The sequence below is a fragment of the Lates calcarifer genome, linkage group LG6, assembly GCF_001640805.2.
Source record: "Lates calcarifer isolate ASB-BC8 linkage group LG6, TLL_Latcal_v3, whole genome shotgun sequence".
NCBI classification, from domain to species: Eukaryota; Metazoa; Chordata; class Actinopteri; family Centropomidae; genus Lates; species Lates calcarifer.
Window position 1 is genome coordinate 1,431,431 of NC_066838.1, and position 71,354 is coordinate 1,502,784.

General features: G+C 39.9%; 5 protein-coding genes across 7 annotated transcripts; 1 reads left to right on the forward strand and 4 right to left on the reverse strand.

Annotated features, from left to right (window-relative positions):
• Positions 1-440: 440 nt before the first annotated feature.
• igf3 (insulin-like growth factor 3) lies at positions 441-6,713 on the reverse strand. 2 transcript variants are annotated; one of them, XM_018701580.2, is made up of 4 exons: positions 6,631-6,713; positions 4,588-4,732; positions 1,932-2,119; positions 441-1,706 (listed from the first exon to the last, which is right to left on the reverse strand). In XM_018701580.2, the coding sequence occupies exons 1-4, from the start codon at positions 6,673-6,675 to the stop codon at positions 1,485-1,487; spliced, it is 600 nt and encodes a 199-aa protein (XP_018557096.1). In that variant the 5' UTR covers positions 6,676-6,713; the 3' UTR covers positions 441-1,484. The 2 variants fall into 2 exon arrangements, with proteins under 2 accessions (XP_018557096.1, XP_050926970.1); XM_051071013.1 differs by having other exon boundaries at positions 4,588-4,683; positions 6,631-6,676.
• A 3,429-nt stretch (positions 6,714-10,142) lies between these two features.
• Positions 10,143-22,309, reverse strand: si:dkeyp-110g5.4 (uncharacterized protein LOC561637 homolog). The gene is given in 6 exon segments (XM_051070977.1): positions 10,143-11,493; positions 11,940-12,512; positions 16,924-17,742; positions 19,015-19,839; positions 19,842-20,610; positions 21,929-22,309. Coding segments are annotated over 6 exon segments (3,549 nt in total). The 5' UTR covers positions 21,946-22,309; the 3' UTR covers positions 10,143-10,947.
• Positions 22,310-24,501: 2,192 nt separating this feature from the next.
• Positions 24,502-32,976, reverse strand: renbp (renin binding protein). Its single transcript, XM_018701581.2, has 11 exons — positions 32,811-32,976; positions 31,004-31,109; positions 30,772-30,847; positions 30,607-30,682; positions 29,487-29,665; positions 27,780-28,007; positions 27,033-27,114; positions 26,688-26,863; positions 26,420-26,551; positions 25,734-25,821; positions 24,502-25,414 (listed from the first exon to the last, which is right to left on the reverse strand). Exons 2-11 carry the CDS (start codon positions 31,102-31,104, stop codon positions 25,341-25,343), a joined length of 1,212 nt encoding a protein of 403 aa, XP_018557097.1. The 5' UTR covers positions 31,105-31,109; positions 32,811-32,976; the 3' UTR covers positions 24,502-25,340.
• Positions 32,977-34,254: 1,278 nt separating this feature from the next.
• On the forward strand, positions 34,255-39,163 carry LOC108900500 (uncharacterized). The gene is made up of 5 exons (XM_018701584.2): positions 34,255-34,400; positions 34,558-34,643; positions 34,730-34,780; positions 37,697-37,891; positions 37,971-39,163. Exons 2-5 carry the CDS (start codon positions 34,580-34,582, stop codon positions 38,387-38,389), a joined length of 729 nt encoding a protein of 242 aa, XP_018557100.1. The 5' UTR covers positions 34,255-34,400; positions 34,558-34,579; the 3' UTR covers positions 38,390-39,163.
• Positions 39,164-51,356: 12,193 nt separating this feature from the next.
• pex10 (peroxisomal biogenesis factor 10) lies at positions 51,357-55,928 on the reverse strand. Of its 2 annotated transcripts, XM_018701619.2 has the most exons (7): positions 55,460-55,928; positions 55,028-55,108; positions 54,497-54,909; positions 53,269-53,435; positions 52,736-52,871; positions 52,091-52,155; positions 51,357-51,552 (listed from the first exon to the last, which is right to left on the reverse strand). In XM_018701619.2, the coding sequence occupies exons 1-6, from the start codon at positions 55,569-55,571 to the stop codon at positions 52,099-52,101; spliced, it is 966 nt and encodes a 321-aa protein (XP_018557135.1). In that variant the 5' UTR covers positions 55,572-55,928; the 3' UTR covers positions 51,357-51,552; positions 52,091-52,098. The 2 variants fall into 2 exon arrangements, with proteins under 2 accessions (XP_018557135.1, XP_018557134.1); XM_018701618.2 differs by lacking the exon at positions 52,091-52,155.
• Positions 55,929-71,354: the final 15,426 nt, after the last annotated feature.

Sequence of the window (71,354 nt, forward strand, 5' to 3'; positions counted from 1 at the left end):
TCATATCCATGTTAACATGTTACTAACTCAGTATCTTCTCTTTCCTGTAGTATTGTGCTCTTCCGTCTCTCTCTCCTCTTCTGTCTCTTTCTGCAGGTATTTCTGCCTCTGGAGCTGTAGAGTCTGATCTGTGATGACAAGTCTCCTGCTGCAACAGGTGTGAGTGAAGTTGTAGTTGTGGAGTTGTTTTGTTTAGAAATTATTAGTCTTACTCATAATCTTATTGTTACTACTATTACTGTATAAGTATTACACACACACACACACACACACACACACACACACACACTTATAGGTTTATGCAGTTGAGACTGTACTGAGAGCCCTGAAAGGATGTGATGTCATGGTTCTGATTGATAAAAGTGATCACAAACAGTAAATATTATGTGAAAGTGATGCTGCACTTTGTAGTCTGTTAGTCTTATATTGTATTAAACAGGTTGATGACACACTGAAACATATGTTTTTATTGGCCAGCTGAGCACATCCACATGGTCAAAGATGGACAAAGACAAACTCTGACCTACTGCCAGGAGATTGAAGTACAAAAGAATCCATCAGTTGTTGAGGCATCAGTCACAGTGAATGGGAGACAGCACGATTCACAGGAGTTTAATGTGACTGTACCTGAAATGTTCAATGTGCTTCATTCATACTCTGTGAGCCCTGTGTGGACAGGGAATACTCCTCCAAAATGTGTTGTTGTGTTCTTCTCAGTGAAAACTGAGACTTTGAATTTACTCATTAATTTCACAATAATGCTTACTAAGCATAGATGAGCCATTTGTTTTTATCAGGCTGTAAGACACAGAGGGCTGAGATAACTTTAAGAACTCTCAGAACGGTCTTGGAAAGAGATGATAACTTCAGCCATGTCAAAGTAAAATGAGTCAGCTGTTTATGATAGCATTGGACCTGAACAGCAAAACAAAAGGTCAAGTTGTGTTCAATCTTATACTGTTGTTAAAATGTTTCAAAATTCAAAACAGCTGTGTTTGCCATGTGCCAAGTGAAAAGTGCCAGTGAAAGAATGGCTTTCTCAGTTCAACAAACACCATTTCCCACAAGCCCAAGACTATAAACATTACTGGACTTGACTGCCAGTCAAGTAGTGAGCTATCAAATGGAGTTTCAGCCTTTGAAATCCAGACATGGCTGTTACAGTAGTATACACATAAAGCCAAAACACTGTAAAGATGACATAAGAGAAGGAGGATTTACAGATAAGGGAGAGTTATTTCAGCTGTATTTTTTTCCTGGAGCTCAGGATGTCCAATATGGCTGCCAGTAGGTTTTTCATATCACCTGGCAAGTCTTTGTTTCCCTCCAAATCTATTGATAATCTGGTGCTTTGGAGTCATTTTCAACCACCGTGAAACAGAGAATTTCTTTAAGTTAATGTTACAACAGTCAGCATCAGTGTTTCAAACTTGCTGAGTCCAATCCAGTAACTATAAATATGCAGTTTTTCATGAGTTCAGAGGTCATGATTCGAGTCTCATCATTCTTTGCAGGGGACTCGCAGAGGCTGAAGGAGGCCTGCTCGATGTGGTGGCTGTAGCGGTCTTCCTGTTTGATGATGAATCTTTGCTTTTCCTTTTTACTGAAGGCTGTGTTTTCTTTCTATGAGCTTCCCTCTTTGGACTGTTGGGAGCTCCCCGGTGCTCTAAAAGTCTCTTGTGAAATACTGCCTGGAACTGCTGTGCCTGCAAGACAAAGATAAGGGAAAAATTAGTTGATTGAAGGACACGTAGCTTGGATGCAGCAGGTCGCCTTGGTCCTTATCACTGATATTAACTTTGTTATGGTGTATTTCTGGTTTGGCTTTGGTATTGAAGCCACTATTCTCACCTGGAGTAACTATATTAGTTATTTACTGTGTATTAGTTAAGATTATTTGGTCAAATTACTTTTTACAGAGGAGCTCTTACCATGTCTGGCTGTGTAGTGGTATGTGTTGTACTGGTTGTGGCTGGGAAAGCAGTGGTGTGCTGCTGGTTCTTTGGTTTGGCACAGTACATCTCCAGATGCTGAAGTTCGCAGCCAGCTGGCCTGCAACACTGATCCACTATCCCCTTCCCTCTGGGACGAGCACCATAACCAGACCACGTACCTTTACCTGCAGAGGTAAACAAAAACTCAGTTTAATGTCTTTCTGTTAGCCTGCAGTGCCCTCCTGACTTTCAAAACATACACGGCAGCAACAGATAAATGAAAACTTATTTGGCCTGGATGTAATATACGTCTAGTGATTCATCCTGCCCAGCAATACAAACATATTAGACAAAACAATATATTATGATATTAATGATTAGGCAGAATATATACTGTGAATTGTCTATTTTTCTAAGAGCCTCCCTGCTCTTCCTCTGCTGCGTCTCTGTTTCTGTGCCTTTCTTTGTTAGTATGAAAGCTGAAGTGGTCTCAGATAACAAGTGTTTTAACAATAAAGCTATCACACACTGAGGCACAGTGTCCCAGATAGTACGCTGCCAGATGGAGAAGGTGGCCTTGGTCAGAACAGGGGAAAGGTAATCAGGTGAAAGGGCCTCTGGGTAATTTATTTTTTAAGTATAAGGTCAACTGTGAAATGTGTGAGTGTCCCACTCAACTCATAATGCTGCAGTCAGCTCATTTAGAAGTCTATCCAGTACCTTTTATCAGTCATATTACATAATATCTCTCAGCAGATAGAGGGACCAAGTTTTCATGGAAATGCAAGCATTTTGATTTCTGTTGTTCTGAGCAAGAAATAGAGCTGCATGCACAACCTCCATTCATCGATCTGTTATCTATTATACTATTTTGCATTAGAAGTTGAGTTTAAATACAGAGACCTACAGTACTGTAGACTTGTGTTGTGGCTAGTTTTCATGTAAATAATGAACAGGGCTTGTTTTGTTATTGTGGAGCTGATAACATGACCACGGCCATATCTGTGTTATACACCTCTGCTAGAGAAAGTGTTAACACACAGGGTAGAGTAACCTTGATAACATTTTTTTCCCTTCAGTTTTTTCTTTTTCTTTTCTTTTACTTTTTTTTGATATTTATTAAAATCTACAGTAAAAATGCAACACATCTTTATTTCTCTTGTAGCAAGACAGAAAATAAATAAATGAATAAATGGAGGTTGTGCATGCAACTCTATTTTCTTCGAAATTTCAAAAATGTAATTTATTTATTAATTCTTGTTTGAACTTTTAAAAGTCTATCTGCTGTCTCATATGTACATTGCACTGTTGGAAACACAGGAGCCTACAGAAAGACTGTGTAGTGGGCTACATACCTGGGTTCTGACACTCCTTGACATATCATTAAGTCATTGCTGACTGCAGCTTATTTAAGAATTCTGTGTAATCATGGAGTAAGAATCCTGTATCAACAACCAGTTCACTTATGTTCCATGGAAACATAATGTCCACACTGCCAATAAGACTTGTAACTGGGATACAGATACATGCATAGGTGCGTCATCAACTAACATAGACAGTTAGTCAGTAGATTTAACAGACAGACAGTCTTCATGAAAATGGATTAATTTACACTCTGAAGTTAGATTGGTTGGTTAGATGGCTTTCCTGGGTTAATCCACTGGATCAAGTGGACCAGTACATTCAGGAATTTTGAATAACAAAAATGGCCCTAATGAGCAGCACAGTGGTGCAGTGGTTAGCACTGTTGCCTCACAGCAAGAAGGTTCCAGGTTCTCTATGTGGAGTCTGAATGTTCTCTCTGTGCCTGTGTGGGTTCTCTCTGGGTTCTCCAGCTTCCTCTCACAGTCCAAACACATGCAGGTTAACTGCTGACTCTGAATTGTCCGTAAGTGAGAATGTGAGTGTGAATGGTTGTCTGTCTATATGTGTTGCTCCTGTGATGGACTGGTGATCTGTACAGGGTGTACCCTGCCTCTCGACCCAGTGTCAGCTGGGATAGACTCCAGCCCCCCCACGACGCTTAACGGATAAGTGATATAGATAATGGATGATGAAAAAAATGACCTACTGTGCTCTGTTGACATTAATTGCACAGGTTGTGAGCTGCTGAGCTAAAATGAATAAAATAGTGGTCAGTGGCTTCAGTCAATGATATAACAGTGAACAGCAGTGAACAACACAAGCAGAGTGTTGTTTAATTCAGTGACATTTTTCATGCATCTCTACAGTGCTGCTGTTGGTTCCTTCTAAACCCTGTCCAGACCATTATGCAACAGATCCACACTGACATCCTTTCTATGTATTATTCATATTTTAAAATATTATATGAACACTGCTGTTAAAAAAAATCTAAATTGCTTTGCTGGTATAATGCAGGCTTCAATTGTGCATCATGAGTTATGTAATTCAGGGGGAGAAAAGGTCAAAATTAGAATTAAAATAAATGGACCTGAAACATGGTCAGGGCATTCATAATTGAAAGTCTGACACTGATTATACCTGCAATATAGAAATGACCTCCTGACTTTTCCATTACTGCCACAATAGTGCAACAGTTTCAACTTGTATAGAAGAAAACTCTGACAGCTTCCTAATTGAAAAACATAAAAAAAAAAACACACACAAATGGATAACATGAAGATAGACTCACCTAAATAGATTCCACGATCCCCACACACAAATATGAGGTCACTGAGGAGATCAGAACCACAGCGGAGTCTGGCGGCCTCTGAGGAGAGCGGCCAGCCTGCCAGACACATGGCGCAGTAAAACATACTCATGTGAGCACATAACACCTGAAGACGAAAAGAAAAACTCTGAATACATAACTGCAACATGCAAAAGGGTTGATGGTTTTCTGCCCAATCTGTGATCAAAACACAATTAAATTCATGTACTCAGGGTACATGAAATGTACTCACACTCTCTCTCCTCACTTCCCTGTTGTTGTCTAACAAAATTCCTATACTTATAATGACTTTCCTACAATTTTTACTTCAGCTGCCAGATGAAGGTAGAAAATGTTTCTGAGCTTGTGTTCCACAAGTGACTCCCACAGTCTCTGAAAACTTCACAGTTTTAATTAATGTCAGTATAGTGTATACCAGCCAAAATTTTATTCAGGGACTTTTGTTTAGTGTCAACCTGAGAAGGACAGGTAAGTTACAGTTTTCAGTCATATCAATAATACTAAACTACAAATGACATAAGTCAAACTTTTAAAAATTGAATGAGGGATTTTTTGACCATAAGAATATTCATTATACTTATATATTATATTCCTTGCATTATGGGCTTTGAAACAGCATTTGGACAATGGCAGAGGGAGATCATCTTTGCAGAAAATATATTTAAACAGAATGTGGAAAAAGTGTGTACAGAAACAGTGGCAGAGGTGAGGTTAACTTTCTAACCCTGCTTTTTAGAATTGGATTCATGATCATCAGTAACTTTTTTGCATTTGTTAAAGATTCAGAGCATGCAGTAGTGTTGTGGTAACTGAAGAAATGGGTACACTATGAGCATGTACTCTTTGATTTCTTATTGAATCATATTGTATCAGAGTAGATATACAGTAGTGGCAGTGAGCACAGAAAGTGTTTGAGCTGTTTTTGCTCCTTTTTCCTCATGACCCTGCTTTAAATGCAAAGATTGTCATGATGCCGTTCAGCAATTAGACTGCTGTCAAGTTGTAAATTACAGTTTTTAAGAGTATGGAGCTGTGGGATGAATATAGACATTGAACATGAAATATAATAAATGAGCAAATCATCATAACTCCATCCACTGAGAAGAACAGTCAGATGCAGTTGAAAGCTTTGTGAAAAAAAAGAAAATAAATTCTGATATTCTTTAAATCAGCTGTTTCACTTTCAGTCCTGAAATTATCTGTGAATTATTTGATCTAAATTTGACACAAAAAAAATCTTAAAATAATAATAATTAAGAGTGAAAAAGATTTATTTTCTATTAGAAATATATCAGCTATCAATACAACATGTGAGTCTTATAAATCTCCCACTCTCCCATCAGCATATATGGCCCCAGGGTCAAACCTGGATTATGGTTATAAATTGGTTGTAATTTGGTAAGAAAATAATGAAGTCCATCAGCAGTTCACAAAGCTAGAACTAGTTTGCAAAAAGATGAAGTAATGCTGTAAGTTAGGGCTTAATTTCTGAGGAAGTTGCCTGGAAAGAATTATTATTATAGACAAAATAATGATAAGAAAATAATCTGTGCACAACAGGGAGATAGTCAGCCTCACACTGGAATGCACTGCTTCTTACACATATGACAACATCAATAAACTTGAACTTGAACATTCACTGTTTATTTATTGTGTTGTAACTGATTATCCATGTATGTTGAATTGTATGTTTATCCATCAACAACTTTCACAAATGTACATGTTCAGCTGACATGCTGTGTGGTAGATAATTAATACAACAAAAAAGACCCACATGACAACCAGTGCATCTAAATCTACAACTCAGTTCCTTTCTAGGGATTTAGAGGAAACTATTGGATGCATTAAATAAAGTGTCACCAGTGAGGACACAGAGGAGAGCAGAAGGAAATCTTCTGCTGATTCCAGCTGCTTCAGTTACTATCGAATGATTTCAGCTCTACAGAGAAGATAGTTGTCTGCACTACTACGCTGCATCAAATCAATAAAGTGAAACCGTCCTACCTTGAGTGTCTGTGGTCTGGCAGAGGAGCAGCATGAGGAGAGCATCCTGTCTGTACGGACTGACCTCAGCAGACCTGCAGTCTTATAGTAAAGCAGCAGGAGGGGAGGACTGCAGCACTGAAGTTTCCTCCCCCTGCTCTTCACACTGTTTCACACTTGTATCTAGTGCACTCATATCAGATGATTTAACATACTGTCATTGTGGTTGAACTTGTCCTGCTGTGTTCCTACAATGTTTGTAATTGTATGTTCATATATGATGGTCACAAACATGATATCATATTTCTCTCCAGAATGAAACCAACTAATGGGAACACTGATTTCACACACTACAACAGTCCTGTATTTAATCCTCCCTTCACTGAGGATAACATGTTCAGGTTTTATTGAAACAAATCTGCAGCAGTGTTGATTTAACTGTATGATCATTTCTGAGGATGTCATTTGTGGATGTGTGTTGAATTGCACTGAGTTACTGTGAGGTGTTTCGATTTTTGCTATAATTTTTTATTACTCAAAAAAACAAACAAACAAACAAAAAAACAACTCCACAAATTGCATCCTCTAAAATGATGATACTGTTGAATAACACCTCTAATACAAAGACCAACTGAAGCCCATCCAACACTAACTTTAGTGCTGTTCAGTATCAGACACAAGTGAATTGAATAACGTGGCCCTGAGAGCACAACACACTGCAAGTAGACAAAATAATAGCAAATGAAGGCAAGATTTTCATCAGGTTGACATCATATGTAAAAAAAATCCAAACAGTTTCATTCACACAGAAATTAGCTTCCCCTGGAACACACCCAAATACAGGAAGCACTGCAGGGTTAAAAGCAGATATCTGTAATAATAAAAACATTTCAGCTCATTTCCAACACCAGTGACAGTGTGCCGACTTCAGCAACTGTATGAGTAACCACGGCAACAACGTGGTGTTCCCAAACATTTGCCCCTCTTTAGTGACTCCTGGAAACTACTTTCTGTATTTTGTGTTTTCTCCCCTTGATGCATTTTTTCTCTAAATGCTGCACATTTTCTCAAATTGGTGAAGATGTTTTCTTGGCTTGGCTCTGAGAGAGAATATAGAGAGATCGACAGTTGCACATTTTTGACTTGATGGTAACGTCAAGTCAAAAACAACATTAAGTGCTGAATCAGAAAACTTACAGAAGTTTAGTCTGTGTCAGCTGAATGATGAAGATGAATCACTGTAAAGTGAATTTTAGTGGAAATGTAGTTATATACAGGATACAGTCTCAGATTCCACAGATACCCAAACATATAGTCAGAGTCATAAAGCACTATCTTCAGAGACAAGAACAAGGAAACCTGCAGGAGCTGGTCTGGCCCCTACAGAGCTCTGATCTTAACATCATGGAGTCGATCTGGGATCACATGAAGAGACAGAAGACAGAGACAGCCAAAACCCACAGACAAACTAGCAACTCCTCCAAGATGTTTGGAACAACCTATGTGCCAAGCATCTGAAAAACTTTGAGCATGTTCACTGAGGAGAACTGCTGCTGTTTTAAAGACAAAGAGGGAGTCACAGCAAATACTGAGCTGAGTTAGGTTTTGTTTACCACACTTTGTTTGAAGCTAATTGATAAAGAAAAACCATACATGGCATTATTTTCAAAAGTAGCCACACTTCACTTTCAGTGCCTGAACCTTTTGCACTGTACACCTACATTGTATATAAATGCAAAGAGGTAAGATGATGCATATTGGTCTATATGGTATGCATCTGTGTGGGATAAAAATGTTTCAACTTCAGTGTAAAACAACTGTATTTAAACTGAGGCATTAAGACTGAATAAATGTGCAGAGACAGGAGATAAAAAAAAGATGATGATAGAAGATGGAAAATAACACACACACACACACACACACACACACACACACACACACACAGTGTTGCTAGCTAGTTTCCAGCTGCAGTGTTTGGTGCTCACCAAAAAGAGACCTGGGCTCTCCTGGAAGATTTTCTGATAAATAATGATTAACATTTCTCATGTTAAAATGAATGATATAAGATAGAAATGAAATCAAATTAACATCTAATGTCTTGTCATCAGTGACTGTACATCTACAAGAGGAAGATTGTATAATAATTTGAATAATCAGCGTTTAAGTCAACAGGAAAGGTCATTCAGATACTGGAACATCTGCATTTCCACGAAAGCTGGGAACCTCAGTCTACTGAGAAAGATCACATGATAGTATGATTGCTCCATAACAGTACACTACATGGACCTTGTGGTGAGATTTAATTGCATCCCAAATCAGAAGACAAACCTGGGGCACCACTTTCCTATTTTACAAGCAGAAGAACAGTAGTTACAGGGTGATTATATAAACACTTAAATCAAACTATCAATCTACTTACTCAAGTAGATACTAGAGTCCAGAGAGAACATTAATTGTAAATATGAATACAGATTAATGACAGACATTTTTTTGTTCTGAAAGAGTGGTGGAAGTACTTACAGCCCTAGGTAGTCTCTGTAGGTTGCATATCAACAAGGCAGGGCAGTCTGTATGGAGCTGGACATGAAAGTCTTGTGGCACTAATGCAACAGATGAACAACTGTTCTCAGACTCAAATAAAATAAAATGTCAGTGCCATACTAAACTGGTGTACATAAAAACTAAGTAATGGCAACAAAAGGACTGAGAATAAGAATGAAGCATCCTAGAACAAAAAGAGTGAAGATGACAGAGGAAAAGATACTTAAATCACACTAATGGTCCCAGTATGACCACTGTAACACCTGCATCCTGCACCTGATATAACAAGAATATAACAAAAGAAAGACTAAGACTAATGTTAAAATTTCAGGTGTACAGCTACATACAGTGTTTCACAGTTTTCCTATCCTTATCAATACTCTTCACATGATGTTTTCTTGGCATTTGCAGCCTTTTAAGACCAGCCTCATTTTGAATGTGTGACCATGAGTATGGTTTGGAAAATGTCAACTACAACTCAAAAGTCCCACTACTGACCCCTGGAGGTGGTGGTGACACTATCAAAGAGGAACTTAACTGATTACACTCATTAAAGTGTGCCTCTCACCCGATGGATAGGACCACAGGCCAAGTTTGGCCTGATGGCACCTCTAGAGGACAAATCAGGTTTCAACAAAAATCTAAATCATACACTGGAACAATTTTTAATTATTTTTAAGCTATCTTGTCATCATGCCCACTAGGGTTGGGGTGACTGTGGCTCAGGAGGTAGAGTGGGTTGCCCACTAATTGGAAGGTCAGCTGGTTCAATTCCCAGCTCCTCCAGTCCGTGATGAAGTATCCTTGGCCAAGATACTGAACCCCATGTTTTAACATCAGTGTGTGAATGAGCTAGAGCAACTTTGTAGTAGTGCAAGCACTGTGTGAGTGGGTGAACGTGATGTGTAGTGATGGGGCTGCAGCAGTACACAGCAACAATGAACATGTGGAAAAAAAACATAGAGCATTTAATAAAAGAACACCGTGCAAACTTTAGAGGAGTAGGAAATTTTATTTTGAGAGCAAACATCTGGAAACAATAAAAGTCCACTGCAGATTTCATGGAATTCTAGACAGTACATGTTCAGATATCTTGCTTTTGATTGTATTGGACCAGATGAGGAGTGTACAGACTGACTGACCTGACATATTTTCTATTCTTAGGCTGCATTGTTAAAAACAACAATGTAATAATTTATGTTCATCCATCACCTGTATGATCATGTCTGTCTATTTACTGTGTTTGTGCCACTGACACCTTCAACATACAACTTCTTGCATATTTTCAACTGAAGACTTTTATACCACTTTCATTTTTCATGCAGTCCTGTAACATATCTACTGCTACCTTTGTAACATGTACACAATCAATGACACATTTTAGGTTTAGGGTGGTTAGGTTTATGCACATAAAATTGAAATTGGTTAAATAAGCCTGTCATAATTCCTCCTGTTCATGCTGGAAATTACAAGTTCCCTACTTAATACACCAATGTAAGTGATGAGGGACTAAATCAACAGTTCCCATTCTGAGTCATGTGCAGCAGTCAGCAATTTGAGATAATCAAACCAAGTGGGTATCTTCTAAAGTTAGTCTTTTTTAGCATCAAACTCCTGCTTAGCATTTCCCTGGTGTTTCTTTCTGGGCTGCTGTGGAGGGACAGTGACACAAGAGGGAATTTCATACCAAAAAGAAAATTCACACTGCTGAAACCTGCTTTCTAACAAACTTAATGTGAGTTTCTTTTTTGTGGAACTAAAGAATCATTCCGGTTGTTCAGCCTGACTGAGCTGTCATTATGAGGAATGCAGGTTGTTGAAAGCAGCTTCAGTGTCTCTGAGTTTGGCCTTCATTCGAGCAATCTTCTCCTCTTGTGCCAACTCCTTAAAGTCAAACTCCTTCACCAGTGATTTGGAGGCACAAGCTGCACCTAGAGGCTCTCTCCTGGTGCAGCTTTCGCTGCTACTTTGGTTAAATTCGCCACTTTGGATTTCCATATTACTGTCCATGTCATTGTTTTGACTGGTGCTCTCAGCTTCATCACCATCCAGGCCCTGCATCTCACATTCACCACTGTCCTTGATGGCCACCACCTCCTGCTCCCCCTCAGACTGCAACCAAGCTGGCTCCAGGGCTCCTGCTTCCTCTACCGCCCACTCTCCTCTAGCATCCTTGTGACGGTGGCTGTGGTTGTGCACTTTGTCAGTGGACTGAGGGACAGAATGAGCAGTCCTGGACGAGGACACATCCCTTACCTTGTGTGTAACATCTTTCTTCTTTTCATGGTGTGTTACTTTACAAGTGGTGTGTTTCTTCTTGGGCCTGTTGTTGTTTAGCAGCTCCTGCAGGACATACAAAGTAGTATCATTAGTTGGGATTGATAACAATGATGAGTAATTGATGGACAAAATCCACAGTCTATAGCAGGAACTTACAGCACAAGGTACACAGAAAGAGAACTTCCATTTCAGTTTTTTGTCACATCTGTATTGGTTATTGTGAATGAACACACAAACCTAACCCATACTAACATCTGACTCAATGATCACATAGGTGACAGCAGGTGATACATAGGTGTCTTTAAGTGTAAGCGTACATATAAGCACACTGACAAAGCCCCACTGTGTAAAGGCAGCCCTTAGCCTGGCTGTAGACTCCAGTCTTCTTTCACTTCCATGTTTAAAGCTATGTATGTCAAATCACCTGTCATGTTTTTCTCAGTTTTACTTTTTTAAACTGGTTTGTTGCTATGGATTGACTGTAATCACCAACTGAAATGTCACATTACCTTCCTCTGGCTTTTAGATGACGATGTGGAAGGAATGGAAGACTGGGCAGCTGGCTGTGGGTCACGTGTCTTTAGCTGACTCTGACTTCGACTGGGCTTCCTGATGGATAGGTAAATGCATCCTTGGTAGATGACAACAGCAGTTTGGCAGGTCTGTGGTGCTGAGGCCTGAGAAAACAGGGAGGTGTGAGATCTGTGTGTGGACATCTTTTTCCCCGGAGTGATATCCTTCAGCACCTCATGAGCTGCTTTGTTAGAGGAGACAAAAGACATTCGTAGTGGACCAGGTGCAGCCCGAAACTTTCTGCTCAGCAGTGAGGACATGTTTTCTGCCACACCATTTTCTGTATGGGAGGCTGGTTTCTGCCCTTTCTTCCGTATGACTACTGGACAAATCCATATGCCTTCTGGAGAGCCAGTGAGATTCCTGGAGCCCTCAGAGTCAGACAGAGGGAGGCCCATTCTTCTGAGTACTGAGTTTGGTAAGCTCCACAGAGGAATGTTTTTCACCTCAGCCTCCACTGGGATGTAGATTTCCAGTCTATCAGGAGGATCCATGCTCCGTGTATTTCCCTGTGTACACATAAACAGTTTATCAGTTTGGGTGCAGGCACCACAATCTGTGTTTTAAGCACACAGATTTTTGTTATGGAGCCACCAGTTCCCAATATTAGGACTTATACTTTCATACTATATTAGCTGGCTGAATATAACAATTTTCACAATGGTGTAGATTTGTTCTTTTTCTATTTCACATCAGCATAACTATCTTTACATTTTTCAGACAAAGTGAGAACTTCAGATCCTGCTAGGTTGTGGTAGATATTAGTTAGTATTCAATAATTAAACTGCTGAAGCAGAGTTGCTGTTAGACTTCATCCTTGCTTGACTCAGCGGTCCCTTTTTAACTGAACTACTACACATTATTACCTTTATTACATTCCTTTTACATTGGCAGGAGTTTTTGCTTTTGTAAAGTTTCAATTATTTCTTGAAGTTGTCTTGTGATGTCCTTGGTATTCTGAGGATTGAGGTGGATGAGGATGTTACTTGATGTGACATTCAAATTTGGTGGAAACTGAATGTTTAAATAAACGTTTATTTTGAAATGCAGCCCTCAATTTCCAGTATTTCATATCCTGTGATGTTCTGGAAAAGGAACTCGGTAGCTCTCAAATTATGGCTATGACCATACTTTAGTTTCCACGACTGGAACATCAATCATGCTGTTTAGTGATAATTTGTGAGAGAATAACATACATGTGTCAAGAATTATCCGTGTCAATAAAAAGTATCTTAGTAACAGGCCTAATGTTGGAGCAGACGCTGCATTAACAGTTCAGTGTTGTAAAGTTCAGGCTGCTCACACACCTGATCCGAGGAAACTTGCTAATGAAGCTAATAACAGTAAAGAGAAGATGACTTAGACTAGTAACAATGTCCGCAGTATGAAAGGTCGACATGATGAAACGCGTCCTTGTTAGATTCTTATGGCGGAGGAATATCTCTCCTACGTGAATGAGGCAGTCCTCCCCGCACAGAGTTCGCCTCATTTAAATGGCTTTGGCTTTGATAGAACACTATGATAGTGTGTCTCGTGTCTCGTGCGGATTTAAAACCCAACAAACGTCCCTTATAAAATTGACAAAGACCAGATATTAGAGCTCATACCTTGACCAGGTAATCGTTTCCAGCGTCAAAAGTGCCCGATTTGAGAATTGTTGCAGTTTCACTTCGTCGTAAAACACGCCGACTTCCGGGTCCGGTTCTTCAGAATAAAAGCGACCAAATGGCCTTACACCCTACTATTTAATCAACTCAACACAGTCTGTGATTCAAACTCATTCATTTCTCCGGCAACATTTGAAAACATAAAAGCTCTCACATTACGCGTGTCATTTCCCCACCGTTCGGTGTCTTAACGGCGTTTCTAAATATTTTTGAAACGGCGTGGCAGTTGGCTTCCTGCGCAGTATGACCGACAGAGGGCGATATCGGGTTCTTACGTCACTTTGATTACGGCTATCCAGATTGAACCACGCAGGACTCAATTCTCTAGTCCTTCTCATAGACTGTATCGTATATAAAATGCTCTCTCTCCTCTCCTCTTCTCACTATACAGTCAATGCCCACGACTTGACAAACCAAACAACCATGCACCACACAGAGCTGGCCAGACGCCTAGAGAATGGCTTTCCATACTGTCTCCAGTGTTTTTGATGCATGGATCTGAATAAATGATGGACAGATTTTAATAAGCGGCCCACCACTCAGAAGGTCGGTGGTTCGATTCCCAGTGTAGTGTAAAGCTATTTGAGTGGTCGAAAAGACTAGAAAAGCGCTATATAAGTAGAGTCCATTTACTGAAGAGTTCCATTGACAATTAAACAAATCATCTGAAGATAAACTTTAAAGGTCTGACCATTGTGGACTTTAGAAACAGGAATATTTAGATTATTTTACAACTCCATATAAACAGGGGGGGCTGGGTTACCTCGATGGACAGACTGACTAGCCCAACAGCATCTCCATTCTTAATAATGTTCTACCCATAGGCGTTTCTAGCCCATTTTTGGGGGTGCACCCCTAAATTGAATCCCAGCACCCCTAAAATTTGAGAGATTTGAATTTTTTTTCTTTACTGTATATCCTTTTTTTTTTAAACAAGCTAGAAAAGCGTCGAAACCATACAGTACTTGGTTGAAACGTAATATTTAACAAAAATACACCAACAGCAACCCCTCCGCCTCAAAATGGTTTGATCCACCCCATGCGGGCCACCTTTCCAGGGCTCTGAGCGCTCTATCTGCACAGAGCTAAGTGGTGTAAGTACATGGCTTAAACCAGGATATATGTGGCGCAAAACTTTGATCCGATCACCGATCACAGGAATCATTTATAAATCTGCCGATACCGATCACAGAATGATAAGAGACGGCTCGACTAACGTCGGCTCGGTGGCAACAAAAATATCTTGTTTAGTCGGCTTTAAAAAAATGTGAACGGGTTTTCTGATCGGCACTTTGAGAGCCCACCGATCAACCTGAGAGTCCATATCGGCCGATAAGGAGCATCCCTACTCAATACCAACACATTATTAACATTATAACACACACACACACACACAATCCAGTATCCAAAGATGATCACATACATTGTATCATAGGCAGGGTTGCCTCTCTTTTATTATTTTAGTATTATTATTTATTATTATAATTATTATTTTGTGGATTTCAAGCACTTAACTTTTTTAAGTGTATTTTTATTTATGTATTTGTATTATATAATACAGACAAAAAGGAAAAAGGCAGTCAATTTCTGTTAGTGTTTCACATGTTGTGCATTGCAATTAAAATAACAGTCCAAAAAATGAGTCCATGGTCACTTTTTTGAATGTTTGGTACTCACTATAGGAGGCTGGTTTACTCCAGAAACATACATACTGTTTATGTGTATGTTGAGGAGCTGCTGTATCAAAATGAATTGTCTTCCTTCAGAAATTAGGATTACGATATGTTTCTTTTATGTTTTCATCCATTCTTCTTTTGCTGTGGCTCAGCATTTAAATAACCTTTATCAGATTTGATGGTTTAGTCACAGACTTTCCCAAAAAGTGTTATGCTTTTCTTTCACAAATGTGGGAATGAAATTGTGTTAAAATGTGAAAAACAGTGAAATTTATCTTGCCTGGCCGGCAGCTCTCTGGGTGCTCAGCACCCCTAAACCTCTGATCCTAGAATCGCCCCTGGTTCTACCTAATATAATCTAAATATTCTATCAGTAATTAATGACAGGGTTGGACATGACATTACATTTAATAACTATTTTTTGTTAAGATAAATATCACAAAAATGTCATATTGAAAATAAATTATGGATCTGTGCTTTGTTCAAAACCACCAGTTGAGCACATGAAGCTTCTCAGTCAGAGAGAAATAACTTGTCTTGTGTACCTCTCCAGTGGCTTACTGACAATACAAAGATTATTCATTCTTAATCTCAGGATAATTTTATGTGATATAATAATCTTAACAAAAGGTGATGATGCATAGTCTTTGAAAAAGTTGAAGTTATTTTCATAAAACTAAATACATATTTTGCTGGTAAAAGTCAATCCAGTGAGGTTGGTTTTGCTTTGCTTGTTTCCTTTCAGCACCACAAGGGCCTGAAATGGAGGTAGGAGTTGCTGTAGTTTGGATGGAGAGATGCTTCTGTTGTAGTTTTGTCCCACTGACATGTTCAACATACAACTTGTTAAATATTTTCAATCAATGTAACCTTTAAGGCATAAGACGGAGGCTTCATCATCAGATGTGTTCTGAATCCTTGTAGACAAATTACAGGAATATTTTACAGGGCACTACTGCTTTAATTTTTCAGACAATCCTGTTGAATAACACATTGCCTGCTGCCTTTGTGATATGCATTAGATATAATCAATAATTTTCTGCTTTAGCCTGCTGATCTGTGTGCATTTTGAATGTAAACTTCCAGCCAACTTGAAGGAAACAAATTGCCATTATGCAGAGGCAGACATTTTCCTTATTTTCAGCTCAAAGTGCGAGTGTTTCTCCTCAGCTTTCTGAGGTGACTTGAAAAGTTGTGTTCAATGTGGACTAGATACAGTATGTGACAAAGTTTCATGCTATGATAAACAAAATGGCAGCAATGAAGCACTAACCCTTACTTAGCTCCACTTTTTCATAACTGCTAGCTTTGTGGCTATCAAACTAGAGGCTGCTGCATTCTGACTTATGGTAGTTGTATTAGTCCAACAACAACTAATAGAAGCAATAACAAATCATATACTTAAAATAACTCATTTTAACTTTTTAAGACAACTTATAATATAAACATATTATGTTGAAATATCAGTTAGAACATGAGAGTGTGATTCTCTTAGCTCAGCTCATATTGCTTCTCGTCAGTTCTATAGCTGCCTCTTTCTCTTTCAGAAATTCTCTGAGTCTTTAGATCTGTTTGTGTCTTTTCAGTTCACCAGGATCCATGGATGTTGTGGATAAACTGTCACTGGCTGGAACCTCAGTATTATATTTCTGCTTGTTCTTGGCTGTTCGACAGCTGATCCCAGATGTTTTTCCATCTTCTCTAGGAGCCTTTGTTCGCCCCCCTTTTTTACTCATCTGCTCAGTCATCCATGCCCACCTCTCTGGCTCTTCTAAACTTGTACTGGATTTCACTGCAGGCTTCAGACTACCAGGTATGCAACATGGACACATAGTGCTTTTCCTTTTCCTTCCCATTCTCCTTGTGTTTGTGTTACGATCCAAACAAGTCTGAGGCTTTAGCTGGGCTGCTGTGTCCTGTGGCTCATGGAAGTCATCCGCATCTGTGCTAGAGAAATCCTCATCTATTGGTTCCACATAGCCAATCACTGGTGCATTTTCAACATCACATGATGTTCCCTTGAGTGAACTTTGACTTGAATGGCACTTATCATTCAAAGCAAAGAGAGGTTTTGTCTTCAGTAGGAAAAGAGCACATTTGGGAGGTGAGGTATCTGTGTGAGGAGTTGGAGTGGCTGTAGAGTGGCTGCAGTGGAGACTGCTGCAGGTGTCTGTCTGTTTTTTACAGGGGCTATAAAGATGACCCTCCACTGAGCTTATGGACTCACTCTTTAAAGGCTCTGCAGGGACAGATCCAGCTGAGGCTTCATCAATCCTCTGCAGGCAAATTTTCAAATCAGCTGTAATCCCAAACATCTGCCTCAGCAGATGGTCGGCTATTTGACAGGGTTTTGATTCCAGTGAAGTTGTCCAACATGGTGCACGGTTTGGAGTGCCCTGAAAGTACGGAGACATAAAATACAGAGAATACATAAATATGATCCTGATAGTGTATCTTTATAGCTGAATTAAGATGACTCACTCGTTGTTGGTGTAGCTATCAGTGGCAAATAAAAAAATATTTTCTGACACCACATTTAGGGCTGCAACTAAAGATCAGTGTCACTATCAATTCATCTGCAGATTAATTTACTTTATGAAACATCAAAAACTGTCCATCATAAACCTCACAGAGACTTCTTCAAACGTCTTGTTTTGTTTGTAAGGGATACAGTTTTCTACTGAAGTTTGGTCCTTTATGGGCAAATTCCAGTATTTTGTTGACTTTTGAAAAATCCTTTTTTTCAGGCCACTTTCTTGACTGAAGACATGACAATTACCTGGAATCCATTCTTTTCTATATATAAACTAGATATTTTGATGCATCATAGACAATGGATTTTTTGCTGTTTAGCCAGGTTCAACTTTTTTCCCAGAACATCCTGTGTTGGGACCCCTCCAGTGCCACTGAAATAAATGAGGGGGCTGTGTTTTTCACACAATGCTAATTCCTGAACATGTTGTAACCTACAAATAAAGAGCAAGTGTTGCTCATGTTTCTTGACCCATTGGACCCACAGTATTTTTATTTATGATTTCAGGAATAACTTTGGAGAGAACAAACAAGCAGTGCTATGAAAAAAAAAAAAAACTGTAGTGAACTGTTGCTTTCTTTTAAGACTAAACCCAAAACACAGGTGGTGAAACATTGTTATCTGGTAAGTAACAATGACTTTTTAGCAACTGATGGTGAAGAAACACTGCATGCATGGGCAACACACAGCAACAAGAAGACAGTTAACATTATGGGATACCAGAGTTTTACCTGTTAAGATGATAAAGGTGAGGCTGTAATGATGTAAACATCTGAGGCGATGCATTAGAATATTTTTGGCTAAATGGCTTGTTATATCCCTATACCTGCCCCACAGTGATTGTTCAGTTAAATACATTAATTCTCTGGTTGCAGTTCCTCCAGTGTGAGGATTGGCTTCTATTCTGTTTTATGTCATTGTAAGATGAATCTCTTTGGGTTTTAAACTGTCAGATAAAACAAAACATCTGAAGAGGTCACCATGAAATGTGGGAAACTGGGAGGGAAAGTTTTCACTATTTTACAATGTTTTAGAAATCAAACAACTGAGTTACAACCCTGATTTAAGGACAGTCTTATTGTTGCATAAATCCCTGCCTGAAAACATTTCTACCAAAGACACGTAAGTATTCCACCTCCATTTTGCGGGTGTCCTGCTGTTTCTGAGAGCATGATCCACTGCTGTTGTCAGCTTCTATTTCTTCGTCAGTTTCCATTCTCTCCACCTGCTGAATGGAGGCACTCTGCTGATTCTCCATGCTTGAGTCCCCATTATTATGCATGTTCATCACTGCTGAACCACAAACATGTGTAATATTTTTGACTGTGCTGACTAAAGTGCTGTGGTCAGGTCCTTTTCCGTTAAGAGCAGAGCCGTCATCCCTGCCATCATCACCAGTTCTACCATCTAGGCTCTTTTCCTCTGTTATACTGTTCAAGCTGCTTGTGGCCGTCTGGTCTATCAAATCATGTGGTGACCGAGCCTCAGATTTGGGTGGAATATATGACACAAATATTACATTGTCGTCATCCTGAGCAGAGACTGCTGATGCTGTTTGTTGGGACAAGTCATCCAGAGCATCATCTTCACAAAGATCAATCACTTCATCTGACTCCTCTGGAATGATAAGTCTGAGGCCCTGCTGTGTTTGAGCAACAGCTGAGTTTTGAGATTGTTGGGTTGAAGATACAGTGGTTCTGTTGAATTCATAACTTTTTGTTACTGCTGTAGCTGAGCTACCTGCTCCCTTTGTAAATGGTCGGCTGCATTTTTTGGCCACAAAATAGACCTTCCCGTTGCACACGACCAAGGCATTTTCCTGTCCTTGTCCAATTTTGCCCTGACTTGACTGAGAAACTTGTTTTTTGATGGCATTACAGTGCTGGCTGGTATTTTCTCTCACTGCCACAGCTCGAAGAATCTCTGACGTGACAGAAGGAGAATGAAGATGATTCAGATTTGGAGCCGCTGGCTGTTCTCCTCTTCAATCTCCCACTTTATAGGGCTGTTGGGCCTTTGTGAAACCTTTGGAATCAGTTTTAAAGGTGGTTTCGATCCCTTTGCTGGGGGTCTATATGAAGCCTTATTTGATGTCTTAGAAGGCAGCTTGAGTGAATGAAGTCCAGAATCAACCCCTTGATCCATGGTCATGACGGGTGACACGTAGACCACACTGGGTAAGCCTGAACATGGAGAGGAGTCGGCTGATGAAGTAAAAATCTGTTTCTTGATATCTGGAGGAAGTTCAGATGCCGGGACTGTTCGAACTTGTGCATTAGAGGGAATCTGAAGGTACTGTCCTCTGGGGAGTGCTGGAGATTTCACTGTCACTGGGAGCCGAGCAGGAGGTCTAACTGAATTCCCACAGCTTGTTGCAGGTGTTGCAATTAGAGGTACTTTGGCCATGAAATTTACGGTCTGTTGCTGTGGTGGATGTTTGTTCAGTGAATTACCATGATTCAATTGTACCTGATGAGGCAAGGCACTGACAAAGGAAACCTCCTTCCTGACAAGTTGCTGAGTGGCAGAAGGACTTAAAGCTGTCTTTTTTACCATCTGAACAGGTGCTGAGGAAAAACTGACAGCTTTCTGTGGTGTAGAATCCATTCTGGGTTTGCTTATTTGATTTTGGACATATCGTCCATTGACAATTTCTACAGGAATCAGCTTCATGATGTTCCTCCCATCAGCTCCAACAGCAGGTATTGCTTGGTAGAAGACACCAGTCCCACTGAAAGAAAAAACAACAGAGCATAAAAACATGATAGTCAATTAGATGATAAAGATGATAAAGTTTAAATCTTACATTTACATTTATTTATGTGGCAGACACTTTTGTCTAAAGTAATGAAATTTTGTGTGTTCTGTCAAACAGAAAGATACACAAACATTACAGGTGTATATCTTTACAATGCTGCTGCAGTGCAGTCCTTACAGGAATAGTTCAACATTCTGGGAAACACACTCATTCCCTTTCTGTCTGAAAGTGTGATGTAATTGTTATTATCAACAGGCAGAAGACATTTTGACTTATCACAGTAGGAAAAGAATGTCACACTGCCATGGCTTATTGGGACACAGAAGAACAGAAGAGAGCCATTGTCAATGTTGTCAATAATACTTGTCAGTTCCCTATAACAAGTCAAAACGTCTGCTGTGAAAAAGGTGTAACTCATTACTTTGTGTGTACAGAAGTGCAGAGCTGGAGTCGGAATGTGGCTGGCCTGGCTGGAAGCAGGGGAAAACACCTAGCCTGCTAAACTAGGTTAACAATGTCTTGACTCCGACTAGAATAAGTATATTTCCCAGAACACTAAACTATTCCTTCAAGTTTATCAATTCTACTCATTGGTGATGTCATTCATGATAACACTTGGTATTACATGTACGTGTACATGTATGTTTTTTTTTTTTCCATGTTTACAAATATGCATATATATCTCTTGAAAGTACAATATTGGCTGATAGGCTTTAAGTGAGACCTGCTATATTACTTTATCCTTAGGCACTGTCTTCAGTTTTAAGATATCAATATTTCAATTTATTTCTTACATGTTTTGTTGAGTGTTCCTATATTATTTTACATTATTTAACCTAGATGTAAAACATATCTAAACTACTTTATTAATTTCAATCTGAGCCTTAAGGTCAAAGAAGTAGTTTGCTTCTTTATTTGTTTGTTTTGCTTTTTTGGTTGTTGTTTATTCTGATATTTCCTGTCTGACAGAAGGACCTACCATATTTTTAATCTATGCACCTGTGGCTTCTTGTATACAAGAAGCTCCAGCACAGATGGTGAGAAACTTGGTAATTTCCATATAGGGCTGGCGATTCTTACATGCATTAATAATTATGATTAAAACCAGGTTCCTTACAGGGACTGTTGTAAAAGGAAAAGTAGCTGGTGGCATATATACTCAACTTTAGTTAAGTTGAAATAAGTTAACTTAAAATCAATAAAGACGGCTATATTACAGCGAAAAGAAGGCATCAAAAATAACAAGAAATAGCCGAGCATTTGTCAGCTGTTAAAAACCTCATGACTGTACCTGTGAGCTGCGTCCATTTCTTTACTTGTGGGGCTCTTGGCTCCTGAAAGGACGTGAAACTTGACTTGTGTTGTTGAAACGACCGTCAGACATAACGAATCAGCAGCTTTAATGAAACAGGAGAATAATACGCGCTAACATTAACTGTGTTAACATGAAAGCCATGGACACCAAGAGTTTACACACAGTAACGTCAAATGCGTGCTAGTCATTCCCGTCGTTATTTCCGTCCTCAAAGTGTAAAAAAGATGCTGTCTGTGGATCACCGTGGTTCGACTTCACAAACCTTTGATTTGGTCGCACTAACAGAATGTTTCAGTGTATATTTTGCATCCGCCACTTCACCTCTCGGCTTCCGTTGCTGTATCGCATTTGTTACACCAAACTTCCGGTCTGTTACATGGGTTGTATTCAAGGTAGCAAACCATTTACATTTTTATTTTGATGTTAGGTTCGTCAGTTTTTTAAGGACAGGTTCTTTCTTTTCACTGAATACAGTTCTCTTGTTTATCTGCCATCCTTGTGTATCGGCCAAAGTCCATTTCCATTTATTCACGCCCTACAAAACGCATTTGATAGTGAATGATTTTGAACCCTCCTTTTAGCTCACACATACATGTTCCGGTTCCGCTGTGTGAGATATACAGTCTATGTGTGAAACGTATTCTTGCCTTGGGACTACAGGGACAAACGGCCGTTCTACGCATGTCGTGCGTGGCTGGCTGAAGGTTGAGAGCAGAAACTCAAATACACAGTGGGCTGAAATGAAAAAAATGCTACAAGTCAAGGGCCGGACGGGTTCAACGTTTATTGAAAACTTATTGAAACAACCTTTTTGCGCATATTGAACCTGGAACTAAGAAGGCCTATAGATTATTGCCTATAAAACAACATTAATTATGAAATAAAAACAATACATAATAAATAAATAAAAATAAAAGAAATAAAACCAGTTTCATTAATTCCTTATGGCTCTCTCTGCAGTTTTTCCACAGTAATTTCAAGTGAAAACATTTTCTACAGTGAACATTCATTACAGCTACAATATCAGCTACACAGAAGATACACAGTTTTGCCCTTTACATCCGCGGACATTATACTGTGCCTCCCACCTGTCTTGAAAACCCCTGTTTTCAAAGTCCACTCGTTTAGCCATTTATTGGGGGAGAGGGATAGCTGAGAGTTGACATGAGCGGTGTGTAATACCATAAGACTGCTGATGAACGAGTGGGGCACGCTTTCCCGGCCCGTGATTGACGTGCCGCCGCACGGGCAGTGCATTATGGGACTTGTAGTATTACGGTGGTGCGTGCGATATACCGGTGGGCCAGCTCTAATAGTAAACAGATTTTGTCATGCGGGCCAAAGATAATTCATTCACCGGCCAGATGTGGCCCGCGGGCCTTTAGTTTGACACATGTGCAGTACACCTATATGTTTATTAATAAACCTTTATTTAGTCAGGTTGAGAACGAGATTTTCTTGAGTGACTTGAGTATATTATAATTTTTTAAAATGTGCAACATCTATCGTGATAATTACAGTAATACCATAGTAGTAGCACAATAAGAATAAAAATAGTAGTACTAATATATGAATAATAAGTAATATGATACATTGTTAAATCAGTTTTAAAAATGTAAAACAGTCATGATCAGGACCAGAGTGTCAAGCTTCAATGTAAATTAATTCCAAATGTATGGTCCTAAGATCTAAAAGTAGTCTTTCCCAGATTAGAATTAATGCTAGGGACCTTTTAATTCGATAAAAACAAATGCTGATCTCCTGTAATGGAAGGGGAAGATCAACCCATTTACTGATACAGAATACAGTGATGAGTGCCATAGATGTCTCCAGTTATAAATCTAGGGGCTGAAAGGTAGATAGCATTTAGGGGCGTAAGAGTGGATATTGCCACATGCCAGTAAATCAGTAAACTATATGCTTGTATATGGAAAACTATTGATGTTTATTTGGTGAATGAATGACATCAGGGACACCATGAAGCAGATGGCTCACAGAGTACTGTGTATACTCTCAGCTTACCATTTAAGTGTAGTGCACCTTGTAAAGATTCAGTGCCAGAGATGTTCAAGATCTTTTGAGATGATAGTACAATAAACTTGTGCAGGCCTCCAACTATTGCAGGCCCCAAAGCATCTGCATTACCTGCATATATGGTAGTTATGCTTCTGCAACACCGTAATCTTACTCTGAGAGAAAGACTGCTTCCACAACACCCAAGTCCACAAAACATAGGGAAACAAGCCTTGTTTCTGTATAAAAACCCAAGTACTGTTCTTCATTTTTTAAATCAGTGCATCAATATGTGGTTTAATGCTGTGAGACACCTAAATATTTAGAATGCCAGACTCTTTCAGTGACTGTACCATTTGAAGTGCAAATATGGCATATGCAGTACATATACAGTGTACTCTGCCCAAGTTTTTGGAACTTTAGATCTTAAGATCTCCATCCATGAAGCGCTGGATTCACACAATGTCCTGCAATTACCTGTCATATCTGAAACTTTTGGGTCATTAACTGACTAATTACAAATGAATTCAGTTAAATAATTTGCATACATCAAATTGCACATTTAATCATCAGCATTAATATTTCAATATACAATTCATTTGCTGGCCCTTAAGTCTACAGATGCCGAGCATGTCACTAGCAGTAAGATACTATAGCTTAAATTTTTCTCTGACTGACATTACAGTTCACCAGTATTTTAGGATAGGTATGCCTGAAAACTGTATAAACTGGAATGAAAACGATATAAAGACACATGCTCTTTAAGAGGTCTTTGGAGCTGGCTCAAAGGTTCAGTGTGCATGTTAGAAGGCACAATTTGACATGTTTTGTGGTGTTAATCTTTTTTTGTGTATGTACGATAGGGGAGGGACAGTGGGTCGCTGGTTAACAGTGTCGATCCTACAATGGAACCATACAGTATGCTAAGTTGTTTCTGGGGTTCTCCCTTTGTCTGTGTGAGTTTCCTTCTTCGGTCCAAAGACATGCAGACAGGTGAAGCAGGAAATCTAAACTGCATTAAGTTGTAAGCGTGAATGTAAATGTCTGACTAGTAGCCCAGATGAAAGACTGTCATGTTAGGTGTCTTAGCAACTTATATGGAAAAAAACAACAATGTTTGTCTGATCAAGTAAGTAACTGCCCCTGGTGCCATAAGTTATGTAAACGGGACATATGTTTTCTCTTTGCAGTAGTAGTGCTGTAATACAACTTGCCAAAAAAAATTTATGAGCCGGTCAGTGACTGGACATTTGTGATAAGATGAATGGCCTGTTTGAAAATTAGTGCAATTTTCTTTATATCTTGATTACTGTGGTTTGATTTAGTGAAGAGACCAACAATCAGTCCCATTAGTATCACATTCATGTCAGAATGCTCAGTCCTTGTTGGCCAGCAGATCATCCAGAATACGCTCACACATGTACAGGCAGCGAGGAACATGGAAGAACCCTGAACAAAAGAGCAGAAATACAGTTATCTTACAGACCCTCAGGGTGCCCTAAAGCTCCAGGTTCAGTGAGTGGCAATTAGTTTGTGGAAATCTGTTTATAGTCTACATACATATCAGTAGAACTCACTTTTATGAGTAATTAAGAGTTTTGGTTTTACACAGTGCTCAAACCTAGGATAGTACCTTGTTTTCTGTTTTTGGTCAAGCAATGCAGCTAAAAACTGTTATATTCATGGTTTTCATTTCATTGAAGCAATTTGACAGGTTTTTCTGTTGCTTTGGCATTCAGTCAGTTCCACATTTGAATTATGTCCTTACCTTTAAAGGGGCCTCCTTTAAAATCCAGGGCTAGTTTCCCTTCTTGTGTCAAATAGCCAAACCATTCACCATTCTTAGCATCAGGAAACTGCACAGAACCAGGCACATGTACAGTGTATTAGAACTACAGTGCATTCACACAAAATCAGCATGTAGCAAGCATCAAAGGTTGAGTCATCCACTTAAAAACATACACCCTCCTAGCACCTCTGTGCAGTCTCTCCCATTATAGCATGGGTTGCCAGATGTCTGTATACAGACCTGATGGTACCACACCTGACAGCCTCTTTAGGCCTATTCCACTGGACATGATGACCCATCACTTAAGGTGTTTGGCTCTGTCCAGGAGGGGAATAATTCTAACTTCAATTCTTCTTGACGTGACCACTTGTTTTTATATTTCTGTTTGTGTACAGACTAAACAAATGAGATACAACATTGTTAACCAGTGATCTTTAAATTGAGCTGACAGGTTTATTTTTGAACTTTGGTTTCCCCCTCTTTCCAGTGTTTATGAGAAGTTAAGCTAACAACTTCTTGACTCCAGCTCTAATTAATCTGAACATCTCACTCACACAAGGAAAGAATAAGCCTATTTCCCAAAATGTTGAATTATACCTTAAAATAAGAAATGAAAAACGTGCAGTTGTCTACTGTTCCTCATTGGAACCACAGTATAAACTCACATGGCTGAAGGTGTACTCAAAAACTTGGAAGAATCTGTCCAGCAGCTCTGGTTTCTTTGTTTGACTGTAAGCCATCAGGAAGGCAATGAGAGCCTCACAGTGAGGCCACCACAGCTTCATACTCCACTCCAACTAGTCAGATACACAGACATTTGATACATTTTGTAAACTTAGTGATCAACCAAATGCGTACAATATCTACTATTTCAAGCAAACTGAAATAGTATCCACTGTCAAGACAACCATCACATGTAGATGATTGGTTCACCTGTGTTGGGCAGTGACCATCCACATCTAGAAAGTAGAAGAGGCCACCGTGCTCTTTATCCCAGCCGCACTGATAAGGCAGCTCCATAAACTTGTCAATGGCAGTCCTCTGGAGCTCCTCATCCCCCCACTCTGTGCTGTACTGAAGCAGGAACCAGCCTGCTTCCAGGGCGTGGCCTGAGTCAGCACAAGTTATCATGTTGGGAAAGAGCAAGAGGGAAAATGTTGAGGTAGGCAACTAAAAACTATGAACAGGAAAAGAGTTTGACCTTAGTTTCCTCATCTCTCTACTATTTTTTTTCCATTATCTGGCTGACTGGTCAGCAGACAGTAGACTGTTATTTACCTGGGTTCTGCAGTCGGCCCTGGCAACCCGGCAGCTCTGTTTTGTCCAGTGACACATTCTCTAAAATAGCTGTGCCATCTCTCTGTGCCAAGTTACAGAAGAAGAAAAACACTGTTTCACTTTATTAATTCGACAATCTTCTACTACCAAGTCAAAGAGAAAATGTAACCATTGACTACTGTACAAAAATAAAATGAAGAGCTGTAATAAAGTGTAATTTTCCTTTAAGAATACTGCCATGGTTAACTGGGTGACAAAGCATAAGTTTTGTCAAATGGCATGTTACTGGTGGAATCAGTAAGATCTATCAAGTTGCTTTCAAGGTGAAATTGTTTACACGTTGCGTTACGCGTTGCCTTGCCAAGAGAAGTTGCGTCACTTTGACCTTGCACGCCTAGTTTCTCCACAGCAGAGCCAAATACAGTATTCCCAGAACCAGACTTTGTAGCTGCCTATCTGCCTTGACTGGTTGGGTTGAGAAAGAGAGCGAAAGAGCGAGAGAGAGAGAGAGAGAGAGAGAGAGAGAGACTGTCTGGTGTGACCAGCACATGATACTCAAAAGATACATTTCCTATGTAATATTCTTTTAAGCTATGTGTTAATATGTATGATAAACTAACCAACTTCACTGTCATTGCCTCATGAAGTGGAGTCACAAATTGCCCTACTTGTAATTATGCAATGTAACTGTGGCAAGCTATGCTAACCACAAAGCATCAGTCATGTCCTCTGTGTCCATTTCCGTACCTGGATGTGCTGTAGAATCTGCTGTACACACCAGCTGCCCAGCTCTCTGTACTTCTGAAACACCTCCTGACCTCGGCCTTCAGTGAGCTGTTGTACCAGACACAACAGCATCATGGGAACTGCCATGCTGTTGACGGGAAAGTCTCCGGGAAGCTGGGGCCTGCCCAGGCCTGACGAGTCTACTCGAACCCAGTAGATTATTTGCTCCATCATCTGTTCTGCCTCCAGCTAGTATCATAACAGAGCAGAAAGTATTCTGTCAGAGTGACAGTGTGATAATAAAACATGTTCAGGCATGTTTACCTGGAGATGAAACTTTCTGTAATGTAAGCTGAATCACTAGTAAACTGTGCAGAATGTCCTCATGTCACAACAAATGTTAGCTGGCAATGCAACACAGGCCCTAACCCCCTAATAATTCATAAACTAATTGAAGCTGACAATAAAAGCATTCCCCTCATCTTTTATCTTCAGATTTGTTCATGTATAATCTATGCTGTAATAATGAAAATGGGCTGTCAGAAATTAGTTGTCCTCACTTATTCAAGCATTGCAAATGTCTGTCCCTGTGGAGTATTACTCGGGTTTGTTAGACTAAGTTTTAAAATTTAAAAAGATATAAGTATTTTTTGGCAGATCCAAATGCATGTATGAACTGACACTGAAGATCTAACAGTATAAACAGCTAGTATGTCTCATAATTGTTTGTTAAGTAAATGAAAAAACATGGAAAAAATAGATTTGAAAATTCAACAGCAGATTGACCACAACTACAAAATATAAGTAAAATTACTATTAAGGATTTGCTATTGGTATATTTTGGTATATTTTCAGATAAAGTCCTTATTCATTGTGGCTCACACAATATGTAGACTACATATCACTGTATTTCTTAAGAACTAGATATAAAGTATCATGGCTCTGATGATGTCAGCAGTTACATTATGGTGGGGAATCTTATGTTTGTTGCACTGTCACAACAATGTCAAAAAGACATTTGAGACAGGCACAAATCTAATACATGTTACAACACAATGGTCCCAGTTTGAATCTGTCTCTCTAAGACACTTTGTGTTTCAGTATGTCATAAATCTCAACTACAACAGAGAGGGTCTGTTATAATCTGTCATGCAGTTCCAAAATACTGCAGTATTCTAAGTTACTTTTTCAAGTTTAAAGTAGTTTTCAAAAAACCTTGTCCAGTACCAAGTGCACGAGGAAAAGTCAAGGGTGTCACCTAACTTGAGGCCCATTAATAATCATGTCATATTTTATGGAAATCTCATCCACAGTTATCTCATGGCAAAATGTGGTCCTAGAAACTATAGCAGGAACTATCACGAAGGCAGTGATGAGTACTGTGGCAGATGTTTATACATCTGTCTGTGAACAGACTTTGTCAACACGACAACCATGCAAGATACAGTGACGAACCTTCACAGATGTGTAGTTGAGATCAAATGAAGGCCGAGTATTAAGATGGGTGTGGTTTGATATTTGTAACTTCCTATCTACAAATAACAAACCTGCAGCCAGAAGTCTGAGTGACATGTGACCTCTCAGGGTTAAACCAAAAAAACAATCTCAAACTTTGAGCTAGTAAAATGTTGCTAGGCTTTAACAAGTTTAAAGAGGCAAGATCAAGGAAGTGTTACAGATGCTGTATAAATAAAGTTTTGCATTTTCACATATTTTTTACATTTATACCTGCATGTCCTTGTCATCAGTGACCCTACTCAGTTCATCCATGGCCATGATGTAGAAACACTCACTGAATATAGTCCTCTGAATTTTGACTGCTTTACCATCTCTTGTTAAGCAGAAGGCACATTTCCACTGACCACTGCTGCCGGACACACGAGCGAACTTCCTGAGGAATGCTCCTCCTAAGATGCAAAAACAACAATGTAACATTAACTTATGGTTGGACACATCAGTATAAGCAATGAGTATAAAGCCTTTTTCAGAGAAGAATTCTTAAAACTGATGGCTTAATCTGCCTGTTCAAGTAGCTATCATTCTGGCATAGGTGTTGCATATAAATTCATTGTGGCTTTATTCAAACATGGACCAAAACAAACAGGACCGAACAGGCTCACCACCTGCAATTGGATTTTTCATGGTGGAAATTTTCATAAGCATCTTTCATGAGACATCGATATATTTATCCATGAGTCCTGGTTAAGCTCTTTTTCTGGCCTCAATTAAGAAGAACCCATGCCTCCCTGTGGACATAGCCTTGTACTGTAAAACCCTTTTAAAGCTCCTTAGCTAACATTCACCACAGCACTGAGACTGCTCTCATCAAAACGATCACTAACGACCTTCTCATTGCCGGTTACTACAGCCACATCAGCATCCTCATCCTCCTGGACCTTTCTGCAGCCTTTGATACTGTACTCTCCCACCTTTCTGGCTACCTTGGCATCACTGGTTCAGCACTCTCCTGGTTTCAGTCTGACCTCTCTAACCAAACACAGTCTGTCCCCTGCTGCACCCGTGTCCCAGTTAACCACAGTGTAAACAACATCAGAACATCCAGAATTTTACAGTGACAATATACTAATATCAAAATATCTGAATAAACATGTAAACAACTAATTTGTATCTCTGATTTGTTCATGCAAAACATCAGGTAAACATCACACCTGCTCAACATCAGCATGGCAGCATTTCATGAGCATGAGGTCATACAGATCACCATGGAGAAATCAAATTCTATTGATTGATCAGAAATCACTACCATTTAAGTCATTTGCTGGACTTAAACTAGCCCTGCTCTGACTCAACGAGTTAGAGTAGAATCAAGCTTAAGATTTCTACGTACCAGCTTTTGCTGCTTCAAGGATTTCAGGCTTGCGGAAGCGATCCATAGTTCGGTACAGGCGGCAATACATCCACACCTGTGAAAGAAATATCATAACATCTGATGACCACATTTCATAGAGTGGATTGCTTGTTTTACTCTGCCAGAACCCGTACAGGGACTTACCTGTCTACCCTGCAGCCAGACATACTTCAGCTCATCATAAACCTTCCCATCTCTCCCAATACAAGTGAAGAAGCCTCTGAAACAGGAAGCAGATTTAAGTTGATCACAAGGTTACAGACTGTGTACACACTATAAACTGTCACATAAAACTGCTTGGCATGCAAGTGGATAGTACTAAAAAGACATGAGTCAACATTTTCATTTCAAAAGCATTCAAGTGTAACTACAGTACCCATGCACAGTGTCATGAGAGTATTTGAGCCAGAAGTTCACTGTGTTATCCAGTTCTGTGCGAATCCGCTCTCGACTCTCTTCCAGCCTCACCACAGACATTGTTCCTTTCAGAAAAAAACATGGAGATCAGCTTGTGGTGAGAGGAATTCTGTATGACACTCTGTTTACCTTTGCCTTACTTATAAGAATACTTAACACCTTATGGAACAGGAATTGAGACTTTGGCTTAAGAAATGACCTATGGGAGAGGCCTTGATGAAGAGAGGCCTGAGGAAAGCAGGAAATAGTAGGAGTCTGGCTTGATCAGGTGTGAGGCCTCGGGAATCCCTGCAGCAGAACCCTGGGCTTTCTGCTGGCAGCAATTGTTTGTCTGAGTGAAATGCGATTCTCTTTATTTCAGAATATTTCTGTTTGTAGTAAATGGATTTAGTTACTTCTGCTTAAATCAGAATAGCAGAATCAGAATAATAGTCACATATTTGGGTCCTATGTATTTAATTTACAATGTTACCTATATTCTGCTTAAAAACAGCATCAGTTGCCAGCCATCCTAATCAACAATAAATCACAACTGAAGCAACTCTCAAGGTGTCTCATTGTGCCTGGCCACACAACTCACACTTCATACAGTCCATGACAAACTATTTTACAGCATGAGTCAATATTTTTTGGAAGAATGGTTTTCCAGCCGTCCAGCAGAAGGACTTGTAGCTGCTCTGTAGGCTCATGGTGACCAAACACCTCACTGAGACACTTCATGTTGGTTTTTCCATTCAGTTGTCACCAGTCTGTGTGTGTATACACACACACTAAGTTAGCAAGCCACAGGCCACTATCATGTCATGTCCTTAATGGATTCAGCAGCAACTGTTCTGAGCCTGAATCACCTGAAATAATATTAGTTAATATTATTATATTTTGTAATAATGTTTGCTCACAAAATAAAACTGAGCAAGATGTAGAGTTCTATGCCACAACTAATCACTGATTCATTCTAATGTAAGATTTCTGGTTTTAGGGCTGCATGTTGTTTAAAATGGGCTTCAGTGCTTTTACTAAAAAAACATTATCTGATAACACGCTCTGAATCAAGATGGTGACAGTGAAAGCTCGAGCAGACTTGCAGAAATGGAAAGAAACTAAGTGCATTCATAAAAGTAGCGCATTTAAATACAATTCTGAGGTGTCTGTACTTGATTATTCCCATTTTACGCTAGTTATTTTGTAGATAAGCACTGTCCACATTGAACATGTCATCACTGGTTTAAGTGATAATGAACACTGAGTTTTCACAGGAATGCTCACCCAGCGTATGGCACTGTTGACTGCACAGTGACAAGTTGAGTAGCTTCCACCGCCGCGTTCAATGTAATTTTTAAACGTAGAGTTCTAACACTGAGGCAGGCCAATCACTACTTTTACACAAGCACCCACGCAAGCATGGGTGAGGGAAGTTTGTTGTTTTGATGAAGTAACACGGTGAAGGCTAAACGCACAAACCGGAATACTGTCTCATTTGTGAGAGCTTGACGAATCGTTCGCCATCAAAAATCAATATTCAAGTTAGCAAGCTCGCCATATTTTGTTTTTTATACAAATAATCCGACCAAACGTTAGTGACTTCTTGTTCCCTGGTCTTGTTAAAAAAAAAAAAAAAAAAAAAAAGCTTGTAAAACGAGTCTTCTGCTGTTAGTCACGATGCACCGTGTAGCGGAGCAGTGGCTTCTTCTGTTTGTCACGTTACTGTCCGTGTCAGCTGCAGAGAGAAGACATCAGTCTAAACCTGCACGCAAACATGTCCTTACCTTCAGGTCCAAGTGAAGCTCGGACAGCAGAGAACGCTGTGTGCAGTGTGTCCGCTGTCTGTGGTGACCAGTTGTCATATGACCAGCGAGCTCCGGCTCTGGGAGAGGAAGTGGAAGGCGGATCTCAGCACAGAGTGCTTCTGCTGAAGTCAACGCTGTGGAGCTAAACTGTCAAAAGACTAGGATGTGCATAAGTAGCATAAAATGTAGAATAATACAATGTAGAGTAGAGGTCAGGAAGGTTAGTATCAGGTTAGAGGTGTGCAATAATGGTGGAAATGAGAGAGAAACCAAGCGCAGGTGGAGGTGGGCACATTTAAAAAAACAAGGGCCATTTAAAGCCATGTCTCTAGTTTAAGTTAAATTGTTTAGTGTAAGAAAAGCCAAATACACAATCTTACTGGTTCTGATTTGAGAATTTATTAATACATAACCAAATAGCCATAAACAAATCATGTATTTTAATTTAAACTGGTGAAAAGGAGAAGCTGTAACAGACAGGTTGGTTTCTCATTTCTACAGCTATCAGCAATGTCCTGCACACAGGTCATCATTTTACTGAAGTCTGAGTTTAAAGTATCCTTTGAAGTGTCTTCAGTCACAGTGTAATCAGTAGCTGCACAGTTGTGATTGATGTGGAAGGTTCTGCTTGGGGATGTTTTAGTTTTAGAAACACACTGTCCCGGGTCTTCTGGAGACCATCAGGTGTCACTTAGTACAAAAGAGGCATTGAACAGATCATTGCTATATGAAGAGCTCCACTGACACACTACTAATGAAATCTGGACTTTACCTTCAGAAAATGCAAAGATATTGCACAATATCTCTATTTACATAGGCCTTTTTCAAACCATATTACAAGAAGCTTTACATAAGATAAAAAGGAGAAATATTCAAACCATCAATAAAATCAAGTGAAGCTTGAGCAGCCAAACAGACTATCTCAGGAGCTGTTAAATTGTTTTTTTAAAAAATGAATATTGGACCTCCATTCACCAGGTGTCCTCAAACACAACTCCAGATGAATGTTAATGCTGCTCTGAGTCAGCTGGATATGCAAAGAAGCAGCTGTTTGTGAACACATAAGAGTTTTACAAGTTCTTCTGCTGCTCACAGGTGGCCAATCAGTGAAAATCAGTAAATGCACATGTAATCATGTATCCTAAGAGGCCAAAAATGCTCAGACCAACAGCAACCTCAAAGACAACTTGGAGAATTCACTTTTTTAACAGCATGGTGCTAACCTCATCTGTTAACCTTTTAATGATCCCATCATTACTTACAGTATATTCCATTTCCAATTTAGTCCCCCATTCTAGTGTTATTTATGGCTCTACATTTGTAATCCTTTCATGGCTCCCCCTCCCATCCCATTCCAATATTGGGATTACTATTACAGTTCTGGCAGTTGTAGTCGTGGAGGTGTTAGTATTGCTGTGATGTTGTGATATTGACTCAACAGAGGAAAATCCTTTCTTACACCTTATCCCCTGAGGTGTTGCAATGAATTTCATGAAGACATCTCTTAAGAGACACACTGAAGAGTTGAGACATGTTCAGTTAACAAACAACCCCAAGTGATACTACACGGTAAGCCACTTTCCTTTCTAATATTTTACCTCTTCATTTTAGCATTATTATATTATTTATTTAGATATTATAGAATCAGTCAGCCAGTGACTCTGTGTCAAGTAGTGTCAGTTTGTTTACCTGTGGTGATGTAGCAGTTTTCTTTCTTTTACCTCAGATCACTGAAGATTATTGTCCGAATGGCAGGTAACTCTGTGACAAATTTTTTATGTAGCTTGTTCAGTGCCGGTGGTTTTATTGCAGGTAAGTAAATAAAAGAAAAAAGTAAAGAATGAGAACAACTTGACTGCTAAATGGTGAATCTGAATCTTCTCTACCTTCTCCTTTAGGATGCAGCGTTCTCATTCTAACAGCTTTCCCAATTGCTGAGATCACTATAGGTAAGTGAACATATTACATTTTTAAGAAAAAAAAAGAAAAAGCACAAACAGCATCTCATAATCAAAGGACACAGTGTGGTAGAATAAATTCAGCTTAACTCTTTGTACACATCTTATAAAGTGAACTTAATGTGAGCTATGATAGAAAATTTAAATGAAATTAAATGACAATTAAAATTTCCACCATTTGATTAGTATGTACATCTGTGGAAGTTTATATTGGTACCTAATCATGCCCCCTCTTGGTTAGAAATTGCCCATGATGACCCAAATTCACCCAAAGGCATCACTGTTGATTTTTTTCAAGTTTAAATTTTTGTTTTCTTGGTCTGGCAGACAGAAGTAGTGGATTTTTTCTAGGGATCAAAGACAGTACAGTAATTACTGTTGCAATTAACACCATAGAAGACAGAATCAGTTGATTATTATTACTGATTATTGTAATTGTAGCAATTATTATTATTCTTGTGACACTAAAATTGCATTTTTGAGGGCATAAACATGCTCAAAAACTCATGAAACTCTGCACACACATCAGACCTGGCGAAAACTGGCATCTGACAGGGGCCTTCTTCATTGATGCTGTAAAATGGCTCCATAGCGCTCCCTGGAAATTTTCAAAACCCCCTTGCCATTGGGCTTAGTTTGTCCGAGGTGAACAATATTCTGAGGCATGATGTAACCTGCCGAGATGCACAAAAAAGTCTCTTGACATCATGGCCTCAAACCTACAGGACGCCTTAATTTTAATTTGAAAATGTTGCTCATTTTTGGCCATTTTTGGGCATTTGTGGACACTGTATTTGATCGAACTCCTGCTATAGATTTTATCATATTGACCTCAAACCTGGTCAGGATACTCTTAAGACCTTTGTGATTAAAAGTTATTAAAAGATTTTGTTGATGTTGAAGGCCGTGGCAGCACCTCAAATTTCCATGCCTTGCCATGAAACAGGAAGTTGCGTTTAAGTTGCTGTAACTCAGCCATACTTTGTTCAGTCAGCCCCAAATTTCAGAGTTTTGGTAAGAGTCCCAGCATTAACACACCCACCTGTCAATATTCACAACAAGTTATAGCGCCACCTACTGGCAACAGGAAATTACATGTTTTAGACTTTGACGTCCTGTTTCTAGCAGGTTAACGTGATCCACTTCAGACTTGGTCAGGGAAGCCTTAAGTCCTTCATGATGCCTTATTGTGTAAATTTTGATGTTCCGTCATGTCTGTGGCGCCTTGGCAAATTTCGGTGTTTCTCCATTAACCAGGAAGTTGATGTAAGTCATGCATACATCGTCTGATCTGCCCAATCTTGACGTGTATGATAAGATTCCTGCCCTGAAAACATCTATATGGGTCTTGCTCATGGGCGTGGCAAAATGGCTCAAGAGTGCCCCCCAGTAATTTTCAAACCCCCCTTGCCATTGGGCTTAGTTAACTCATGCATACAGTATCTGATCTGCCCTGAATTTCACAGGTTTGACAACAGACCTGTCCAGAACACATCTACATTCCAGTATGGTAAATGGACTTCTATTTATATAGCGCTTTTCTTGTCACATCGACCACTCAAAGCGCTTTACACTACGCGTCACATTTATGAAATTATGTGTTTCATCCAAGTGGGTTGATCTGATTCACCTCAAATATGGTCAGACAAGCACTAAGATCTTAATGGTGACTGTGAGTCTTTGAGTAATGCACTGTCCAATCTGCCTCAAACTTAAAATATCTGCTAAGTTCACAGAACCATTTCACATTTGGTCAGAAAGCAAAGCAGGTAATTGTCCAGTCTGAGGACAGAGGACAAAGGCTTAAGCCCCTCTTAGGGTCTATCTGTGCAGGTGGTTGCTTTTGTCCAGGATGGAAATGATGGAAACTGATGGGCGCAGTAAGGGACTTCAGACTCATTCGTTGTTGAGTCTGATGGTGAGGCACTTGCAGAGCTGCGTCATACGACCTGCAGGGACCCCACGGTTGCAGGTTTCCGGCAGGTGCGGGGTGCGAGGACCCGTTCAGCGCTGCTTGCAGCTTTAATTCAATTTTGATTTCATGTGAAAGTATTCATTAAATGACAGTGTGACTGTGTATTAGGCAAAAACCAGCAGTGGAATGGTGTCCTCTGATTGTTGTATTGCAGCCAGTCTGTTATATCTGGCAACCCAGTGGTATGAGAGAGAGAAGCTTAGCACATCATGGGAGATCTCCCAGCAGTCTAGGTCTATAGCAGCATAACTAAGGGATGGTTCAAGCCTGAGCCAACCCTAACTATAAGCTTTATCAAAGAGGAAAGTTTTAAGCCGACTCTTAAAGGTACAGAGGGAGTCTGCCTCCTGGACCCAAACTGGGAGGAGGTTCCACAGTAGAGGAGCCTGATAACTGAAGGCTCTGCCTCCCATTCTACTCCTGGAAACTCTGGGAACTACCAGTAAACCAGCATTCTGGGAGCACAGAGTTCTAGTAGGATTGTAGGGGACTATGAGATCTTTAAGGTAAGATGGAGCCTGACCATTAAAGGCTTTGTATGTGAGGAGGAGGGTTTTAAATTCTATTCTGGATTTGACTGGGAGCCAATGTAGAGAGGCTAACACAGGAGAAATATGGTCTCTTTTCCTAGTTCCTGTCAGTAATCGTACTGCAGCATTTTGAATCAGCTGCAGAGTCTTTAGAGACTTGTTGGGGCAGCCTGACAATAATGAATTACAGTAGTCCAGCCTAGAAGTAACAAATGCATGGACTAGTTTTTCTGCATCTTTTTGAGACAGAAAATGTCTGATTTTGGTGATATTACGCAGGTGAAAGAAGGCAGTCCTAGAAGTTATGCTCAATGCAATGCAATTTTAATGGAATAAATGGCTAAACTCCACTTAAACATTTGTAATAACATTTCCAAATGTCACTGGGCTCTTTGTAAACAGGTGCAGTGTACATGTATGAGTGTCCAGTAGCACCAGCTATCCCAGTATATGTGATGGTGTGTGGGATATTGGCCCTGGTGCTGATGGGCCTGTTTGCTTTGCCAAAGCTCATTTGTCCAGCAAAACAGGACAGCATAGCCTGGACTGTGTGTATCCTTAGCCTGGTCCTGTTTGTCTTCATCTGGTTCATCTATGGTAAGTAACACTTGAGAACCTCTAAACTGTGTTGACTGTAAGCCATTCATTCATTCATTTAGTCTTTCTCTGTCCTTAGGTAGTTACCAAATTTATTCTGTATATCCACCGAACTACAACAAGAACATTACCGACCCAAACCGAGTCAACAACAGTTTCTATACCCCTGACAACAAACTCGGCCTCACCTTGGAGAACCAGAACCATAGCCTTCCAAACCTTAACCAAACTCAAGTAATCAGTAATAACCAGACTTTAAGGATGCTGATTCAAACTTTGGCCCTAAGCAACACCCACAGTAAGACAAACAGAGAGCACCTGAACGCTCCGCAAGGACATGTCATGGCTGTAGTGCCTTACTGTGACAGAACTTTGTATTTGCTTGCTTTCTGGACCACCACATTAGTTTATGCGCTTGCAGGAAATGCCCTGGTGATCACCATCTGTGTATGTTGTTTCATGAAAGTTTTAGTTAAGCTTGTAGAGTATGTCTTCTGAACTGAGCTAGATATGATTTCATTTCAGAGACTTTTAAACATCACATTAGGCTTTGCAGCAACAAATTTTACAGTAGTTTGTAAAGTGTGTATATGTGAGAAAAAAACATTTTTTGCTCTTATATTAGACAGTCAGTGTTATCTGACATGATGAATATGATGCTGCATGTTCATTATTTAAACTAAATTATACTAAATTGGACTTCATTAAAATTGAAAATGTTACACCATTTACATATCATGACATAATGGTTTTATTTTTAGTGGCTGCATTTACTCTATATAGCATTTTTTATCAAAAGCTTTGATACTCATGGTCTCATGCAAGGCTGGTCAAACCATCAGGACACTTCTAGATATGGACAGAAGTAGTCTGTGATTAGTGGACTCAGTGGCTGCTGAGCTGAGTTGGTCAAAGTGTCTAATCTCTATCTAAGGTGAAAACTGTCCATCATAATATCTCATGTTAATAATAATGTAATATCTAATGTAATAATAATAATAGAAGCAAGTAATAATAATAATGTCATATCTAACAATAGCTTTAATTTCTATTGTCTGTTGTAAATTTGTAACTGTGTATCTGAAGATTGTAATTGCTATTCTTATGCTGGATCTTCTTCTGTCTTTTTTATTTTGTCTGTTTATTGTTTGTATTTGCTGTGAAATTTATATGGAATGGTGTGCCTTCTTGACCAGGTGTCCCTTGCAAAAGATATTGTATTCACAAGGGACTTCCTGGTTAAATAAAGGTTAAAAGAAATTATATTCATTATTCATTTTGTTTTTGATATTTTTATTTACTTTTGCCTTCCTCCTGTTTTCCTCTGTTTTTAAAAAGAATGTTCATGTCTTGTACCTGTTTTCTTTGCCTTATTTGTTGTTCTATTTCTTGCCATGTAATATGTGAGGGGAAAAAAGAAAAAAATGCCACTCACCAAATAAAAAAGTTAATTAAAATACAATGCCAATGTGCTCTTGCTCAAGACAAGAAACTCCCAGTCCAGCAGAGTTAATGCCATGGTGACTCACTGAGTTTAAAAGACGTTTTGCACCATCTAGTGGAAACAAAAAACCAAAACAAAACCCAAAAAAAAAAAAAGGAAAAAGAGGTAGGAAAAGGAAAAAAAAGAAAAGCTTAAGAAAAGCAACCCCGCATTTATGTTTTAGAAAAATCTTAAATGAGTTAAAGGAGAAAGGATAAATTAGGATAATTTTAAAAATACTGCACTGATAAAGGGCAGATGGGGTTAATGTGAACACAAGACTTTCATGGACATGTATTTTCATTACATATAAATATATGATGATCAGAAAAACAATACAAGATCTCTTAACACCCACAATCGTAATACAACATGACAACATTGCATTATGGATTCAGCGTAAATACAATAAATCACTATCAATCACAATCTTATATATCTATCTTGTTGAGTAATGGGTCTAATGTCTATGTCTATGTATTATGTGGTGGTCACACCACAGAGTGACATTCACTCATTCCACGTGAAAACGGCAGGAGCCTGAAGCTTGGTTACATGCTTATGATTACCCACAGGGATAGTGGTAAACTGCTGTAGGTGAGTTAGCTAGCTAACCATTAGCTCAGTAAAAAAGGCTCCCAGAGTTTCTCTCTGTGTTTTTAGCATGCCTAGGAAGGGCTTGACATGCAATGTCTATGCACTAAATAATATTTTCTGTACAAGCCACAGTGTCCAGACAGTTATATTTAATCTTAATCATATCAAGAGTTCTGCCAAATATTATATGATTTTTCACCATAATAGACACTCAGTAGTTTACTATATAGTAAGCGGACATTCATCGATTTCGGCACTTTTGAATCATAATCATTTTGCATAATCACTGACATGTGCATGACTATAATTTTTGTTTATACACTCATTCATTCATTCACACATTATGAGTCAATTATGAGTCAAAAGTACTTTTTTAATTGCATTTTTGAGGGCACATGACATCATAGATAAGACATTTCACACAAATGAACGCTCAAATACTACTAATAATAAAAGACACAGCCAATGTGTGAATAAAGCTGTGTTTAGTCTGATGTGATGCAGCTCTGACATGTCACATCTAGAGGCCTGCTATTGGCTGACTGACTGATCAAGGGAGGGCATTGTGAGTAGACATCATTGTAGGCCTCATTTTACAACAGTTAGGAGCCACTGTAGTTGTGACTTAAGAATCACACTTAACAAGTACCCCACTGATTTAGCTGTGCCATCATATAACATTGACAGTCACATGGAGACTTATGGACAGTTTAAAAGGTTCTAAAGATCAGAATTTGATGTGTGAAATTGGCAGAGTTCCCCTTTAGACTTCATTAACACTTGGCCCCTTTACACAAAGATTATAGCTCCAACTTCTTCTAAGAATTTATTGAATTGAATTGATCATTTATTGGAGGCTTAATACATACTGGCCCAAATATTGATGAGAGTTGGGACACTGGATGTTACTGTTGACAGAATGAAACCCCAGTCTGTAAAGAGAAGACCCACATATTTCAGTTGGCTTTCTAGCAAGTAATGATGGTAGCCCAGGAAATTGTATTTAAGTGTCAATTAATTTTATTTACAGAATCTAATGAGGATGAAACTTTTTTAAATAATGTAGTGAAGTGCATCCCCTGAACGTACCCCAGAGAAAACCACTCCTCCCTTTTATACCCCACCCTAGCAGGTGGGGTATAAAAGGCCCTCACCTGTCTGTAGTCAGTCTCTTGCTGGTCCTTGATGATGGTTGCCCCTACATGAGGTGGTGAGTAGGGCTCCCAGTTTCTTTCTTTTGTTAAGTTTAAAAATCTGGCAGCTAGGCACTGTGGTGAAGGCCCCACAGCTTTTGCATGCAAGTAGGGGCACTGTGACACATTATTGATGCGTGTTTCCTGTGATTTTGCTGTGCTGCACCCAGGTGAGTGAGACAGGGCACCTGTCATCTAGGCTGCCTCCCCACTGGAAGCCCCAGCTCACTGCTTACAGCTTTAGCGTTCAAGTGAGTGTTGTACAGGATTTTTAGCCCCCTGTAATTAATAGTCCGGGCTCGAGTAGTTTTAACTAATGTGCCGACTGTAACTCCGTTAATAAATGAGTCTTTTTTGCTACTCACCTCACCACTTGCTGCTAATTGTGTTTCCAACAGCTCCAGTGTTGATCTTTTTTTCTTTTAGGTCCAGTCCTGATTATTTGAGGTTTTTTTTTTTTTTTTTTTTTTTTTTTTTTTTTACAATAAAATAAGTTTGATTTTCACTACTGTCTCTGCCTGTTCAGTCACGAACCTGTGTCCTTGTAGTTTACAGTGAAATAGTTGAATTTTCATTATATCCTGGGGTGCAAGACCCCAGGTGGCGTGGTTGGTTCCTTAGTTAGTCCCTCGTATTCATCCCTCCCTGATATTTTGCAAACCCAAATTCTACTCTGCTCACTCACTCTCTGAAGGCAGAGACTTGTAGTTCATTTTTTTTCTTCTTTTTTTTCTTTTTTCCACAACCCATTTGATTTGTATTGTCTATTTGTTTGACAGAGCAGCAGCAAGGTGCTCGTTGGCTCCTTGCACTGCCAACTGTATCTTACCTCTTCTGTTTTGTTTCCTCATGGAGGAGGAGATAACCCAGTTAAGAGACTTGGTCGCTCAGCTGCGAGCTGAAAATTTACAGATGCGTCAGGAGCGTGAGGCTAACCAGCCTGGGCCAAGTGCAGCATCCACCAGTTTATTGGCTCCTGGGGCCTTCTCAGCTCCTGCCCCATTGACTGAGACTGATTTATCTTCCTAGGGACAGGAAGTGGCCCCTGTTTAAGGGCAGAACAGGACAAAGTATCAGGAGAGTGGATTGAAGAGGTCCATGCCTGCATATGGGCTCAACACCTGTCTCCAACAGACCAAGTGCTCTTCATCTGCGATCACCTGGAGGGAGAAGCAAGAGAAGAAATTAAATATTGTTGTCCAGAGGAAAGAGGGGATCCAAACAAGATTTTGTCTATATTAAAGGAACTGTATGGGTGTACAAAATCATGTGTTTTTGCAGGAAGACGACTTCTCCAGGAAGCGGCAAGAAAGTGAAACATTGTAAGTTTTCTCATGCAATAATGTGTTTTGATGGAGAGGGTTGTACAAAAATCCCCCCATGGTGCCCTCAATAGGGAGGTGTTATTGAGAGACCAATTTGTGGAACATGTGTCTGATTGTTTCCTTTGCAGAGAGCTCAAGCAGTTTGTCCAGGGGCCACCCTACCGCCACCCTGATAGATGTCCGCACTGAAGCCATCCGATGGGAACAAGAGGGGGTGCCTTGTGGTGGAAGGGGCAGAAGTAATTCTGTTCCAAATGCATTTGGCTTCCAGCATACCATATCAGGCAATCCATCAAACCACCACAGGGCAGGTAACTTGTCTTTCAGTTCCGAGTTAGGTGAACTGAAAGAAATTCTCAGGAACCAGCAAAAGCAACTGAATTATCCTACTAGGAGCCTTACAGCCCTTATGGAGGGCCCTAGAACCAAATCAAGGCATGGTAAGAAAGCAGTGATTTGTAGGAGGTGCCAAAAGCCAGGTCACTTTGCTAGGGAGTGTAGGGAGGATATGTGGCCATCCAGCCACAGCTAGCCCCCATAGCCATGCAGCCCAATTCTGATAAATACTGCCCCCAGAACCGTAAATGGACTGTACTTATATAGCGCTTTTCTAGTCTTTTCGACCACTCAAAGCGCTTTACACTACAGATCACATTCACCCCATTCACACACACAGCACATATTCTATATTTAAACACATTCACACACATTCACACACCGATGTGAAACATTTTGGGGTTCAGTATCTCGCCCAAGGATACTTCGGCATGCAGACTGGAGGAGCCGGGAATCGAACCACCGACCTTCTGATTGGTGGACGACTGCTCTACCTCCTAAGCCACAGCCGCACCTCACTGTTGAGCCAACGTTCAGGAGGGGGCTCCTCTGGACTCAGATTTGGCTGCTAGTCATGAAAGATTGGTATCTGTATGTCCAAATATTTCTGTATAAATGGGAGGAGTGTGGGTCTCCTGCTTAGTGGATACTGGATAAATGGTGTCAAAGATAAGAGTTTCTTTCTGCAGCACTTTGAACCTTGGGGCCCAGAAAAACTCCAGTCCTGTAGCTGGCTACAGTTGAGTGTTGCTAATGGGTTAGCCATACCCTGTGTGGGTTATCCAGAATTGGATGTGCAGCTTTGTGGCAAAACCATCACAAGGCAGGGGGTGTTAGTAATCAGTGACACTCCACATAGCATGCCCTCAGTCCCTGGTGTATTGGGAATGAACATCATAAAAGAATGTTATCGGGAGTTGTTTGTGCAACATGGGTCTGCTCTCCTTAAACTTGCCTTCTGTGTTACAGCCTCCCACTTCCAATTCAGCAGGCTCTCCGAGCAGTGTCATCAGGTCCAGACTAAAGCCCCTCCCGAATGTTCAGGTCACGTAAAGGTAAAAGGGGGCAGAGTTTGCACAGTCCCTGGGGGTACTATGAAAATGGTGGCAGCCACAGGTCCTCAACATCTGGCAGATCAGATTTTGTTTGAGCCCCTTAGCAGTGGTTTGCCTGCTGGACTATTAGCCTCGCCAGCTTTGATTTGCATGACTATACTGTGTACATTCCCATTGTAAATGTGGGGGCCCAGGATGTCGTACTGTACCCTCATACAGTTCTAGGCACTGTAAGTGAGGTCCATCTTGTTGACTCGCCTGCTAACCTTATAGAGGAGGGAGTAACAGTTATTGTATTGTCACAGACTACCACAAGTTTGGTGCAGGATAAAATCACTGCAGTTGATTTAACGGCACTCACTCAGGAAGAACAGTGTCAGGTTAGGACCTTACTGCAGAAATACAGTGGTGTCTTTTCAGCCGACGAGGGAGATTTAGGTTTAGGTTGTTTTCTCTGCTACTGTGACAGAGCGTGTTCAATGCCTGGATGCTGTGCTGGGTTGCCTGTAGGGATGCACCGATACCAGTATTGGTTATTGGTCCGATACCCTGTTACCCTGTTCCTGTACTCGTACTCGTAAAACTGTTTTCCGATACCACAGCACCCGATACCACTTTAGGGCAGCGTGACATTCACTTGGGCGGTCAGGTGCTAATTGAGAGCAAGGAGGAGCAATGTGACAAAAGTAAAGCGGACTGCAAATTATGCTCTACAAAGCTGTCAAGAAGAGGGATGAAAGTGAGTACTTTCAACACAAGCAATCTGATAAAACATCTAAAAAACCAACACAACGCTGAGTTCAAAGCGTTTGCTAATAATGGCAAACCGCAACAACCAACTTTGCAGCAAACTCTGGAGAAGAGGGAGAAGATGTTAGACAACCTGTGCGCAGTGAAAATAACAAAGGCTCTGACCCAGTACATTGCTCTTGATGACCAGCCATTGTCGGTTTTTGATAATATGGGATTTAAACATCTTCCCAGCGTACTGGAGCTGAGGTATGAGATCCCTAGCCAACACCACATCACTGACACAGTGTTGCCAAAGCTACACAACTTTGTGAAGAGGCACATCCGCAGCCTGTTGCAAGACATTTCGGCCCTCAGCTTCACCACTGATATTTGGACAAGCAGCGTTAGCCCGGTGTCCCTCCTCAGTTTAACTGCACAGCAGATTGATAAGGATTTTACTCCGCGAAGAGTTGTCCTGCATATAAAACAGTTTAGGGGTTAGCACACTAGCCAAGCCAGTCGCAGGTGTGTTTGATGACATGCTTCAGACATGGGGGGGGTCCCTAAAAGTTCTGTTCATGTTGTGCTACGTGATAATGCGAAAAACATGATCAAAGCCATGAGTGACGCTGGACTCCCGAGCCTGCCGGTGTGTTGCACACAACCTCCAGCTCCAGACTTTTGCTTACAACACCACAGCACATCAGTCCACTGGTGAGTCTCCATTCTTTTTGATGTTTGGCCAAGACCCACAACTACCTGTTTATTTTCTTTTGGGCAGAGTGCAGCAACCTGTAGCTGGCCACCCCCACGACTGGATCATGGAACACCAGAATCGACTATGTCATGCCTTTGAGAGCGCAACCAGGCATCTGGAAGCTGCAGCTGCCCAGAGGAAGGGGGGCTACGACAAGCATGTTGGAGATATCCCCCTGCAGGAAGGTCAGTTGGTCCTCCTCAGAGATACCGGAGTCAGGGGCCGTCACAAAATCCAAGACATCTGGAGCTCAATGGTGTACAAAGTACTGAAAGCTCCTGGAGTGGGAGGATTTGTGTACACCATTGCTCCTGTGAATGACCCTCAGCAGGTAAAGCATGATCATCGTTCACTGTTAAAGAGTGGAATGGTGGAAGTGGAATGTGTTACTGACTGTCCCCCCAGTGAGCCCCCTAAAGTGATGGGATCCACTCCAGAAGAGGGGTCACCGTTGGATAGAAACTGGGCAGTAGTAATCTTCGAACCCATGACTGTCCCAGAGAGCTATCTACTGGTCCGGTTGATCGCCACCACTCATCCATCCACCCAAACTGGTGCCACTGCAATAATAACATAAAATAACATAGTATATATGTTATCAAATATAAATAATGAATAAGAAATTAGACCTCCACGGTTGAGTGGCAGTAGCAAAAGGAAGCTATGATTACACTGAAGAATCTGCAAATCCTCTTCAGTAAATATTTTGTTTGATCAGAGGGGCTGAGTCTGTTGGTTTTGCTATCATAATTTCATGTACAAATAAATACATGAATAAAAATAGGGGCAGTATATGATAGCTTCTTTGCTGTGTGTTACATTTAATTACCGTTTTTTTACTCATGGGGGAACAAATTGGTGTCCCCACTGTGTTTATATAGCAGATACATGCAGCATCATCTTACTTTTGTCTATGTATAAAGTCTGTCTTACCTGATGCACCAGAGACATCTGAGCTCGGCCACAATGACATGTTTTTAAGTCAGATCTTCTCAGTTTAGTATGTCCAAGGTTGAGAATGAACCTTAAGGCTCGAATCTTCTTAAATTCAGAGCATATGTCTGTCCTCTACAATTGACTCTTGTCTCAAATGTGACAGACATCATAACACAGACATCATAATATAATTTAGAACCCACTGTTATGTCATGTTACGTTCTTTTAGAACTCACTGACACACAAGTTAAAGCTCTGTGAAGAAAAACAGATTATTAGTACCACAGACACCAAAACTGTGTGTTGTTACTCATTTGGAACAGAATTAGCCAGCAAATACGGCTTTTTCGATATACACTGTGCACTGACATTGAAGGAAAATAGCATTACCAACTGTTTTCTTATTATATAATTTAGGAGTGACGAGGGGAACACAATATATTGCAGTCCTACTACTGTGGTCCTGTTGGTACTTTCTGGTACCAGCCTCATTTTTCAGTTTACTGATCACTTTCAGTTGTATCAGAGCTAAGTTAAGTTTCAGCTGTAAACCATACCACTTGTGCTGTTTCTGCTTCACATTGAAAGCTTTCCACTGGGAAACCAACTGGATGCTTTTATTGTGTGGAATTATGAGAAAAGCGATGTTTGTAAGCAAGTTAGTAAAGCATTATTAACAAGGTTACTCTTACATAAAAACAAGTCTGATTGGCCAGATATTGACATATTCTTTGCTATTTGCTCTCCAGTATTACAGGGAGGAGCAGTGCAAACAGAAACGGCCACAGTGGGCTGAAAAGGACTTCAGGTGACAGGTCCTTGTGACAAGCACACCACCAACACATCATCACAGTAGGCCTTGCTGTGGAGTGCAGTGGAAAAACATCTCGACTGTGCATGTGCAGGCTGATAAATAATGTGAAATAAAATGACACTGTTAAGGGTTTTGCTTCACCAACGAGAGCTGAATGGTTCTTCTTGAGAGAAGAGAAGCTCAAACCTTGGCTCCTTTCTCACTTCCGTACATCTGACCAATCACAGCATGAAGAGGATATGGGTCTCTGTTTTCTGCCCCACACTTGTGTTGAATTAGCTCATTGCCTTGACTGTTGTATAATGGAGTATTCATGCACAGAGGAAGGCCCATGGCTGAAATTAATCTCCAGTGATATTTGAATAAAATGTGAAGCTCTACAGGTAGTGTTTGCTTTTATACTGCACTTATCATCTGCATTTTTAGTGTATCAGTTAAATGGCAATGCATTTAAATTTTGGTGTCTTTTATTTTTACTAATAAATATATTCTAAAGGAAACAGTCACTAGTAGTAGCCTTTGCTGATTGTAAGTCTTTGCAGCATTACAAAACACTAAATTCACCAACAATTATTATGTCTTACAGCCTGTATTCTGTCTCTGTCCAATGGAGATCATTCTGCAGCTAACAACATCCACAGCTTTCCTTGCTGCCTCCATAAAGACACAGAAAAAACGCTTCATATTTTCAAATGAGATAGTCTTTTCAGGGTGTAATTAACCATATTGCACAGCCAACTGCCTAGCTGATAATGATAAAGAGAGAGAAGTGGAGGAGCAGAGAACATCCATCATTGCAATGTCTCTAATAGACACAATTGAGCTCAGGGAGCAGTGAAACCCTGGCAGCATCTGCTTCCACTGTCAGCCATATTCTCCACAGAGGGGCAATCCTGAATATCCAAAATGACAGCAGTATAAGTAAATTGGCTGATTGAACAACAGAGAAAATATGCTGCTAGAGTGTGTTGAGCCTGAATATTTGGATGTAAACACTTTTAAGTGCTGCCAGTTGTTCTGGGCAACGAGAAAACCTAAAAAATCATCAACATGTTGAGTTTTGGTGCTAATGCTCCTTTAAAGAGCATCTGTTTGGTTTCAGCAGGGTCTGCAGGGTGTGCTGAATACACATGCACAGACATTTTTACAGCCAGTCTGCCTCTGCAGTCCATTGAGCAGTGTCTCTGCAGTAACAGAGAAATATAATGTTATGCTTAATGGTACCACAGTGTAGGTGTCCATATCCATTGTCATGACCTGGCCATCAAAAAAGAAAGGGACATGCATAGGCCTACAGCTGAACTGAGGAAATAAAGAAATTATATTTATTTACAAAACTTGCAACAAAAAGCTATTCTAAATGTATAAAATGGTCAATCATCTGTGTTAGAGAGTGAATTTGTGAGATTGTGTTGTTGTTTATTCTGTTGTTTCTCCTTTTTACCTGCCATTTGTAACATGAGTAATTCTTTTTGTTACTCAAATGTCATGTCAGAGACAGCAGAGAAAACCAAGCAAACGACTTGAACTGTGCATGTGAAGCTTAGGTATCAGCTAGGCTTTTTCTGACTGGTAATCAGATCAACTTATAGCCCAGAGCTGAATGTGGCAGCACATGTTATCTCATGTGTTATCTCATCGTTTATCTCACTGCCAGGAGAAATAAAGACTTCCAGATCCAGATCCAGAAATGACTTCACAGTCGATCACTTAACATCCACAACAGCCAGAGGGTGGAACATGTCTGCTCACTTCCCATTCTTTCCATTCCATATACCACGCTTATTGTAGTACTGTTGCAGAGCCATGCCAAGTTTGAGGTGTTTCTACAGCAAGGCGTTAGACAGTCTAGAGAGAGACAGCAGCCTATTGTAAAGGTACTGAGTTATGGGAGGTTTAAAAGCCTGTGATTATAAACCCTGGCATTTTCTTGACATCTCCATATATCACTAGAGCACAGCATCAATAAATATCTGTTAAAAGAAAAGTGAGCGTAGTGCCAAGTCTCGCACCACTGCCCCTTTGTGTATTCACTAAACTCTCTGAAGACATTTGAATGAATGCACTTTTGATACAGGAGATATGAGCATTTCCGAGGAGCAATTTATGGTTTGCTTTGTCAGGCCTAAGGATGGCAAGTTGGTCTGCCCTGGATAAGTGGTCGAAAATGGATGGATGGATGGATGGATGGATGGATGTTCATTGTTGATAGGAGGTGGGATACTTGACAATCCAGCCAAACCTCCTCACAAGATTTTGTGGCAATATAGCAACATCTTGCTGCTTCCACATCTGCCTCTCAGAGTACAGTACGTCACGCACGAGCACAGTACAGAGTACTGTCTTATGGCAGTACTGTCACTTCCATGTAAATGAGAAAAGATTGCCATAGGCTATTGTTTTACCAGGTAGGACAGTTTAGACTGTCTAGCACTTAAGTCCAGAGCAAGATAATTCAAATGGCTACAGGCCAGAAGCCCAGTATACCTGAGTTATGTCAGTATTGGTTGATTTTGCTTCTCCTGATTTACAACCATGTGTTCAGTGCCAGTGCAGTACATAGTTTTCCCTTTGTATGGTAAGGGGGTATAAGTGGTGAATGGGCATGTAGTACATCTGACTGCATGTCTGAGGAGGACAAGAGTTTTCATCCCCTCAGTGACCTGCAATTAATCTGAATTAGGGCTTTAAACCAATGAGATTTCAACCAGTATTGTAGTATGACAGAAAAGAGCATGAGTAGAACACAGATGAGATATTGTGAAAGATACCAGATTTATGGCAGCTGCAGTTCAGCTCAATCCTCACCTCCACAGGTTCAGCCTGAATCTTTCACCGGGGAAAAAAAGTGAAGGAAATAATAACAACACAGTGACGGACTGAAACTCTCCAGGGTGGTCTGAATTGCTTTGTAAACAAAAATCTGTTTGCAAAAGAGGGTTTGACTGGTATGACTGGTATGGTATTGACTGGATATTTTTAGATTTGAATGGTTATATTCAGCAACTTCTCAGTCTTCAGCAACAAGAAATTATTCAATATTAAGATTTTATTTGTGTTAGGGTGAAAGCTTCTGTAAAACCACCAAAAATACAAAAGTGAAAATTCTCTGGGAACATCTGAATAATTCATCTATTTTCTAAAAAAAGGTTATTATATAGGTTAATACAAGGCATGGAGAGCCACCAATGTGAGAAGACTGAGAAAGCCCCTATGTCCATCTAGTCTTTTAACACTTTTAACAGTAAAACCAGCAGGATGCTTCCTCTGACTGTGCACCAGCACCCTGAGCTGATGATGGCATAACTATCCATCTTCCTAACCCTCTTTCTGCACCTGAAAAACCAGGTCTATTGTCCTACTTTATTTCATTCTTGTGTCTTTGTTAAATGTGTTCATGCAGCTCACATGGCTTATATTTACAGCTGGTTTGTCTTCAGGATTAGATTCACAGTGTAACATAAAATGGTATATCTGGGTCCCATATGACCAAAGGGACCTTTAACAGCATCCTCTGTGAGATAAAGTGTGCACTGCACACTGAGCTTCACTTAAAGGAGAAAGGGAATGCAAGAGAATCTTCTTCTTCTTTGGTCTGATGGATTTGATCTTGATCATAGGTAAAGCAGTGGATCATAATGCTCTATAAAATGCAGTGACCACATTTAGTCAAAACTGAGTTATGGTCAGAATGTGACAGTGACATACTGCATGTCTGTAAGAACTGTGGTCTTATTAATCACTACTTGAAAACTAGCTACAGTAAAACCAACCATTATGGTAAAAAGTAAAGGCAGCTAAACTAGACCTGCTAAAAGCCTAGCTTAGAGTGGCAGTAATTACAATTTCACACCTTGACAGAGGTAGTATTCATATAGGCTACCCTTTAATCACGTACTGAAACGTATGAAATTATAATTTATCACACTAGGTTATATGTTCAAATGGGCCCTCAGGTTGTCCAAAGGCTCAGTGCAGTAGCTCAGGTGGCTGATGGCTTAACAAGCCCTTCAGTGTGATCACTGATCTATTTTACCATACCTTACTTAATGTTAATCTTCCATCATACAACAGAGTTGGACTCAGTTTTTCTACCAGGCAGTTGATGACCAAAAACAACAGTGATCGGCAAATGTCAAGATTATAAGTATTGTTGTGGACAACTACACCTAAAATTCATCCATGTTCATTTTCAACAAACAACAACTTCAACAACCTCAAACAGAAACCAGACAAGTATCGAGACATTTCCAGTATTTTAATTGCATATGTCAAAAAAATAAAACTGAACATAACATTTACATGATTCAACTAGTACAATCAAAAATTTCAACATTTAAATTCAAAATCAACTTTTCTTTGATCTAGCTGTAGTTCCGCAGGTACACCAGTCTGTGAGGCTGGAACTTCTCCCGACACAGAGGGCACTCTGCCTGTAAGAAGTATCACACAAATACATGTGGCAATGTTACTTTTACACACAAAAAATCAGGTGCAGAGAGTATCTGCACCCTGGATTATACTGTAACAGGCAACAGCTGACACTGTCAGGTTTTACCACAAGGCTTGGTGTGGTTGAAATGTTTAGACAAATTCTAATTTTTGGGAGCTAAAATCCAGTGTGTGAATGCTCAATGCAAGATCCAACACACAGTATGACCAGCGTTATTTACACTGGTCAGTTACCAGCAGTCAAACCCTGTTTGGAGAGAGCGCACTGTGGAACAACTCTACCAAAACTGTCCTCACTCTACACTTTATATTTTAATTATGTATATTTATGTTCCCTGTAAATATAGTTCTTGCTTTTCGCTCTTTTTCTTTTACTATAACTGTCCTTTAGCACCAATATACCAAGATAAATTCCTTGTATGTGCAAACTTACTTGGCAATAAAGTCTGATTCTGATTCTGATAAAACATTTGCAAAACCAAGTTTTAAATCTGCAATATTTACATCCATGTTTACTACCTGCTGCATTACTGATGCATTATCTCCACCCGTTGATCAGTGGCATAGTGTGTCATCACATCACCCTATGACACAACAGTGGTCACTCATGGAAAAGTTGTAAGTAAGTAAGAACATATAAGTGGAAGCAGAGACACAGACAGTTTTTTTTCTAGTCAGCTGAATGGCCCCACGTGTTGAGCCCAACGGTTTGACCATGATTGGGGGACAATGACACAGATTGATCCTTGTCTGATCTGCAACCAAGATAGATAGATAGAGAAAAAACTATACTGATTCTTTGGGAAGGTTCCCTTCAGGAAATTCAATGACCACAGTATGGGAGGTGGGTGTGGTTATCGCCTGCTACAATGCAACATTTGGGATCAAACCTGGGCATGGCTAAAAGAGGCAATACTGTCATTTTGAAAACAGGTTTAAGTGTCAATAAATGTAAGTCTCTGCTGGGAACTAATTCCTCAAAATCTGTTATCTTGAAAAAGTTTGTGCAAAATTCTTTTGGGGAATAATTAATAGATGCACACAGCCAGTAAAGGGGCTATACTTCTAAACGACACTGGTATTGCTTTTGATTGCATGGCATTATTGAAGTGGTTAGATATGCTCAGATTGAGTGTTGTTGTTTGAAAATAACCTGGGTCTGACCTTGGTGTTGCACCACTCTGTGATGCACTCCCAGCAGAAGAGGTGTCCACAGGGGGTGGAGGTGGAGTGTCTCCTCTCCTCCAGACAGAGGATACAGCGGGCAGCTCTGGGGCTCGAGCTCTCTGTGTGCTGGGGACTGCAGACAGACAATTCAAAGGGATTAGCATTTAACTCAGGTCATGTATTTCATGTAGGTCTTTTACTACAGTGCTTACTACAAAACGTCTAGTAGTTCTTGCAGTGGCCTGGCTGTTTTTAGGTAGCTAGTGATGAAAGGAAATTTTCAATCAGCATCCAACATTTTCTGTATGGTTCTCTTGCTGAGTGCTAGCAAACCAAAAGAAATGATATGAACATGAGACTTCCAATTAATTGTTGTCAGGTCTGTTCAAGTGGAGAGGAAAAGATCTCAGCAGTTACTGGATAGATTTCTCTTTGGTTAGGACATTATTTGAAACACTGACTAACTCTGTTCACTTCAACACTGAAATAAGCAAGTTGGCAGCCTACAGATGTCCAGTATGGTCCTGTACCTAAGGTTCCTGTGGAGCTTCCACTCCTGCCTGGCTCTCTGTCTCTGTCTGAAGTTGTTGAGCTGGAGACACACAGTGATGAGCAGCTGGAGCAGGGACACGGCCCCCAGCAGCCTGTAGCTGTTCCTGATGGTCCCGTCACTGCTGTTCGGGCCCATCACACGCAGCTACACACACACACACACACACACACACACACACACACACACATAGAGGTTGTTAACATTGATGCAACATGATGGAATAAATCCTTGAGGCAGTGAATAAGTCAGTAAATACAACAGTCCTGCAACAAATCCCCTTTCATGAAGATGACAGTGTTCAGTTTCTATATAAAAACTTTTAGGGTGGTATTGATTCTACTGTATGATCATTCAGAAGCCTGCAGTTTGTGCTGCTGTTGAATGTGCATTACATTTGAGGGATGAGGGATGTTGTGTAATTTCATATTGCATATAAATGGAAGGTTTCTTACAATAAAAAGTGAAGTTATGGGCAGCAAACTGTCCTCAGGATAGAGCTATTCATTACTGTATCTCCCATGCTGGCACCCTGCCTGTTCAACAAATGGTAAACTCACTCACAGCTTACTAATGCTGGTTAGGAAATGCTAGGAAAGCTGAAGGATAACAAACAGGATATCTCAAAGGGATCAATAAAGTCTGTCTAAGTCTAAGTCTCTATAGCTGAAACATGGTGCAGAAGTTCATCACGATTAGATGTATGTTGTGTAACTTTTGGAATGAGTGCGATGAGTTATGCAAGTATGAAATCTGTCTGTGTAGTGCAAGTGAAGAACTGATGGCTTTTAAAGGTTAGAGTGAACATTGCCATGGTATCCCACTAAATGGGGGCTTGAACTTGCTGTAAAGATCCTACGGCCTAGAAAAAACTTCCCCAGTCAAGACCTCATGATGCACTTCACTATGTAACTAAAAAGTCCAACCAAATACACATAAAATGTTCTTTTTTAATTCTTAACAATCCTGCCTTTTTTGCTTTTCCTTTCATAACTTGTGACTACATTATGAAGGTAGAACAAGGATATTTACTTGTTTATTGTTTATATTTGATACTTCATTTCAGTGACATGAATACAAACATGGTTATATGTGTCACTCTATGGCTGGGCCTACCCATGTATTTATCAATTTAAAAAAATAATAATATAAATAGTATTGTCTAATATGAGAAATATATATAACACATATATAAAAAAGTCACCTACATAGCTGATACCAGCCATCCTCTTGGACAGGTGATAGAAAGAGCCGCTGATGTAGAACAGAGCCACATGGAGTCGGTGCAGGAGGGTCAGACTCTGCTGAAGGACAAACACAGCTGGCAGGCATGCTCTCCTCTGGGGCTCTGACAACAGCCCCACTGCCCTCCGCATCCATCTCCTCAGCCAGGACTCCAAGCTCCACGGTCCGGGCGCCGCCTGCCGCCGACTGACACCACTCTGGCCCTCCTGCCCACGTTCCAGCTCATTCTCTAGGCACACAACAGCTTTGTTCAAAAGGTAAGGCAGGAGGGCATGGCAGAGGACAAAGAGGCTGCGTCTGGCCCGGGAAGGGATCTGTCGTTTGGTGGGATCCACCTGAACGATGCTGACGTACTCCTCGCCCAGAGTTTGGTAACCTGGGGAGGAAGATTACAAACAGATGATACAAAGGATGATATAAACCATTAAAGATGCATTAAGTAAATTAGAAAGAAAGAAAAGAGTAAATTTTCTCTTGGTTTGGCCAGTAACTACCTGAGAATGTTGTTAAACCATAGTACACAAGGTCTGACAGCAGCTCTATTTCTTTCCTCCAGTCCAGCCATCTTTTGGATCCTGCAGGGAAATAAAACACAACAAAACATCGAGAACAAGTGCTGAATTACTCTCACAAACCACAGCCTTAACTTTGAAAAGTAACATTACTTGATTGAAAGTGTTCTGCCCACATTAAAAAAAAAAAAAAAGTGAAACCAGTGATTTGAATACTCATGAAGTAGTGAAAGATGTATGAGGTACGGATCAAAACAGAGCAAAGGAGTTAACGTAACACCAATTAAATTTACATGTCCTTTCCATAGTAATTAATAGCTTGTACTCTTCAACTCTGCATTTATCCAAAAGAATTCACTCTTTCACATCTGCTGTGCCTGGCTAAAGCTAGCAAAAGACGACGTAATTTCTTACCAGCAAGTGTTTGGAAAGCTTCGTTAGCGTTGTTTCTCAGAAACGTTTGATAATATTCGTCCTTTTGGTTGGACCGAATCAACTGGGACTGGTTTGCAGGAGCAAGGGGCATTGCTATTACATAGAGAGCTAACGTCAGACGCTAGAAAACACGGTTAAGTAACACTTCATGGCGAAATATTCGTGTCCATTGGCCGGGGTTTTTAAAAGGGAAACCTCCGACAAGCTCTCCACCGTATCATCCATACAGCAGCGTGTCCGTCCTGTCAAACACAACCCAGCAGCCTACAATCTACAGCAGCGAAACACACAAGAGAAACAGCACACCAGGCACACACAGGCTAGCCTAACTGACCATCTGTCGCTGTGTCTTTCACAGTCAGAGTATGCACTAATATTTCCTTGTGATACTTATCACAATTTCATGTCGATAAATTCAGGAAACACATGGGAAGTTGTCGTTCTCAAAACAAACAAAACATACTCTACCTCATAACTGACAGTGCCACTCACCGACAGGAGGAAGCATTACAAGCTCACGTATTTGAAAAGGAGTGAACCTTTAAATCTCAGAATCTGTCTTTATGCTTTTACTTATTTTTATCACAATAATCAAATTGTGTTTTCTATCCGAGCGTGAAGGTCCAAATGCGGAAATGCCATTCCCTGTTTCTGTTTATTAGGTTGTAGATGGTACATTTAAACACTGATTGTACAAACACTGGCATCAACCTCACCACCACCAATACCCACCATATAGATTTTTGAATAGTGGATTGTTGTTTTGAAAATGTGTAAGTCAGGGGCTTAATTAAGTTGTTTACCTTTGAAATGCACTTTGAAACTGTGTACTATTTACTGCAATGTTGCTATTGCTCCTCCAGTCACAATATTTAAACACAGCAGCTGTAATGTGACCTTTCTTCTACCTGGGTAAGTAGGTGAAGTACTTTCATTCATTTTATCATTCAAACCTCAGGCAGCTCTGCTGTGATCTGCCTGAAAAGTTGCAGAACCAGTTTCTTTGTCTCATCAGTGCTGCTCCCAGAGCCAGATAGGTGTACTATAACTGCTACGGAGAACATCCCTTTACAAACCCACTCCTATTCTTTTATGGCAGCTTTTCTCAACACTTGTGTCAATCCTAGGACAATCTGTCCCATCATCCTGCACACCAGGAAGTTGAACTTTGCTCTCAGTGTAAGGGGAGGAGCTGGGGTTTTCCTTTCCCTCCTCCCTTTAACTTGGGAGCTACTTGTAAGTTGTTGCAGATTAGAGGTAGATGGTGTGGGAAGCACTTTGCTGTTTGGACTAAACCACTAACGAGCACACAGGGACAGTCTGAGATTTCACAAGGTAAGAAAAACTTGACTAGCTGCACGCACCTTGTGTTTGTTTACCTGCGGTTTTTAGGCATCTAACATCAACTATATTATTTTTGTTGGCTAAGCTGTTTTCAAGGCATGGGCAAGGCATAAGAAATGATACAGGATAAGGAAGGCTGAAAACAACGCTTTAGAGATCACAGCTGCTGTCATTAGCATGTTTAAAGTGGACCTTTTGGTGTGCTCAGGAGTTCAGTCTTCTGAATGTCCCCCCTGTAGTTGATTCAGATTTGACAAGAGAGGTAAAATACTTCCTTGACATTATGCATCAGTCCATTTAGGAAAAAGTTTTCTTGTTCTGTTTGGATTCTACATCAAATAAATCAAATGCTTTATATTCACTGAATTTGAGCTGGATGACTAAACAGATCAGATCTGATCAGAGGCTAACAGATGTAACTCAGGATGCGGCTAACAGATAAACATCACCATGCATATTTGTGTGTTATCGCAACAGGATGAAATCACAGTTACAGCTTTCAATACACCATGGTACTGTATCATACCAGTCTTATCAGGAGGTCCCATGCAGAATATCTCCAGTCCATGTAGAGATAAATTTTAAATGCTGATATTTTCTGCTTTTCATTTAATTTTATTTAATAAAAAAAAAAAAAAATTACTTATTGTTTCGCTGAGGTTTAAATTCTTTTAAGTTGTGAAACAACATTTAGTCACATCAACATGTGAAATAAAACTGCATGTTCCTGTATGTGTGCTGTCTCACATGTGATGTGATAGCTCGTGTAGATGTGGATTTGTGAAACAGCATTTAACATGTGAAATTATATGTGGAATTGTTGTTTTCACACGTGATGTCTTATATTTCTCATGTGTAACATTTGAAAATCATGTAGCTCTATAATGTGGATATATCACAAAGGAAATGTATTTAAATGTGATATGTCATTTCACATAAAATGTAGATTTATCTCAAGTGAAATGTTTTTTTTTTCATATATGATATTAAACATGAAACTGGTGTAAGCTGTGTGTTCTGAAAATCAGATACCTATAAAAAAAAAAGTGAATTTATCAATACTACAGTGTAAAATCTGAAAAATAATCCATACAGGGTGTGAACTTCTCATCATTTTTAAAGGAGAACAATATCAGTAGTATTTACTGTGATCTGAATGTAACCTGTGTTAGTGAAGCAGAAGTGAGTACACAAGTACAAAATAACTATAGAAGACATAGTAGCTATTGTAGACTGTGCGTGGGTGGCAGGTTGTTTGTAAAGGGACATCCTTAAGGGACCCAACAGACACACTCACAAGCAAACACGCACACACGCACACACACACACACACACACACACAGAGAGAGAGAGAGAGAGAACTGGAAGGAAGCAGGGTAACTGAGGCAACACCTGCTGAGGAGACAGAGAGCAAGCTATTTCCATAATTACCTCAGACAACATCTGTTTCAGCTGTAGCATCAAACACATGTCATGTCTGGGATTCACTCTGAACAACACACGCACACTTTCCTCTTGCAGACACAAAGAGTATGCCATATCATGCATGTTAGTTGCCTTAGATGCATTTAGAGTCTGTGGACATGTGAGGATACCCCAGGAGGTTCTGTGAATGCCTGTGGTGCTTTTGGGGTCAGAAATCCAGGAGTCCTTGAAAGGCTTTGACAGACTTGTGAGGTTTCCAGTTGTCCTTGGAATGGTTCTAGAGGTCTTTCAGTAGTTTGACAGGGGCCTCATGAGGTTCTTGTAGTTGTTTTAGGGGTCTTTTAGTGGGTATTTACATGAGATGAGTTCTTGGGATCAGCTAGAGGGTGCCAGAGGGTTTCCTGAGTTTAATTTCACTGTAATTAAATCCACAAGGCATTGTTTCAGTTTAAAAAAAAAAAAAATTGAGCTTTCAAAAGGTGCCTAAATGTTCCTTAAATTGTTTAACTGACAAAGCAGCGAATTATGACTCTTGTCTTGTGACTAGCTTGATGTTACACAGCCACAAAACTTTGTAGGGAGGAGGTCAGTATCGATAAAAGGTGTGACTGCCATCTGCTTCCTGTTTCCTATACTAACAGTAAATATTGGCTTCTTTTCACCATGACCACAGTTGTTCCCCAACCTCAACCAAGTAATTTTTATACCCAAACCAACACCCCCCCCAAACCAGGATGTTTTTTATACATATGGCCAACAATAACTAATCCTAACATTCATTTGTCATGAGCATCATCTAGAAAAAAAACTTTCTAATTTAGTCTTTTTCATTCAATGGTCACCTCAGTTGTAAGCTTTCCATGTAAATCAGCAGACTTTCATCATGCTTGTCAGAATGTCTAACAGCATCTGAAACCCCTCTCTGACCGTGTTTTTTAGTTTAGCTTCTCTTTGTTCTTCACAGACACTTATTGTGTGTCTGTTTGTGTGTACAACTGAGTGTAATGCCATGAATGACTTTGAGGAGTATCAGTGTTTACGATTCACTCTCCATCTTTCAGTCTCTTCTCCCTTCTGGTTGCAACAAACTTTTCTGGCTGTAGATGTGGTTGAATGACATGTCGTAGTAATTTGAAGCATACTGAGACCTTTTAATGTTCCTACCACTGCAGGCCTACATATATTAGAGTGAGGCTGCAATATTGTAAATGCTGTTCAAATGCTTTTTAAAAAAAAACAACTTCTTACACGTATAACTATCTATCTGAGTGATTTGGAAACATGAGAAGAACCCTGCCATGTTCTCCACACAGACTGTTTGAAGTCAGAGAACAGTCATTGTACCATATGACTTTTTATGAGACCATAAGGCAAAACAAACAGGGGTTTGTTTGGTGCTGATAGGACTGTGCACACTCAGTGTTACTGTATGAATAATATGGCACATAGCCAAAAATTGACCTACTTCAGACAAAACATCACAGGTTAAAAGGGGAGAAAACTGTTTCACCCCCAATAAATAATAAATATACTTGTCATTGTATGCACAGATTTTAAATATCACTGTCACTTGTGGCTCTTGAGGAGCTTCATGATTTCTGAGAAAACAAGATAACCTTCATGATGTCACCAAAAAAACCTGCCTTACAAACTGGGAATAAAGAGCAAAACCAACATCATCCATCCATTTCTTCAGATTTGTACACACTCGGTCCTTAAGTATTTGGGGCAGCAGGATGGTGTTCAAATCCATGATTCATCAAGACCACTAGCGCCGTCAAGTGGGCTTTCTGTGGACAGAGAGTCTGCTTGGGATGTTGACATCATTAAACTTTGCTCAGAAAATAATTCATATTCCACTCTAGCTGCTATCAACCAGTATTTGCAGATTTAACTCTCAAAAAGTTGTAAAATCAGACCCGAGTATCCACCCAGTTACTGCAAAAATAGACAGATAGTCACCAAGTACTTCCAAGAACACCTGTGCACCTACTTATTCATGCAATTATCCAATCATGTGGTGGTAGTAGTCAATGCATAGAATTATGCAAATGCAAGTTGGGAGCTTCAGTTGGCAGCAAAACTATGGTAACTCAGATAACCACTCCTTACAATTGTGGTGAGCAGTGAAGTGTCTCAGAATGCACAACACATCCAACCTTGAGGCAGATGGACTACAGCAGCAGAACACCAGGTTGGGTTTGACTCAGTGTCAGCCAAAGAAAATAAATCTGAGGCAGACCTTACTGGATGACCTTAGAGGTCAGGATGCTTTGTAACATACCAATAAACCAGACATATTTTCAGGCCTGAGACTATTTTGTGCTTTATAGACAAGGGAGGGGATTTTATAAATTATCCTTTGGCAGGAAGCCACCACTTTCTTGGTGTTAGTGAGGACTCTGGCAGCATTCTGAATGAGTGGCACCTGTTTTGTGATTTTTACTAAGACCTGTGAAGACACCATTATAATACAATACACCTTTACAGATAATTACAATAGTCTAGCCTGTTTAAAATAAATGCATGAACAAGTTTTTCTATAGCTTATGTAGACAGGAACCCTTTAATTCTTGCTTTCTCTCTTAATTCTCTTGTTTTTGAGGTGATTGTAGGCTGACTTTTCAATTGTCTTTCTGTGGTCCAAGTTTTTTTTTTTAACTACATCAAGATATCTGTCTTGATTTTTTTAGATTTTAGTGTGATGGATTCAAAGTGAACACTGACTTAAATCTTCTTTGGATCCAAAACCAGGGACATGCAGAGGATTCTGCAATTTCTGCAGATAATTAAATAAGTATATGCTTGGGATGACCATTTTTGTGACAGTGGATATTAAAATGTATGTATTCAAAACAAGCTGACTGAGGCTGCTTCAAACACTGTTACATTCTCTTCACATGTTAAGCAGCTCAAAGCTCAGCCTCTGACATTCTTGCTTGCAGAGGCTCAACATAAAAGAAGCACTTCCTCTGGCTACATAGCTGCTTCCTAATACGGCATTGCACCAATATCTCAACCTGATACTTTGATTTTTTTTTAATTCAAATTTCTCAGCCAGGGCAGGTTTTTTAATAGTCAATAGAACACTTTTGAGATGTGCTACAATGCGAGATTGGCAGCATGAATGTGCAGCTGACAAATCAGCAGAAATGATGTGATGCAGTCATGTCAACATGGAGCAGAATCTCAGAGGAAAGTTTCCAACATCTTGTGGAATCCAAGTTCTAAAAATATTTTTCTGCAGGGGACTTTTTATGATGTTGACTATCATCAACTAAAATATTCTGAATCATTAACATAACTAGATGACTTGTTATTCTGTCAGTTCATTGGCAAACTAACAAGTGGCAGCATGTATGTTGTGTTGCTGTGCAGTGACACCACCCAGCAGTTATTACAGTAGAAAATCAATCACAGCATAAATACTGAGCATTTTGAAATAGCAATTAACACGTCTGAAGTGTGTAATTACTGCTGCAGCATATCTAGATGAAAGTAACGGCAGGTTCAAACATGACAAAATCACATTTACAGTCAGAGACATTAAGACCATACTTTATGTTCTTTCTTTGAATGTGTCATGGAGGGAATATCATTAACCTATGCCAAAAAACGAAACAAACTCCATAATGCAATGTATCTCTGTAAGTTCAGAGCACACTTCTTAACCTTTTCTGCTATTTATTCCCTTTTTTATCAAATAATTTCATACTTTTCATCTTGTGCATCTGGTTGTAAATTACTATGACCTTTTCAAGTACATTGCCTGCATGCTGGCTGCTCTGGACCATCTGGCTGACCATATAGAAAAGAAAACCATATCTGACTTGGAAATGAACTGTGAGATAACTTGCCTTTTGACTGTCAAATGTCTGTTGGTAGAGGAAAGCCTCGGGTCTCTGTAAAAAGACTTTTTTTCTTTAATGTTTTAGAACCACAATGACTTCAGAGTATTATGCACAGTAATTTTAGCTGTATCTTATTTAGTTTCTGTAATATTTGAGTTGTTTATTTACTGTTAGTTTTAGTCTGTCACAGTGTTAGTGAAAAAGCCTAGTGTTCATGTCTACTGTAGTACAATACCCAGTGCAAGAAGAGTTGAGGGCTGGATCCGCTAACCTGTATGCTGAAATCTGCATAAACACGAAAGAAATGCTAATTCTACCTTCGCTTGTCTTTAACAAAAAGTTGACATGCTGGCCCACAGGTTTTCATGGTTTGTGCTGGCTGTTTTGTTGCTGCTTATTGCCTAATTTTCAGATGGTCTGTAAATGAATTTAGCTCATTCATTCTCCAAAAACATTAAGGTCAGGTAATATTACTGGCAGAAACATGCACGATGCTGCATATTGTTCCAAGAAGTTGAGCCACAAAATCAGCTTCTGATGAAAATATATTGTATACTTTTTGTCTCTTTTTTGTTGAGCAATAGGCCATCAGCAAATATTTTTGTCATAGTTTTCATTGACAAACTGCCCATCAAACATTGTGTGCTTCACACTCACAAAATTTTGACATCACCAAGCAGACTCCTTTATAGCCATGTTGAATGTCCTCTACTTTTAATGATGATGAAATTTTTAAATGTCTGCATAATGTCTAACTTAATTTCTGTGCGTTTTTGGCTGATCATTCCTGAAACTAGTTCCTGTGACAGTTCTCCCTGTTAATCATTGTCTGAGGTGATTCTTACCAAAGTCTGGTTGTTGATGAGGCCATACTGACAAAATCATACCCTTACTCTAGGGCATAGGTTTTGTTCATGCATACAAAGCCCCAACATGCCCAGAGAGAGTTGAAAAGTTGGACGAAACACTCAGTACTACGGAGGTCCAAGTCTGTGTTGTTCTCACATGTTCACTGACGCATTAGGAGGAAATTTGTAACCTGGGATGTTCCAGTAACACAGGAACAAATTACAGGAATGGTCTTAAAGTATTTGTGCTTGATAAACAGGAGGAAATATACAGTTATGACATTCAATATTTACAGATATCAAGTGAAGTCATCTAAGAATCAGACAGTGCTCTACTTTCTTCTGATGAAGAATTTTAGTGGCAGTGTTCTGATTGACACGCAGCTGTCTGATTCTCTGGATGGACTTGAACATCTTGTTCAGACTCTTAATTCTCCCTTTTTAAAGTTGCAGTAGGTTGATTTTATAACTTTGGCCATACCACTATTTTATCTTTGTTAACTGGAGGAAAACTGGAGGACACTTGGACCTGGGCTAGCTTCACCAGTGTCCACAACTGTATGTTTCAGTATGTATGACCTGTGCCTTCCACAAAGGACCAATGGTCTATATCTGTGTGGATGTACATAAGCACAGTGATGCTTTGAGCTAAATGCTGATGCTCAGCAGGTGATGCTTACTATGTTCACCATCTTAGTTTAGCATGTTTACCTATTAATTAGTACTAAACAGTACAGCTGGAGCTAATGGGAATGTCATTTGTTTTGCAAGAATTAGGTCATAGACCACAGTACTGGAAAAATTTACAAGTTGAGCTGATGATGGTAAAATCAGAAGTAAGCAGGTCACAGTCTTATTACAATTCATTCTGGGGGGGAAATGAACGCCTGAACCAAATAGCAGTCTAATCAATAACTGTAGAGAATCTCATTCTACTTGTGGTGGATCGCAGACATTGGTAGGCTTCAATATTATTAATTCCATTTAATAGTCGTGATACTTGACTCTAGATCAAACTAATGGATTAACTGACAAATGTTGCCATGAAAGTTGGTGTGTGTGATCAGACTGAGGCCTCCACTGTTATTCTTCTTTTCTTTTTGCCTGTAACCTTTCATTCTCTCTTGTGTCAGTAATGAAGTAAAAAAAGATAATCCTTGCTTGGATTCATGACAGAGAACAGCAGTGTTGGCACACATTCTGAAAAACTCTTGATTTACTTCCATATTTTTCCTGTTTCATCTTAGACTTTACAAGATGTACAATAACTGTCTTCTGTTCTTGACTTTCCTGTGATGAACACACCATATGCACTCCTCTCTGTGACATGCTGCTGGCCAATCACCCAGGCTTGGCAGCTGTGAATGTGAGTGTGGTTTGATGGGAAAAGCCGGTTCTCTAACCCTTTGTGGAGGCTTGTTTTTCAGCAGGGTGTTGGTTTTCAGCCTCTTTCAGCTCAGCCATGGGGGATTTAACAGCAATGAAACCCAGCACCTTACCTAGGATAAAGACTCGAGAGACTGAAAACAATCCAACCTCTCAGTAAAGTGTGTTGCTGCTGGTGTTGGTGCTGTGTGTGGGTGTACATGCATTTATTCAACAGAATGAAATGTTGACTGAAATAAAAGCTTCCTTTGGGTGTAAGATATAAAACTGAAACTATTATGTCCAAAATAAACAAACAGCAGGTTGCCCATTACATTGTGATAGCTCCTCTGTGGAAATAAATATTTAGACTTGATGGTAGAACTGGAGGTAAGGTCTGAGGGTCATCAAAAGGGGCTTTTTAGGGGATTTTGTCTTAGGATTTATCATCTTTGGACCTCGAATATCCACACTCCATGTTAATGCAGCCATGGAATATACAAAGGTGAAAGCTTTCTCCTGAGGATGTTGAAAGTGGAGAGCCTGGAGATCTAAATTTGTCAACCAACAGATTGCCCTATCGTTTATACCATGGTAACTAACAATATAAGACTGTATCTCAGGGAAGCCGATTACCACAATAACCAATGAATTGAACAGTATTTAGTCACAGGCATTTTTTTGGAGGAAAAAGAACTAGCTGTTGTTGACCCCAATGACATAAGACCGATGACTACAGGAAGTATAATTAAGCATAATTTCTTCTCTGCAGCATGTGCTATATTGTCATGCATTATCTTGGCTGCTACTGATCACACACTTTCATGAAATGTCTTGAACTTATGTGCACTGAATGGATCCCATTGTGTATGCATGTGTTGTATGGAGGGAACCGTCAGGTGGGGAATGTAGAAGAAAGAGCCATTGTGTTAGCTTGCCTTTGACTGTTGGCCTGTAACATCTGGCTACTGGCAGACATACTTTACATGTGCACATGCTAAATGTCATAAGCAAATTAATCAATTTACTACCCTCTTCAGCTTGTACTTACATATATTCATCAGTACCTCTGAACATAAATCAGGCCTTAAATGGAGTGATAATAGGACTGAACATTCACCGTATGTATGTCTGTACATGTCTCTCTCTCCCACTCTCTCATTCTCTCACTCATAGGCAGCTTAGGAAAGCAGCCAGTTCTACAGAGGACAGTGTGTGTAACAAGGTAGTCACAACAATAGTCCAAACCACAAGCTGAAACACACTTTGCAGAGAGTTGAAGCAGGCACACTCACCCTCTGACAACACTATTTCTGCATTTTTCAAGCTCTCATTGTGGCCATGTAGATTTTAGTCATGAGAATTGTCTTGTGCTCTGACACTTTAATGGCAGCCACGGTGATTGGACTGACGCCACGCGCCTTATCCGCGGGGTGTACAGTACATGTATGGTTGTATTTCATTCACAGGGCTTAATGTGAAAGCCCTCTCTCTCTCAGTTTAGTCAGGGTTGGTGTTGTGAAACGGGGGTTAAGTGCATGACCGTGTTGCAGCTTGTATCTAACTTGTCGTCCTCAGCAACAAAAAGGGTGTTAACCTACAGTTTAATGTGGCAGCTTTCAGGAAATCTTTTGTTCCATTTTACAGTCATACTCCTCATTAAAGCCTTGCTCAACATGTAGTGCTGGTGTAAATATCTGTACACACCACATACTACAGTATAGTTTTGTTAGACTACAGTAGAACTGGTGAAGAGGCTAGGCTGAGAATACAGAGTGTAGCATCTATCACTAAATAATGATGGAAAGTTTTGATAAGAAAAAATAACATTATTTAGGCATGACTGGATACTTTAAATATTGATACACCCTATTCTAAATCCTGTTTTGAGTATCATTGCTCTGATAAACCCCCTGTACATAGTGGAGCATTTAGCAACTAAAGAGCCAGATATTTCCCTCAGGAGTTGGTGGAGATCAAAGAGCTAGAGTGAGAGGGAATACATTCATCATATAGAAGCAAACTTGATGGCACAGACAACTGTTAAATAGACAACTATTTTCTTTTCTGTTTACAGCTTGTTCTTCTGCTCTGAAGTGGTCTTCCAGTCTCCCATTCACTTCAATCGGTGCTTATACCACTTATGAATCCAAGATGCATTTCCTTCTCAGTGTGATCTCCACTGGACATGTCAAAGTTCACATGAAACACGGCTTAAAAATAGAGAAGTCATTATTCTATTTCCATGGTCAGTTATGGCTTAGGAGGTAGAGTGGGTCATTAGCAAACTGGAAGGTCAGTGGTTCAGTCTTCAGTCCGATGTTGTATCAATGGTGTGTGAGTATGTGTGTTAGATAAAGCACTGTATATATGTGTGTGTTAATGGGCGAATGCGGCTGTAATGTAAAGTGCTTTGAATGATCAGTAAGAGTAGAAAAGAATGCAGTCTATTTAATTTATTATAACAGTTTGTCATCACCTTTTAAGTATATATCATATTAACAGATGGCAAAATGTTACTGTTGGTCACTGACCAATTGCTGTCAATAACTGCTCTGATCATTATTTACTTATTACCTAATAAATACCAACTATATTTTTCTGTCTCTCAGTAGTTCTGACTTCCCTGTCTGTGTTTCAGCACATTGGTTCCAAGTGAAGATGAACATATTTAGGAAAAAAAAAAAAAAAAAAAACACCTCACTAATACACAGTAGGGTTTTTATTTGTATTTTTTAAAAAGGCTGTCATAAAGAGCTGGCCCACTGCAGTTTTTTTAGCAAATTTTTGTCAGATATTAGGAAATATGTGAAAAAAGTAAAATGCCCACCCCTAATTTCATTACTTTCTTTCATGAATCATTCTGTGAGATGTGTCTTTTAGTGCTTTTGTCATATAGGGGATAATTCATTTTGGAATGAAACTAGATATGAAACAATGTTCATGTTTATGTTTGTTATCAAAACAGTGTGTAAAACCCTTGGAATGTCCCGATCCTCTCAGAGATACAACACAGCAAAACCCTCACACACACACACTGTTTGTTTTTTCATATTATTTCAGATGGTTGTCTCACCTTGCTGTGTGGTTAGGACTTATTGTCCTTATTCTTGCAGAAATAACAAGACTTGTGGATTTATTGTATGACTGTAACTGCAACTGACTATGAATACTTTAAAGAACACTGAGAGATAAAGAGGTACTGTTGACATAAACAGTAGCAGTACTGAGAACAGCTCCTGATCAATTATATGATCAGAAATAGAATCAATAGAGCAGCCTCTTTCATCGCTCTTTAGGCTTGCTCCTGTCAATGGCCATAAATGTTGGATGTTGTTAACCATTGTGCTTATGCTTTCAAACAGTGCTGCAATGCATGTCAACACTGTGTAGAATGCCACAGGAAATATCCACTGATTTCATACTTGATGTTGTATGGTGATTCTAAGTATGAGATGCTCTCATCACAAGCCGGGACAAACAAAGCAGTCTGGCTGGTGCAGGAAAATTCACCACATGTACATGTCAGGGCAAGTCAAAGATAAGTGGACAGACTAGATGCTTATCTTACATTTCCATTTAGGCCTTCACAGACACAGTCCTGTGTCTGTTATCTTTTTTTTGTGTTTTGGTTGTTGAAGCCTCTCCTGCATCTAGAACATAAGTCACTTCCAGTAGAGTATTCATTCATTTATCCATTCAACCTCTTTGGGTAGTTTACCTGCCCACTCCTACTAGCAGTGTAATGAGGGTCAAAGCGAGATCACACATTCATGTCTACTCTGGTATACTGCTGCAGTGAGCAGGGTGCTTTGCATCTACAAACTAAATCTTCCCCTTACAAATACAAGCTGAATTCTTAACCAGTAAAACACATCTTGGCTCACTAATGTGGTCTATCTATAGTTAGCAAATGTTAATCTCACTGTTGATATTTTTGGCCACTCAGGAGGATTGCAACAAGCAAATAGACTGATATATTCTGATCCTATGAAGTTGATATGGTGACTGTGTTTGCCAACAGTTTACACATCCTGCAGACACAGAGCAACATTAGCTTTCATTTGGAGTTTTGTTTGTGTCCATTTGATGAATAGAAGTCTCATATCAGCTCTGCTTTTACTTCTGGTTTGGTCTCCTCCAACTCTTGAGGAAAGTATTTGACTTTTTAATTGTGCCACTATGCTCACCAGCTAATTGGTGGTGTTAGGTTTTTCAGAGCGTTTCAGCTGAATCAGCTGCCTGCTGCCACTGGAAACCAGGCAGATGGGAGCCTGAACCAAGGCAGTAAATTTGCCAGCTGTGGGAGGATAAAAAGCTTTGTACAGCTGAGGGGGACTACAGAGCTGGCTATAATTCTCTGTGAGTTCATCATCATAAGTGACACCCTTCATTATACACAATCATTTGACTCATTGTTAATGTAAATTATTTACTAGTACAGCTCCATTAATGCAGCCAGTTTGTCCCAAATAAAATTTGACTTGAACTCCCAGTGCTAATTCTTATGATTCATCAGGATCATTTCTAACTCGAGCTGGACTTCATCAGGCATTTTGAGCAAGACCTTTATGTCACTCTTCTCACAGGTGTCTACTAAACAAACCAATGAGAGCCTGAGTTTTGAAACTGTCAACAGTTGTGCCAGGGTTGTGTTAAGCTTTCAGAATGCAACAGAATCAGGAGTACACTGAAAACACAGGATGATTTCAATTCTGTGTCATCCTTGAGTCTATGTTCACCTGAATTTAATGTTCTTTCAAAATTCCTGTGCTAGAATTCACTGAATGAATGGGTGAAATACTTCCATCAGCATATGAGTGTTGAAATTACCACTTACATTCCAGCTATAGTCACACACACACTACCCCCAGTACTTACACACACACCTTTTCCTGTGTCCAGGTGGAGTGTGTATATGTGTGTTTGATGGTAACCGGAACATGCCCAGACCTGCAGCTCAGGCAATCTGACCGCAACCTTTCAAAAACAGTTCTCAACACGTCCTCTGGCCAGCCCACCACGTCTAGCAAACCGTGACAGACTCGCCCACTGCACATAACACATACACGCATTGTTCAGTCCTTGGGAGGGCGACGGATCATATACACAACATTAAAGCTTTCAACTTTAAAAGCTGATTTAAAGGAGTCTTTCAAGCTGAGCTGAGCTGGACTGAGGTTTATCCAATCTTTATATGGGCGGGTTTCTCTGAGGGATGTGTGGAGCAAGGCGGCAGGGTAGGTAAACAAAGGAAGTTTAGGTAGGAGACGTGAAGTGAGACTGAGGTGTGGTCTAACATGCTGACAGCTGTCATGTCGTACGCACATTGAAGCTCTCCAACTAGAGGAGATTAATGTGTTAAAAGCCTTTCAAAACTTTACAGAATTTTTTTGTCAATACTTTCAGTCCTAATTCTATGCTTCTCTGCACATTCTATTCTTTTTCTCTGTCCAGTTTGCTTCTGTCTCCATGTTTCATTTTTACAAAGTAATCTGAATCATTTAATATGTGTGAGTTGTGCTGTGGCAAATATAGTAACACAAACAGAATCTGAGGTCAAATAAAGTTTGAGAGAGGTCAAAGGGAACTGGGAGTGCCCCACAGTGACCCCTGACTGTCTTCAGGCAACAGAGCTGTAATATGTATTTAAGCACACTGAGACAGATGTGACAAACCAGATAACATTTTTAAACTGATATATGAATTTGTTATTGGCGTCTTGTAAATGGAGCCTGGTGCTGTGCACTGACTGCTGGTGGGGTCTGAAGACTACAAGTTCGAGAAATAAAACAACCTGGGGATGTGGAGTTAGAAATAAGTGAGTCTACTAGACCACTGTAAGCCTGCCCCTCATCTCTGATAGAGGCCAGAGGCTACATTAGCTACCACTAGCATAAGATTAAGATTAACTTTGTTGTCTGTCTGAGTTGAAATTTGTCTTTGGCCTCTCATCCAACTCAGTGAAAAATGTACAGAATTACATATGCCATACATACACATACACCCTTAAGAAACATCCAGCACATACAACATACAAACAATAGTGCAAAGAGCAGATAGCAGCAGTATCAGAAAGCAGGTCTTATAAAATAACATCCAGTTATTCTGTGTTCAGGGCCTGTATGGGGCCCTGAATTGACAGCCTGATGGGAACACCTCAAACTCTGAGTGTAGTGGGTGTAAAGTATCTGCAATTATGTGTTTAGCCTTCCTGTGCACAGCGCCATGAAATATATTGCTAAGTCATGTTTGCGATTTGCCAATCAATACTCCCAAACCTCATAACAAACTGTGGATCATCAAGATGCATTGTGGGTAATGTAGGCACCAGGTTTTGATAAGGAAGAAGAATGTGTAAATAAAAAAACAATATCTCTGGTTTTGTTTTATCTCTTTTGATCCTTTATATTTTATTTAACTGTTTATCTTGAATCTGGCAGTGTTATAGGAGTACTGTGCTAAATCAGTGGAGTATTCTTTTAAAGCTGCATTAATAGATTTTTTGTACACTTGGCAACAGCAGAGCAGATTGAAATCAACCATAAAATTTGCATGTGTCCACCTCATGGATGTAAGTCCTCTCCTTTTAGCTCTTGTTTGGTCTCCAGCAGCCCTGCAGCTACCAAATGCTCCACTATTACCCACCCAACCACCTAGACACCTCTTAACCCCTATCATTTGTTTGGGTTGATAATGTTTGATATAATAATTTGCTTGGTTTAGATCAAATAGCAATCAAGTGAGAATGAACAAACTGACTGTACTGATATTCATTCAGTTCTTGAAGTTGATGAGTTAGAAGCAGGAGACATGGGCAATTGAATTGTCTGATGAAGCATCTGTGAGATGTGCTGGAAAAACAAATCTGATCCATAGAGGGCCCACCTTACAACTTATAGGACTTACACTAATGTCTGATGCTAATGTCTTGGTGCCTGATACCACAGGATACCTTCAGAGGTCTGTGGAATCCATGTCTCAACAGGTCAGAGCTGTTTTGGCAACACAAAGGACACCTACACAAAGGAGCAGGTGGTT

What these genes read in the sequence shown, in the direction of transcription:
- igf3 (XM_018701580.2), bottom strand. Translation starts at nt 6,675, where the DNA reads ATGCTCTCCTCATGCTGCTCCTCTGCCAGACCACAGACACTCAAG. An exon ending in CCAGACCACAGACACTCAAG is followed by an intron (nt 4,733 to 6,630) that starts GTAGGACGGTTT and finishes TTTCGTCTTCAG; the next exon opens with GTGTTATGTGCTCACATGAG. An exon ending in GGATCGTGGAATCTATTTAG is followed by an intron (nt 2,120 to 4,587) that starts GTGAGTCTATCT and finishes TTACCTCTGCAG; the next exon opens with GTAAAGGTACGTGGTCTGGT.
- renbp (XM_018701581.2), bottom strand. Translation starts at nt 31,104, where the DNA reads ATGTCTGTGGTGAGGCTGGAAGAGAGTCGAGAGCGGATTCGCACAGAA. An exon ending in TCTCATGACACTGTGCATGG is followed by an intron (nt 30,848 to 31,003) that starts GTACTGTAGTTA and finishes TTCCTGTTTCAG; the next exon opens with AGGCTTCTTCACTTGTATTG. An exon ending in TTGAGTACACCTTCAGCCAT is followed by an intron (nt 25,822 to 26,419) that starts GTGAGTTTATAC and finishes GGTTCTGTGCAG; the next exon opens with TTTCCTGATGCTAAGAATGG.
- LOC108900500 (XM_018701584.2), top strand. Translation starts at nt 34,580, where the DNA reads ATGGCAGGTAACTCTGTGACAAATTTTTTATGTAGCTTGTTCAGTGCC. An exon ending in AATTGCTGAGATCACTATAG is followed by an intron (nt 34,781 to 37,696) that starts GTAAGTGAACAT and finishes CTTTGTAAACAG; the next exon opens with GTGCAGTGTACATGTATGAG. An exon ending in CTTCATCTGGTTCATCTATG is followed by an intron (nt 37,892 to 37,970) that starts GTAAGTAACACT and finishes CTCTGTCCTTAG; the next exon opens with GTAGTTACCAAATTTATTCT.
- pex10 (XM_018701618.2), bottom strand. Translation starts at nt 55,571, where the DNA reads ATGCCCCTTGCTCCTGCAAACCAGTCCCAGTTGATTCGGTCCAACCAA. An exon ending in AGCTTTCCAAACACTTGCTG is followed by an intron (nt 55,109 to 55,459) that starts GTAAGAAATTAC and finishes ATTTCCCTGCAG; the next exon opens with GATCCAAAAGATGGCTGGAC. An exon ending in GGATGGCTGGTATCAGCTAT is followed by an intron (nt 53,436 to 54,496) that starts GTAGGTGACTTT and finishes GTGTGTGTGTAG; the next exon opens with CTGCGTGTGATGGGCCCGAA.